Source organism: Dryas octopetala, chromosome 6 (genome assembly GCF_963921425.1).
Source record: "Dryas octopetala chromosome 6, drDryOcto1.1, whole genome shotgun sequence".
Lineage (NCBI taxonomy): Eukaryota > Viridiplantae > Streptophyta > Magnoliopsida > Rosales > Rosaceae > Dryas > Dryas octopetala.
Genome location: NC_141371.1, coordinates 12,892,934 through 12,953,881, shown reverse-complemented (window position 1 = coordinate 12,953,881; position 60,948 = coordinate 12,892,934). Strand labels below are relative to the sequence as shown.

Here is a 60,948-nt window from a genome sequence, read left to right as displayed (position 1 = left end):
TATAATTAAGGACCATGCCTAAAATTTAGGCAATATTTTTTTGCGGAAAATTTTCATTAATTTTTAACCTTTGAGTATGACAAAAGATTTTGTAAACAAAAGAATTCCAATTTTACAAATTGACTTTCAACCGATTAGGAGACACTTTTGGATTTGGATTAGGATTAGGAGAATACTTGATCGAATGGGATTTTGCATGGTTTTGGTCCTTTTGGATTCGGAGAAAACTCAAACAGGATTTAGGACAGACCCACCAATACCATGGATGCTCTCAGTCTCTGCATGCTACAATTACGAGTCTCCTCCCCTTTGAAAGTTGAATGTTAAACAGTGATGCATTGTCTGCAGTATAATTAATTAAGAAAATTTTAGATCGATATTCTATTAGAAGTTGTGTGATCTGTTTCGTAAGGTATAATATTAGAAGTCATGACTATTCATAAGGCTGCATATGTATTTAGTTGTGTCTGTTAGAAACCAAGAGGTGTGTTTTGTATCTTTCTAGAGTTATGCCTTCTTATGAAAAGTTGTAATTGTTACTATAAATAAGCCATCATTGTGGCATGTGTTTGACTTCCTGCAATATGTTACAGTCGTGTGATCTTTCTCCAACATTGAAACCCTAGAGTAGACATGAGAGACACGAGAAAACTTTGTCATAAATCCGCCAAAATTAGAGCAAAATATTGGGGAGTCGAAGACTATTTCCCTGAAGAAATCGTCAATGAAATCCTGCTGAGGTTGCCCATCAAATCCATAATCAAATGCAGCGCAGTGTGCAAGTCATGGAACGCTCTGATCAAAAGCCCTACCTTCATTCAAACCCACCTCAGAAACAGCCAAAACGACGACGTTCGTCTCCTTCTACTCAGGGCTGTCGCCGAAGAAGAACTCCTTGCGCCTTACTCACTGCATTTGGATAACCCTGCACTTGGTGAGTATACCAAGCTTATAACTCCAATATTCAACAACCGACCCATCAAAAACCGTGTAATTGGAACTTGTAATGGGATCGTATGCCTTTCTGCCTACTCTATTGACTATGATTGTTTCATAGCACTTTGGAACCCATCTATTAGAAAGTTCGGGATTCTTCCCAAGCATCCTACTGTCACTAAAAGCCATGCAAAATATGTGTTTTGCTATGATTCACGTGTCAATGACTATATGGTTTTGAGAATTGTGAGTAAATCATTTCTTGGAGAAACCCCATGTGAGGCTCTTGAGTTTTGGTCATTAGCCAAGGGCTCCTGGAAGAGTGTCAGTGCTATTCCTGCCCACTTTAGGCCTTATAGCGGTGTACATGCTTTTGTCAATGGTGCTGTGCATTGGGTCCAATTTCGTCACGAGGATGAGGACAGATTCACTAGTTCCATTGTAACGTTTGATATGGTCAATGAATCATTTGGCGAGGTGCCTCTGCGCAAAGCTGTGGGAGAATGTCCACCGTATGTTTCCAGATATGGGGAGTTCCTGGCGGTGTTTGAATATCTTAGCTCATCTACTCTCGATATGTGGGTGATGACAGAGTATGGTGTGGCAGAATCCTGGACTAAATTATTCACCGTTAGCGACGAAGATTCTTGTATACAGCCATATGGTTTTAGAAAGAGTGGTGAAGTAATAATTCAAACGGATAGCAGAATGCTGAAATCGGTGGACCCTAAGTCCAAACAAGTTAAAGACTTTGGGATTGATGGCTATAAGGACTACTACTTATTGAATTCTTTTGTACAGAGTCTTGTCTTGCTTGACCAACCCAATACTATTTCTTACTAAGGAGCAAGACCAATTTTTTTGATTAGATTTATTGGGTTAATTGAGACAAACTTTCTGTTGTGACTTTAATTTCGCTCCCCAGTGAATTACTTTTGAGAGGCTCACTGGGGCTGCTCCTGCTGTTTATTTCATGATTATTATGTTTTAATGATTAAAGTTTCAATTCTATTTCAAATTTGGTTTCCGTTTATCCACTGTTTGATTTCATCGGGTTTTCAAGATTGTGTCTGTGTTTAAAACGGTAGACAACAAGAGTCACTTTCTGGAGTAACAGATGCCTTAGCAATTGGCATTCTACTTTCTATCATCCCAAATAAACACATATGTAAACTTTTCAATCTTTTTAAATAGGCGGTTTGGTTTTTTCTTTGCATGATGAATTTGGGGTGTGCATTTAGTCACTTGAATCTAAAATAAGGAAGGTAATTAATTGGGTTCTGAATCTCATATTTTTATAGCATTATGTTATGAGGGTGGTAAGAGCATGATTGACAGAACATTTCTGTTCTGTTTTCATGCTGGTTTGCTTGATAAACAAGGTAATGATGATAAGACTCTGCATGTTGTAACCCTTTAATTAACAAAAGAATGGATGACGGAATTTGGAAATCAATAATGTTATATTTATCACATTCTTATACCACATTTTTATATCATCTTACGTGTTATTATGTTACTGGACAAAGTTTTTTTTTTTTTCTTTTTGAGTTTTTTTTTTATATTTTTTAGTGTCCAATATATGAATGTCATGTAAGTTGCCACATAAGATGGTATAAAATTATGATATAAAAATGTGAGATGTCTAACAATATTGAGGTTTATATAACTCCATTAGGGTGATTTTTTGTGTATTATGAACTATTGACATGTTTTATGCCTTTTTATAGTTGTTGTTGGGCATTGAGTATAGCCATTATGTAACAGTGACTTTAATAATATAGTCTATGTTCCACAGTGCCCACATTGTAAAACACTGAAGAAAAAAGACGCGGCGTGCACTGGGCTTAGTGCCCATCTCGTTTTTCATTAATGTGGGGTGAATTGTCACGTGTTTTTTTAAGATGGGCTGAATTATCATTTTATTTTTCATTTTGGGCATTAAAAAAGAAACCATTTAAATGTTTAACCAATAAATCTCCTAAAACATAATTTTTTTTTTTGTCACTCTCCTAAAACATACTTAAACACACTATAAAGCTTTGAGCGCTCGAGAGTTTAAGTACGCTGACGAATGTACACAAACTCCCATTTAGCTTAATATCATCATTGACTTTATTTGTAATTAAAATTATTAATTGGCCGTCACTAGTAGGTAAATAACCTTTTATGTCATGTCAATTTTTTCTTCTTATTTTTCTCTCAGAAATCAATAACATATCAGCAAAAGGAGGCAACTCAGATCTCTCTAAGCAAGCAAGGCAGTTGTTAGGGTAGTATAGTTGGAAGGGTCATAAAATTTGTCTCTTGCACCCAACTTTGATCTCTCAAGTGTTGGCATCATTGTTCCCTCCTGTTTTCTTTAGCGATTTCATTCGTGGAGATATGCAAGGAGATGATATGATTAGCTTAGATATGTTATGTTGACTCGAAGATAACTTTTATTTGCGGAATAAAAAAAGAAAAGAAAAGAAAAGATCTCTCTAAGCAAGAAGGCGCCTTGATGCGTACCTGAGCAAATGAAAGCACTCATCATGGGCACTTCCCTTTTACCACAGAAAAAAAGTACGAAAGAGGAGGCACCTTTGTCATGGATCCCCCCCCCCCCCCCCCCGCGGGCAACCAGAGGGGGGAGGCAATACATACGTCAATATCTTACTTGTCGGAAATAAATGAAGTTTAGAGTGAGTTTTTTATCTGTGAATAAAAAACCACCAGTGAACAAAATTAGTAACCCTTTCCTATAATGATCCTTGGTTAACAATAATTCAACCAAATGTCCAAAAAATGAATAAAAGTGGTTTTCTCTTCAGAGAAAATCTTCTCCTAACAAAAGATTCGCCGAGATCACCGGAAACTTCTTTGGGTAGATAATAAGTAGCCAGGATCATCTTTGGCCTAAGAATGATTCAATATACACATTGCATTTACCTCATGCAACACAAAAGCTCATATTTTACACCTATAAAGATAAACAGCAAACCTCCATAAGTACTATTTTGCACTCCCTTCAACTAATCAACTCGGAAGGAGTTGCCATTAAAATCTCCTCAAAATCTAGAACCTGTTTCCCCAGCTGGCTTCTAAGAGCTACAAGGTAGATCCTGTTGCCAGTTGAAAAGGATGCAGACCAGTTGTGCTTATCTTCTCTTCAAATGGATGCCTCAGAAAGGAAATCTGCACTCTCCATTAGAAGTTTTTTCCTCTGAGCTTCAACTTTGGTCTGGTTACCAAGGGCCTCAGATATTGCTTTCGGTAGCCAAAACCCAGGTCTCTCAAGAGATGGTGCCCGATCAAGAACCAATGGTTCTCTCAAAGTAATTTCAATGCCATCAAATGTCCACAATGCCAAGGTTGCTTCCCCTTTGAGACCTAAAGAAATCCAGCCTAAACCAGCTACTGCAATGTCGATGCTATTTGCATCCCAACTTGCTCCAGACACTTTGATTTCCCTCTCTTCCCATTTCCCTATCTCAGAAGCACGGTCCATGCCAATTGGAGGCTGCAAAGCTAAATACAGTCAGAAAAAAAAAATAAAAAAAATAGAGTTGACTGAATGGAGCACTTGCATTTTGCGAAAGCATGAAAACAAAGTGATTCCCTATTGTTTCTTACTCAAATATTAGCATAGCTTACTTTAGTGCAACAGCAAGTAGCCAAGTAGGCATGCAAGTGCAAATGCACAAACAGAAAAAACTTTCAAGACACATTTGCCACAATAGATACATTAAAATGATACTACATTCTGAAAAAAACCATTTCAAAATGAAACAGCAATGAGGAGTTGTGAATTCTTTCTGCTCCAATTTATGCTGCAATGTCAATACTAATCCAAGACAGTCCTACAGACAACTCGAACTACCACTTCCTCATTATGTTTGAACATTTAGCTTATAGATGTGGACGCGAAGTACTACTTCAATATTTTTTAAATATTCTTCTTAGTCTAATTCTTTCTTCATATCTTCTCCCTTTTCTGTAAATCTTCCTATTGTATTTCTGTTTGGTGATACATCAGTATGTTTGAGGAGCCTACTTCCTCTTGAATTTCATAGGCAGAGGAAAATGTCCAAAAAATCAATCAGATTAATTGTCACCATTACAATTCCTAGAACAGGTTTCATCCTTGATGACCGTAGAGTAAGCTGAAGTCTTGAGTGGATTCAGAGCACCTGTCAAACCTTTGGAGGAGATTTTCTATAGGAATGACCAATTTCTAATCACTGCTTATCAAGATTTAAATGATGAATCCCACTCAATGTTGGTCATACACACATAAAATATACAATAGAAACAGGTTTACTAGATGAATTTCAGTTAGAATCATTTTATATTACCTGCACATGTCAGGAGTCAGGACTATGATATCGTTAAGAGTTTAGATAAAAAAAATTGAATCGAATTGAGCTAGCTATGCATGCATAATATGGCAAAGAAGTATCCAATTTGGATAAAGAAATACCTGCAACCTAACACCAACATGTTTCCTCCAAGTCTCTTCAGCATTTTCTATCTTCCCCATATGTAAAGAAATATTTGGTGATGCCCAAATTGTGAAATAAATTGTTTCCACAGAAGCTTGAATAAGGTCTAGTCTCAATAAACCACCAACATGTATGGCCTGCCCTGCCTGCAGATATAAAGCATATCAAGCATTAGATCCAGTAGCACTTAGGTTTAATCACAACCTTCAAAATTCATAAGTACATCCTCATGCATCAACAAATTGCATATACATGGAAAGATTAAGGGGACCCATTCTTCTCATAAAAAAAAATAATAAAAATAGAATCTATATAGATTATTGAACTGATAACTTACAATCTTAAAAAGCAACTGAAACAAAAATTAAAGAGCTTAAAACACTAGACATAATAGTTAAAGACACCCAAGCAACTATTAACTAGCGTCCACTGCTTGCTTTATTATAAAATAATCGTCCATGTTCCTCTCATATCAACTAGAACTAAAACTAGTATCATTTGCACCAGTAAACAAAGGAATGTAACATTTGATGAATTTTAAAAAGCCATTCGTTGCCTCTTGAAAAGTTAAAAATGTGAGATCGTTAGAGGCAGGAAACAAGGATGTTAGTGAAACATTCATTCTAAGATAAATCCAGCACAATAATGCAAATGAAGCTCCACAAATCATTCCTAATCTGCAACTTAAAATAAAAAACCAGAAGGACTAATTGCTTACAAATAAGGTCAAGTTTACATGTCTTTTGATTATTTCAGTAAAAGTGGCGACCTGTACTCTATAGATTATTCAACATTCATATGCTATTAAATAAGATCAATTATTGGACTTTTCAACAAGATCTGGACAGCAATCAATTGTTAACACTAACAAGTAGTCTCAACAATTAGTTTTGTACCACCTTTAGTCAAAATTTGTGTATAATAAAATAAATGGACATAAGAATTACACACATGCATAGTACAGAAAAATTGGTCCAAAAATACAAAATAATTGTAACAAATAACTTGCCTTCACTCTATAAGTCCGAGGACGAAGCTCCTTCCGTATTTCAACCATTTTCTGTTCATCCCTATTCAATCTCATGGACACCAAATATGGATGTAGAAGTCCTGGAGTGTCAAACAACTTTGCCTTAGCCGACAAAATCCCTCCAACTCTCAGAATCCCCAATGTTGTCCCAGGAACTGGAGCTTCCGTGAGCTTTGTAACCTTAACCCCTTCTTTCTTTGCCATCGCATTTATTAGAGTAGACTTGCCTGCATTTTGAGCCCCAATAACCCATACATTCCCTCGAGGACCAGCCAACTCTTTGAGGAAGGACAACAAATTCCTGACACCCAAATCCTTATGAGCACTAACCATATAAACCCCACTTAGTTTAGGTCCCCCTCCAGCCTTAGCACGATGGCGGACCCATTTATCTAACCTAGCAGGCGAAACTTGTGATGGGAGGAGATCAACCTTTGTAGCCACAAGAACAAGCTTCGGCAGTTTTTTTCTAAGCTTAGGATCACTTTCGGTTCCTCTTAATGCTGCAAACAATGACTTTGCTGCCCGTTTAGGGAATGAACCATCAAAATCCACACAATCAACAACCATAACCACAATAGCATTGGCATTTGAAGCAGGTTTAATCAATCGGGTAGCAATCAACCTATCAAAATCAAAATCGGGCATTAAGTTTTCAGCAGCTTGGTTCTTCACCTGCCCATAATTCCTTAATGAATGACACCGGGCACACACCGTAACCTCTTCTTTTTCTTTCTGAGCCTCTCTAGCCCTTCTCTTCTTTTCCGCTTTTGGCACCTTCTTCCTCTTCATCTTCTCTATAGTCTCCTCTTTAATGTTACCGTACCCAACCCCAGCTGGAGTGAAACCATCCAAATCCAAATCATTTTTTTCCTCCCCCAACAACTTAGCTTCCAATTCATCTGAATCCCAGTCAAACTCATCCCCCATTTCCAATTCACTTTCTTCACCATCACTGTCTTCATAACTACCCTCAATTCCATCCACAAACTCCTCCTCTTCTTCATCAAACTCTTCAAACTCACCCTCAACACCCTCCTCACCATTTGACAATTCTGATACAGTTAGTTTCCTTTTCTGATAATACCCAGGAAGGTTTGGGTCCTTATCTTGCATAAAGACCCCACAGCCAGGGCAAAATGGCCCATACCTCTCATCCCCATCTCTTCCCTCACTCAAAACTGGGCTTCCAATTCCTCCACCTTTTCTTGGTGTAATCTTCCCATGAATTTTCTGAGTTGTTTCAATGCTTTGTTGGTTCTTCACAGCAAAATTTATGAATGAAAGTTTACTTTTATGGTTGTTTTTGCCTAAACTAAAGCCTAAGAAACCAAAAAAAAAAAGTGTTATTGCCTATCACTTTTTTCTAAAAAAGATAAAAGTGAAGGAAAATGGAGAGGTATTGTGGGCTTACCTGTTAAAAGGTGAGCTTTTGGAGTTGGGATTTCATGTATATTGCCATTGTTGAGAAGCTTCAGGCTTAGCTTTGTTGCTGAAGGGAGTGTTGCTGTAGATAACAAAGTTGTCATTTTGTTCACGGGAAGGGAAGAGAGACACTCTGGTGACTCTGGTCTAACGTTGTTTTCGGGTAGAGATGTCAAACGCTCGTGGGCTGGGCGGCCCATTTAAATCGGGTCGTTAGTGCTTCATGCTATATGCCCACACCCATTGTCCCATACCCACCCATTAAATAAGTGCAACTCTTTTTAAGGGGGTTTTTTGTTTTTTTTAGACTTAAACAATAAAAAAACCAATATAAACACAAAAATACAATTATTTGGTATCATACTTTCAGGTGAATCAGAGCCATGTTGTGAATTGACATGAGAAATGTATGGTTGCCCATGTACACGGCATGGATGGTAATGTTGCTGTCCAGTACTTTTTGTTTTGTCATTTTTTGGGTGATTTCACAGTGTTCTATCATTAATTGATAATTGGTATTCATAAAAATGTTTTATGTGAATTATTAGGTGTGATTTAAACTTTATAAGGGCTGGAAATGTACTTTTTTTTTTTTTTTTCAATGAGCGCAGAGTGTTTGTTAAAATGTCTAAGTAAATTCTTAGTCATAAAAATTGATTTTATATATGATTGCAATTTAATTTCATACATATTAAAGTGTTATTTTAAATATTTTGTAGTGATCCTTGGCAAAAAAAAAAAAAAAAAAAAGGTTTTGTAGTGATTGAAATGCTTTGGTGGGTCTCCAAGATCCTTTTAATGACCTATATTGTGTTGAAGGCATATTTATATGATTTGATCGATTGTGTTAATCTCGCGGTAGCAACGAAACAGACAAAAGTATACAGAAAAGATAATTGGAATTGATCGAAGTTAATCAACTCGAAGAAAGCATTATATGGGCGCTGACCATGGAAATGGTGGTTGCTGCCTCCAGCTAGCCTTGTCATGTTTTTGGGGCTAATATTTGTTTCATGCTTTTCTTTAGTGAAATTTGGCTATGTGTCTCCAATTATGTGATTAACAATTCATGACCCAATTATTGATTCTCTAATTTCAATTTGAACCTTGTTGGTGCCAACACCCAATATTTAATGACCCAATTGGTATTTTAATTATGATTAAGACTATGAATTTCTCATGTACCCATTTACCTAACATGTCATGTATCATGGATGAGGCATATGTAAATGAATTCCATAATTTTTCGTGATATAAATTCAATTGTGAATTGAATGAGAGGATAATTATGGACTTGACTTACTCTATTTTCTACCAAACACAACTCGAAGAATATAAAGATGATGGAGGAAACCAAATTATATACATTGAGGGTGGAGTACTGTTCATTACTGTAGCTTAAGAACAGTGCTATTTCTCTTTTGCCCATTTTTTGGTAAGTTGGGACCATTTTGGTCATTTCGCATTGTCTTTCTTTTTTCCCTCTTTTTTTTTGTTTTTTTTATTACTTTCTTTTTCTTCTGTTTCTCCTTTCAGTTTTTTATTTTATTTTTTATCTGCGTGTCATTCTGTGAATACCGAGAACACGCATTCTATGAATACCTAGGTTAGGTCTGCCCTCTTTAGTCATTCACCCTTCTTTTGCTCTTTGGCTATGCTGGTCCATTTGTGGGCGATGGTTTGGTAACCATATCAAAGCTTTGGTCTGTTTGTTTGAGACACATGTTCTTCTCACAATTTATTGTGCAAACTTCAAATCCTCTCAATTATTTTCCTTTTTCAACAACTATGTGCATACTTTTTTAATTGCATTTAATTTTCAAAACTTATGTTCACCTTGCATCAATGATTTACTCTCTAGGAAGTAAAGCAACAAATTTATTCCCTTTCTTTATACATGTTGTTGATTCTTAACCTCATACTAGCTCAATTAATCCTAACAAATATTGTTTTCCAAATTTCCAGCCAGGGAGATCAGGACCCTCCCACAACAATCGAAATTAATCCCACTATTTTAGAGAGTGAACATGAAAAGACCACCACTGCGGGAGATGCCAAAGAAGATGAACAACTCACCACTAGTGAAAATGAAACCTTCCATTAACTAACCAATCAACAACCATCCATATATTTTTTGAACAATCTACAACTAAATACTGCAAATGTTTTGTATATGGACACACACAATTGTCCCACCAACTGATATAACCTTCTTTTGAGTGATGTTTCCTTTATTAAGATATGAACAATATTTTAACACCACAATCAGCGTATTAAATTTCTCATCCACTCACATTTTATAAGTTAAGCATGGCAGCAAATATTGATGTAAATATTAAGTTTTACAATTTCGTTGATGTACTTATATTGCCATGTATTTCTTCCATACAAGTTTAATAAATTTTATATGCGTTCTATAAATTTAAAACACCCGCAGCAACGTGCCGGCAATTTTGCTAGTGATCGACTAAGTATGCAGAGTACAACGGTGATTTAATTTATAGTATCACAGTAAAGGCTCACTTACTCTCCCTCTATCAACTGTCTTTTTATGAGATCCAAGCACAGTCTCATGCTCAAGTATGATGTTGTACAGCATTTGGTGTTTTCAGTCGTCAAAATAAATCTTGTTTTAAATTTTGTGTATCAAAATTTGACCAATCAAATTGATTCATTAAGATAAGAAATTGTTTTACTCATAAATTATAACAAAGAGATAAAAATAAGGAAAGTGAAATTACTTATATATTAAATTTTCCTAGCATGTGCTTTACACGTGTCAATTAATATTTTTACTGTGATTTTAAATTTATAAATTAAATGTTAAAATGGGTTTTTTTTTTTTTTGGTAAAATTATTAAAATGGTCTTTGTAAAAAAGAATGTAGTAAAATAAAGAATGACATGGAATTCAATAATATTGAAGCACAACTAAAGCTGCGTGGCACCCTATCACTGAAATTAGTTTTCTTAATTACTCCATGTATCAATAATTAATGGCGCATGTAAATCCGTTACTGGCACGTGTATTCCTCCAACAGACAAAATCAATCTAACGTGGCAACCCATATCCATGCAAAACACAACTGCTGGCCACGTGTGTTCCCTAAAACCCCAGCAATCCAACCCACTTATAAGTTATAACCACCGCCGATTGTCAATCAAACCCCTGATTGTGACTCCCTAAGATATCAAATTTTGGGTTCAACAAAATACAACACTTGAAGAAAAAGAACGTGGACATGTACATGTCTGTTATTGTTAGGCCTTTTCATGACAGTTTCTCACCGCCATGGGAAGTCCTTGTCCTTGTATCTCACTACCTTGACCCCAAAACCCTAGCCATAGCCTCATGCGTGTGCAAGTCATGGTTCGTTTCCATGTCCTCAGATCACCTTTGGAAACCCATTTGCGCCACCCATTTCCCTTCCCTCTCTAACCTCAAACTCACAATCCCAAACCCAGCCGCCAATGTCCCCAGCTTCCACCGCCTCTACGCCATTGGCCGCGCCGCCGCCAAACGCCGCCTCCAAACCCCCTCCAAGCCCCGCCTCACCTTAGACCACCTCATCTTCGCCGTCAACATCTTCAGCACCAACTCATTAAACGTTTTCTTTGCCCTCGAAAGGCCCGGGGCTGAACTCGTAGTTGATCCCAACGGGATTTTCAAGTTTGATATCGATGTTGATGACTACGAGGTTTTGAAGGTTATGGGAGATTGGGAGAAGGTGAGGGTGACGTGGCATGTGGTTTTGAAGGGGTGGAGAGGGGTTTTTAGTATGATGGATTGTGAAGAGAAAGGGGTGGAGGGGTGGTTCTCGGAGGAGCTGCCGTCGCCGCCGGGGAGCGTGGTTGCGAGTGGGATTGTGGCGGATTTAAAGTTGGGGTTTTGTAATAATAGGAGGATGAAGAAGGTGAGTGTGGGGATGTTGAGTATTATAAATTGGAGATATGTGAGTGTTGATGATGCTCTAAGATACTTGCAACACTTTCTTCTACCTTGTGTGGTATGAATGTATGATCACAACAAACAAAACATGTTACTTTGAATATATCTGTATATGCTCATGGATATTTTGTTCCATTTATATATATATGTAGAGGTAACTTTTTGTGGAAATATCATTTGTGTTCATATATCCCTAAACGTTTACATAAAGTATATTTAGAAGAAAAATTCTTGGAAAAGCAAAGCCCATTGTGACGTGAATCTAGCTAATAAATAGCATACAATATCTCTAAGCAAAGCCCACACTTCCATCTGCGTTCCCGCCAATGCAAATACACGAACAATAATTTTGAATGCATCTAAAGAATGAGAAACGCTGCCCGGCTTCACAGACTTAGAGAAGCTTACATCCCATATATGCAACCTCCTAATCCAGAGAGTAATTTAAACACTCTGAAGCAAATTAAGGGATACAGTTTGTGCTTTCTCTGAATACTGGACCTTTTTCTTAGGGTTTTAATTTCATGAGCTACATAGTTCTCAACTGGTAATGGACATTCATGATTCATCAAACACAAGGTCCTCCTTCAATAATGCAGCAGTGACAGAATACGCTCTAAAGTCTAAAAGCCCCCAATTTCGACAAAAAAACACAGGGTTTCGGAGAAAACCCGAGTCAACCAAACATGATTTGAACATGGGCAGATACCCATTACTACCCTGTCAAAGTTCTTTAAAGTACCACACCACCAAGTGCTTTATCCCAACTCTCTCTGGGTTGGTGAAACACATGGTTGCCTCTGAGATTTAGGGGACCTGTGCGAAAATTAAAAATGGAGCTCTGTTTAACATACTCTTACAAAGAACTAATCAATCTACAAGACAAAAACAAGCGTAACATCTACAAGGAACCAATCCAGAAATTTTAATTAGCTAAGCCAATCTACAAAAATAGGCTGGTGATTATTATTTAGGTCTTTAAATTATCTACAAGAAGCCTAACGGACAAAAAGACAGCTCTGAGATTTTCTTAATTATGTATGTCATTGGTTTGGGCAACAAGAAATCTAAAGGATATATGAGATTTATAACCTTCTAGTAAAATTATTATGTAAAAATTACACAGGGTAATGGAATTTGGATGCTTGAATAAACCTTTTTGTCTGAACAATTTTTTTTTTGCAGAAACTAAGAAATCTACACGAAACCAATACATAATTTGCTATCATCTAGAAACATGACAGCAATACAATAGCCAGAAACTAAAATAATAAAACAGAGCAATACACTAAAGACCCAAACAATGTAAAAAAATCAAAACCCAATACTTCAAAGCAACCAAGACCACATAACTAAAGCAACCAAAAACAAATAATCAAAACAATGCAATGCCTATATTTCTTGTGGGTATCCGGCAACTAAAATGACTTGTTAAAGAAAATCAAACATACCTCAATTGCTCAAGCTCATGTGTGTTTCAACTGACTTGGCAGCATCTCAATTTGATTATTTGAGTGGAGAAATTTGAAAAACTAATCCAAATTCAAGTCAATTAAAGACTTTTAACCTTTAAAAAAAAAATTAAAAAATTTGATTCCCAAGTACTACTCGATAGGGTTTGAGCACTTTTCGAGGGGAGCTCGAGTACTACTCGAGGATCAACATTAAAATTTTTTAAAATGGTTAAAAATCTTTAATAGAAACTTAAATGTTTTTGTTTTCCAAATTTCTCACTTGAGTTACCTCAATTGCTTTAAGGACTTTTATAATTTTACTTAAATTTTGGCTTAGGGTTCAGTTGAGGTAAAATTGAAGAGAGAGAGAGAGAGGGATTAGCGTTGAAAAAGAGGGAAAAGAATGAGAGGAGAAATTTGGAAACCAACCTATTTTGATTTTCATTAAAGACTTATAACTATTTTGTAAAATTTTGGAATTTAATTTGACTCTGTAGTAGTATTTGAATTTTCTCGAGAAGTACTCAAACCCCTCCAAGTAATGCTCGAACTCTATCAAGTAGTGCTCAAGGAGTGTTCGAGTATTACTCGGGGTCAAATTTCTAGAAATAAAAAAAAGGTTAAAAGCTTTTAATTGACTTAAATTTTGATTGGTTTTCCAAATTTTTCTTGAGAGTGAGGAGAGTCGGATAAAGAGACTAAGAGAGTACAGTAGGGTTTAGGGTTTTTTAATTTTTTTAATTTTTAATTTTTAAAGTTTGTCAACGTTGATTATAGGGTCTGATTATAAAACCCAAATATACACGGGACCAATTTGAAATGACTCAAATTACAGGGCCAAATTTAAAATTTTAGTTTTTAAATGAATTTTACTTGAGTACATCACTTCCCGGTTTCCCGCCTATTTATATCATCTCGGCATCTCCCTCCCCCTTCCCACTTTCCAAATCGAAAAGCACACATTTTCTCATGGCGCCAAGAAAGACCGCTTCATCATCTTCTCGCTCTCGCTCTCCAATCCAAATCGGTAACTAAAATCACAGAGCAAACCCTAACCCTAGAAACTCAAAGCCATTCATTCACTCATCCTAATCACTTATTGTATTTCGCAGGTAATTGCGAGGTCACAGTGGAAGCAAACAACTTCAGTTGCCAGTCAGACCCGGACGCCTTCCAAATCTCCCTCTCCAGAAGCGCCAAAATCACAATCTCAGGTACTTATTCAACAACCATTTCCATCTTTCGCAGTAGTTTTTTTTTCATTTATACGGTAGAATAAGAATACAGTTTTATGAGGAACCAAAAAAGGGTCAGACTTTTTCAATTTTTCCATATTTGAATTCGAATATAAGTTATTGTGGTTTGTATTTATTGGGCTTGCGTTTATTGGGTTTGTGTTCATGGTAGTGAGGAAAGAGGTGGAAAGAAGTAATGATAATGATAGTATTGTCGCGCATTTTAAATCTGAAGAGAAAGGCAAGTCATTTTTATTTATATTGCATTTGAAACATTTGCGATTGAAATTTGATATTTGGGCAGCTTTAATCTTTTATTTCTGGATATATGTTTAGGGGGCGATCTTTCGTTCGTGGTTGTTAATCCTAAAGATACCAATAGCTGTGGGAAATCTTATCTCCAGGTAATTAATTCTATTCCCCTCTTTCTTCCCTTTTTTTCTGTATGTGTGTGAAATATTTTCCCTCGTGACCTGACAGTTTACGTTTTCGCTAACTTATATGTGTTTGTACTTGTAGGAAGTACTAAAAATCTACATTAAGGAACTTCCTGCAATGAATTTTGCGGCCAATACTGGGAAGCAATCAATGTTTCTCGAAAGATGCGTCACAAATGGGTATAATTAGGAAACTTTTTATTTTTATTTTTTCATTGTAGTAAACCTTTCCTTAGCTGCATGTCTATTTTTGTCTTCATCTTATCTCCACATTTTAAAAATGCAAACTGCACTGATGCTTAGTGTAAATCTACTTATATGTTTGCAAGGTCACTTTTGATCATTTGTAGATGTTTCTGCAGGAAATATTGCACTTTGCTTTTGAAATCTCAGTCTATGGGAGATTCTGAAGAGGTAGGGTTGCTGTTTTTTTTTTTTTTTTTTCTGGTGCTTTCATCAACCGACTTTTTACCCCTACACATTCGTGTGCATGTTTTATATTAAAAAAAAGAATTTTTTTGGCTTTAATAGATTAATGCAACGTAATGAAATACTAAAGCCTTTTTTCCCCTTGATGACAATTGTTTGTTATTTTTTTCCCCTCTGTTTTCTTTTTGCAGGTTATAGCTGCAATCACTTACCAAATAGTTCCTACTGACACACAGTACGCCGAGATTCCTCTTGCTGCTGTTAGTTCAATATACCAGCACAAGGTCTTTTATCTACTTTCTTTCATCAGTTCAAATAATTTAATTTTTTTTTTCTTACAATTAAAGTTTTGCGTAATGTGGGATTTCTCTGAGAAATATGCTTTGCATTCTTAAGAATGACAACACACTTACACCCAATGACCGATGTCTAGTTCTTAATACCACCACCTGATGAAATGCTCCTGTCTAAGGTCCAATGCTCAATTAAGAATGAAATTCAAATTCTCAAAAAATCACTTGATATGTATGACTGTCCAAGGTTGATTGTTAAGCTTTCCGGTTTTTTTCATATACCAGAGATAATAAAGTTAATACCTTTATACTATCTTCCAAAATACGCAGGATTATAACTAGCTGGTTCGAAGAAAGAGGGGGGGGGGGGGGGGGGGGGGATAGGAAGCACCATAAATGCAATCAACTTGGTTGCAGTTCCCTTCACAGTTCATGCCATAAATTTTAATATTCCCCCTGGCCCATTTATTTTATTTTATTACTCTTTCTAGTACTATAGGGATAATCTCTTTTACTGGTTAATGTCAACATTAACCAGTAATTTCAGGGATTTGGTAGCTCGTTGTTCATGGAATTGAAAAAGAGACTTCAATGGGTTGGTATATGCACAATATTCTGTTGGGGAGACAAGGAATCTGAAGGATTTTGGCTTAAACAGGTAATTCATGATGTACAGTACAGGAGAGCACGGTATAGTAATTGTATTTTCTTGTTGGTTTTGGCGATTATTATTTTGTATATATTCTCTCCATTGCGCTTTGTACACATTTAATTTAATTTTTTCTTCTTTTTATTAAAGATGGAAAACATTGTATCACAAGAAAGCAACTATCTATCTTTCTCCCTGTTGCACACGCTCACAACTCAATTAATCTAACACTTACAACAGGAAACTTCTTGAAGCTATATATCTGACAATATGAGGATACATTTTCTGGAAATTTAGACCCTACGCATCTTCTCTTCTTTTTTGTTTCCTCTTAAAAAAATTGTTGTTTATTTTATTTACAATTTTGAAGTTTTGTAGTAATTGATTAAACATGCAGGGTTTTGTATCAATAGCAGAGGTGGATAGCAAGGGTAGACGCCGCAGGCTACCTATTAAAGCTGACATTCGTAGAGCATTATGCTTTCCTGGTGGTTCAACCCTCATGGTTTTACATCTTAACCAGGACGTTTCAGCAAATACTGCAGAGTCTTTGAAGTTGGGCAAGCCTTCATCATCTGGTGCTTTAGAAAATCAACTGCCAGGATTTTCTTCCGGGAATTACTATACTCCGAATGCATCACTAAATCAAATGATTTTGAGAAGTGAAAATTGTCCGCCTGAAAAGTTGTTATATGATGGGATTCCAAAAGAAGATAACCTGTCTATAGGTAGGTAGATTTACGCTTATTCCAGTTCTTTGAATTTCCAATTGTTTCATTATATAGATACCTATAAACAACAGGGATGTCTGGACTCATATGGAAGTGAAACTGTTCATATATTAATATGGATGCACATCTTCTTCCTGTGGATGTGAACGGTTATGAAGATGCTTAATCAAAATGACAGAACTTTTGTTTCCTAATTCTAATCTATTAACGTTCCAATTGCCCATATATCTCATATACAATCCCATTTGAACTACGCAAAAATGGAGTAAATTAATTTACTTAAATATTTAATTTTTGTTTTAATTTACAATTTGATATTATAAGCAAACTTCCATCTGTATCATGGTGAGTGTTAAAACCTTTGTTGTGCTTGATAGGTTCTGGGTGTCGGGAAACAATGCAGCATTGCAGGGATCCAGTTCCTCTCACCAGAGAGGAGTCCTGCAAGTTGGTCATCGGTTCAGAATTATCCAATATTGTAGTTGATGCTGATGTGAACCACTGTCCTTGCTCCAAACAAGGCTCATCTGCAAAGAGAAAGGTCTGGAAAGCTTCAATATCATCATTGAAGTCAAAAAAAGTAAAGGGAAGCCATCTAGTTGGTTGCCAATCTGAGTCTAACTTCAGTTTAGTTTCAGAAACTGGTGGAAGTGATTCTTGTTTACAAGGATGCTCCTTTGTTGCTTCCAAAGGTAAATCTTTTGTGGCAGATCCTCCTAGAGATCTTTTGGCTAGTAGTTACAAGGAAAATATTGCTGAAGAATGTGGACCGGTTAATATAACATCAGCAACGTTAGTCAGGAAGGAGTTTCAGTCACAAAGAGAATGCTTTAAAATCATGTTGATGAATATTGCCGATGATACTAAGAAAGCAAATCTCACAAAGGTATATACATTTTAATAATTATTTTTGTCAAATATCACTAATTGATGTCAATTGTCATTCTTATTTTAGCGGTTTCCATTTCTGGTTAGAAGATCATGCCCTCTATCCGCTGTTTGCTACCACCATTGCTTGATTCTTGTCATACATAATGTGTGTATGTGGGCACATATGTGTGTGTTTATTTTATCGTGCTTCTCTCTTTGAACACAACCTACAAGAAGAGTGGTGTGAATGATCTATGGCTTATAAATGGACCTGGTAGATATCCGCTCTGTTTTGACATTAGTTAGGGGACTCTTTAATATCTTAGCGTTGATAGAATACTGCTATCCTTGCTCAATGGTTACTATGCATGACCTGATCGTGGGCTGGGCTTTGGAGATGGTCCAATTTTGAATAAACCCCGACCAGAGCCGGACAAAAAACTGATTAGAAGTTAGCCCAAGGCCTGCATGATCAGGCCAGCATGACTTTTTGGAATGAATGACTAGTGAATTCAAATAGTTGAACTGGTGTAACAAATATTGCAAAGGCAAAATACTTAATCTCTCTCTCTCTCTCTCTCTCTCTCTCTCTTCCCCTCCCCCTCCCCCTCCCCTCTCCCTCCCTGTGTATGCACGTCTGTGCACGCTTGTGCATGCGCGTGTTTGTGTGCTCCTGCACTTGTTAGAATGTGAATGTTTCTTTCAGAACTTAAATATAGTGTTTTAGGGTTTCTCATGATACCATTCTTGCGTCACTCGTGAAACTTTGACTTTCTTGTACGTAGAGTAATTCCACAGTGCTGTATCAGTTTAAACCTCCATATGTATAATCCATTTATTCTGATCCATTCAGATGACATGAATTCATCTCGATTAGGTTCTATATTCGTTCCTGAAAGAATAGGATCTTCTGTCCTCAAACTAATAGATTGTTCCAGCAAAGATGAGTTTGTTGGTCATTCAAATCAGGTCGCTGCACTGACTTTTTTTTTTTGTGATCATTTTAATGCATTTTATTTACTTTTCTTTTTATTGATAATGGTTCTTACTTTTTATTGTCGAATATTTTTTGGGATGATATGAAGTGCTTTTCCCCTCCACTGCATTTAATTATTTTGAGTTTTGTTGATTTTTATATTTGGTTAATATATATAGGTAATTGAGGACCTTGGTGGTGCTATTACATCTGATGGAAGTACAAGCACACATGTTGTCACGGGCAAAGTGAGAACAACTCTGAATTTCTGCACTGCCCTTTGTTCAGGGTTAGTAGTCAATCTCAGAAGCTTAAACTGTTTAGATGTGTTTTTTTCTTCTTGCTGTCATTGTTATTGAAAAGATCTATTACATTTTATGATCTCATAGGTTTTTCATCCAGTAATAATTATGTACATTATAAGCCTTTTATAGGTAACTTTTCTGTCTTGCATGCGTGAGATTACCATTATCATGGTTGTGTAATGTATTTAGGAATTAGGATCATCTGATTTCATGGCTTTTTCCTAAGTTTGAGTGGTTTGAGTGGTTGTGGTTTTCAGTTCATATGATTAATAGGGCCATTCTGGCACATAAGGGACAACGAAATACGGGGTGTGTGTGTTTGTTGTCTAAGCTAGCTATTGTCCTCTATCACTGTGTGTCCAGTGATCATTTGACTTTGTTAGTTGTGCCATGCTACATTTTGTGTATTTTGACATTCATGGTTATCCTTGCTTATAATTCAAATTTCGGTCTTCATTCTCTCTTGGTTCTATCTGTTGGGAGGCTTCTTACTACTCTGCCTGGTTTGCTTTAATTAATTAATTATTAGTCTATAAGAAATTAAACAAATTTTTTAACTTTTCATTAAATGCCATAAATACTTCGTTTCAATGTAAGTGTGAACATATTTGTTAGTTATGGTTTATTATTTATTCATACAGCTTTCTGTTCTATGCAGAGCTTGGATAGTTTCTCCCTGTTGGTTGAAAGAAAGCTTTCGTCAAGGAAGATATTTGGGTGAGTTGGATTGACTATAAGTCTATGGTTTTGTTGTATTACTAATATTTAAACCTTAAGCATTTTTTTTCATTGTTGGGCTTCTCACTTGCAGACGAATCATCTTACATATTAAATGATGAAGATTTTGCACTTAAATATAGAACTGAATTAAGAGGTGCAGTTCTCAGAGCGAAAGCAAGTCCCCATGGCTTGCTAAAAGGCTATAATGTATACATAGCAGCTCATGTTCAACCCCCTGCCAGGATGTTATCTGCCATTGTCAGGTCTGCTGGTGCAAATGTAAGTTCTCTCTGAATCTGAATATTGGTTAAGCATGCATGTGATTGCAATGTGAACATTCGGTAGTGTTCTAGTGTAATGACATCTTGCATTTTGTATGTCATACTTATAAAATGCATTTTTTAGCAAATGAAATCTACCAAATTGGAGGGACATGTTTTAGGAAACCTTGCTAAATTGCAATCACAAAATGTTTTCTTTCACGGACTTCTGCTAACTACTTCCTGTCTTGTGGACATGGCCAAGGTTTAGTTTTCTTTTTTCTTATTTAAAAGTAAGTTTTGCTTGCCAATGATTATTGGATCAAATTCAGATTATTGGTGGACTGGAGAAAGTAAATGAAGCTTCAAAAACGATCTTTGTGGCATGCGAAGAAGATATGGAAGAAGTATTGTTGGCTGTAAAGAAGGGGATATGCACTTTTAGCAGTGATTGGCTTATGAACTGTGTCATGAGGCAAGAACTTGACTTGGAGGTCCCTCAGTTTGCAGAGTCCCTTTGAGGAGGAATTGACACGCATGGTGTAGATGGTCTTTGGTGAATGTAAATCTCTCATATAACAGTTAATTTTAGAAGAGAAAAAGGATATGGGAAGTCTTTTATTTTTGTTTTTCATATGAGAAAAAGGAAATTGTATTGCCCTATTTGCTTATGGTACTTCCTAGTTCATTTAAATTTTGACATTTGTTATCTAAACCTACCCAACAGTCCCGAAATGCCTTCACGTAAACCTCAACATATCTGATTTATCTAATTTGAAAAAAGTGAATAATAACTGAAAGTAAGAAAACAGAATAGGCTAAATGCTATAAAACAATCAAATAATTATGTTCACTTTTTAGTGTTTGCGTTGAGCATTAACGCTAGAGTTCGAATATTCAACTTTAACAATATATACTAAAATAAGTATTCGAATGTTGAGCTAAACATTGGAACACTTGTAAAGAGATTCTGCCATTTCATCTAAATTTGACCTCAAACTAAATAAGTAATTAGTGTCATACTGTCATTTCATCTATTTTTGATCCCAAACTAAATAAGTAATTAGTGTCATTTACTGATCCACTTGGTATTTAAGACTGTTTTTCATAAAATGTATTTGAAAAAGAAATTAAAACGAAAATTACCCATTAGTTTGTAACTTTAACTTTTTAACTGAAGGGGACCAACCAAAATTCTTTGGATGTCGCGGTGTCGATGCCGTAAAAGTGTAAAACATTATAGGAATGTCTGAAATACTTAAGACCTTAATATTGGCAACCGTCAAGAGTTATGAGGATAAGACCTTGGGCATTCATTTCTCTACGTGCTAAAACAACAGAGTTCAATTGATTCCTAGTGTTCCCACTTCTCTTTCTACTGATGGCTAGCATGGCCGCAGAATCCGCATTAGCCAGAAATGGTAGCACCACCACTACTGCCACTACTACTACTGCGGCCATATTCAGCTCAAAATGGAAAGGTTCCCAAAGAATGAGGCAGCAGTCACTACTCACCCATTGCATGGATGACAAGAACAGGGTCTACAAACAACTGGGTCTGCTCTCTCTCTCTCTCTCTCTCTCTCTCTCTCTCTCTCTGTGCTTGTATGTATACGTATATCTGTTAAGGATATGTTATTTTTTGTATGAATTGAGCAGACCCAATTGAAAATTAAGCAACTTTATGCTGAAATAACATTGCTTTTCTCTGATTTTATTGTGAGAATTCAAATTTGGAAATGGGTTTGGCTTAAATGCATTAGGGGACTAGTCCATGCTAAAATATAATCTGTTTGAACTTTCTGAGTTTATATATTGGTTGTGCAAAAATAAGCTATTTAATTGCTTCTGCCATTTTGGAGCTGCTTCACTTGGTTTTGAAAATCCCAAGTGAAGTACTTAAGGTTTTGAGGTTCTGTATATCTTTGTATTCCTTCAAATCTTCTGTTTAAAATACAAGAAGCCTGCACTATCCATGGAAGGTGAATGTGTCGATGTCCCAAAACAAGGTGCATGACATACTCTCCACATCAATTGAGGGCTGAATCAAAGGCACGGAATATTTTATTGAAACAGTTAGGGCTGAATCAAGTGGAGGATTTAGAGAGTACTTACTTTAAACAGTACAAGTACTTATCAAAGATGTTAGGAGTTGTGGGGCTTGTATCTCCATTAGTACAACACTTATTTCCCCCACAGCCCCACACCCACCGCAAGAGTTTGACCCTGAATCGGAAAAAGATGTTAGGACCTATTTTTGGGGGAAAAAAAGATGTTAAGGAGGGGGCACCTGAAAACTCAATATCTATACTTAGTACAGCCAGTGAGTTGGCTATTCTGCTATCATGAAGCAGAAACCTTGAAACTACAAGGTTTTGTTTGTTCTTTTATCATTCTCCTTTAATGTCTCAGCTACCTAAAGGGGATGCACTTCTGTTAAATCACATGTTTGATGTTTAAACTTTGTATATTAGATATTCTGGTTGTTTAGAGGGTGAATAGGGGTCAATGATGTCAATGTCCGGGCTCTATGACATATCTCCACATAAATATTGGGTGGAGGATGAGGTTGCAGGTTTAAATCTCATTGGGTGTATGTTTATTTTCTAATCCAAAAAGGAAAAAGAAATAAACTGTGTGAATGATTAATGTACCTAATTATATGGTGAAAGGAAGGTTTAATGACTTAATGTACTTAATTCTGTGACGTAAGGGTTTATGTACCTTATTCTGAGGTGCAAGGAAGGATTAATGTACCTAATTCTGTGATGCACGAAAGTTGTAGACGTAGTGGGAACCATGTCGGCTCACCAGATCATATTAGGAAGAATGCTGAGTTGTAAAATTATTCAAAGGATTAAACCCACTAACAAAAAAGATAAGTGGTTTTTATTGAACCAAAAGGTCTAAGAGGTTTACTCTAAATTCCTAAGGAATATACTAGATGAAAGTGTCAAGTGGTAAAAATTTATTCACTAGGTGTTTCAGATTAAAGTTTGTGATATGAAATAACATCTTAGATCTATAGGCTTGTCATGTGTAGTTGTGGGGAATACAAAACCTTTAATCTTTCACTGCTGGGAAGAAGGATAAAATTTATTATCTCCCCATTTCACGAATAAAAACTGAATTGAGGATGCCATCAGTTGTTGAATATGTTGTATCAAATTAGTGAACTGGTCAGAAGTCATTGATTATTTATTATTAATCATAGCTCCAGAGTTATTTGCTGTCCAAAAGGAACTTTCTACTGAATCACCACTAAATTTTTATGATTATTACATGGGATTCAAATGATAGTCCGATTTTGTGTAGGTTTATTTTCATTGAAAAAGAAGATTGAAGATGCAGTTCTCCGAGCTGAAATTTTGGCCCCAGTGGCATTGGAACTTGAAGAAGCAAGACGGAATAAGCAGGAACAATTAATACGCGACTATGACCTTTGGGATGACACAGCTAAGTCCAATGAGATTCTTGCCAAGTTGGCTGACAGTGCAAAAGTGGTTGATGCTCTCAAAGACCTGAAATATAAGGTGACTCAGTATATGCAGCTTAGTGTATTTGAGGTTATATTAAGTCATCAACTGATATACTGTTATACTTGATTTAGATGTATGGATATGGAGGTCTGACCAGTTTTAGCTGGGTGTACCATTGAGGATTAGAAATTTAATAATCCCCCACTGGCTGTGATGGAAATAGCCATGACCAACCATTATATATATCCTGGTTTAAGTGGATACTATATTTAACCCATACTCGATATATCACAGACACACAATGCTGCATTGCACTTCATGTCATACCTGCTCGATTTAGTCAGCATCTGAAGTGCACGTCAATCAAGTATTTTACTAGTCAAGTGTGCTCGTCAGTAAAAAAAATTTAGTTTTAGTTTTCCCCCAAAAGATTCAGAACTTGTCAGTAAAAAAGTTATTTTGATTATGTTTCTTATTTCCTCAGATGAACATGACTATGCTTGCTTATTTCTGCAGATTGAAGAAGCAAAGCTGATAACGCAATTAGCAGAGGCAGACGCTATAAATTATGGGCTTTTTAGGCAAGCATATGATGCATCTCTAGATGTAAGCAAGCTTTTGGATCAGTATGAGATGTCCAAGCTTCTGAAGGGACCATATGATATGGAGGGAGCATGTCTAATTATAAAAGCTGGAGGCGAAGGCTACCCTGAGGTTTGATAATCTACTTTTGCTCTCGCTACTATGGGCTTGCATATGAGTGAAAGTGTTAGTGTGTGACAACTTAATTAATTATGTAACCTAGAATGCAGTAGGCAGAATGGAAGCAGAAACTTCATACATCACCAAACTTAGAATCTAGTACAATGAAGGAGAAAAAAACTTCTGAAGATTGCTTACTTAAAAGTTTGAATGCCCTCCTGGCCAAAAAAAAAAGTTTGAATGCCCTAAGGTGTTCTGTATTTAGACTCAGTGTTTTTCTCCTTGAAAAAGTTCATATTTTGACAAAAATCCTATAATGCAGGTATGGGTAAAACAACTAATAAGCATGTATACCAAATGGGCCAGAAAGCTAGGTTATAAAGGTAGGGTAGCAGAGAAGCTTTCTTCCATGAATGGTGGCATCAAGTCAGCAACTATTGAGTTTGAATTTGAGTTTGCTTATGGCTATCTTTCCGGAGAGACAGGTGTTCACCACATTATAAGTTCTCAAAAAGAAATTGCTTTGCATAAGGTACAACTTTCTTTCTGTTCTGACTCGATACAAAATTTATCAAAATTGCTCTTTTTTGCTCTTACCATTAAGATCACTGGAAACTGAAAAGAAAAATTGTCTGATGGAATTCATGATTGCAAGGAAAAATAACCTATGGAGAGATAAGTGTGATACAAAACATGTAATTTGGAAGGACGAGAAAACAGATTCTCTGACCACATATTTGGGATCAAGTTTCTGTTTTTACTTGTTTATTATGTATTTATGTTCAAGGATGATTTCCTTCTATGGTACTTACAAAAAATTTCCTCATTCTTAGTTATAAAGAGGTTTCCAGATACTCTAGCTCCTAACATTAGTTTCGACGTCTTATATGACAGAAATTCCATCTTTTTCTTTTCCTGTTGTGTGTACTAAGTGGTATTTTTCTTTTTGTAGATGATATATAAGACATAAAGAAATTCCTGTTTTCTATTTCTTTTTTTGTTAAATCAATTGGACTAACACTGGCTAATGGCTTTTGAGTATTAGATTATTGGCTTCTTTTTGGAGGTGGGGGAGGGGAGGGTGCTTGCAAAGTTTGTTAAATTTATACTGAATTTTTTTTCCTTTTTAGTTTGGTTCAATTTTAAAGATTGTTTGCTCTTTATATGTTAATGCAAAATCTAGTGCCATAATGATCCGACTCCAGGGTTTCTCTTGCTGTGCCTTTTTATGTGTTTGAATTTAGCCATGTCAGTGGTTTATAGAGTACAAAACTGAACATCTTGCAGGCTAGCTCAGCAGGTGTGGAAGTTGTTCCTTTGTTTCTTGGAAAAGGACATGACCTACAAATTGATGATGAGGATTTAATTATTGCATTGCCGTCAATGCTTGAAGAAGAGCAGAGCCAAACTGGACTTTCAGTTAACATCCAGCATAAACCCACAGGCTTAAGTGTCCAATCATCAGGTACTTGGTGGTTTACTAGAACCCATTATATACTTTCTTGCAATGAGCTAACTAGGAGCTGGTCTGACCATATTTCTAGAGGGAATAGTTACACAACAAAAACACCAGTAACAACATTATTTCTCTTAATCCATAAATCTTTTTTCTCAAGCAAATCCTCTGTAATTATTATCAATATATGAAAGGAAAAGAAAGTAACCCTTTTATGTGCAGGTGAGAGGAGCCACTTTGCAAACAAGATGAAGGCCATTAACCGATTGAAAGCCAAGCTTCTCATCCTTGCATTGGAACAAGGAGTTTCCAAGGTTAGTGATATCAAGAAAGATGACATTGTCAGTGTGTGGCAAAAAGAGACTCGAGGTTACACGTCTCATCCACACAAGCTAGTCAAGGATGTAAAAACAGGCATCCAACTGCCTGACCTAATGTCTGTTTTGGATGGAAATCTCGAACCTCTTCTTGCTGCTCATATTTATACAAGACAGTAAAGTGACATGGTTTTGAATTTTTGGTCCCTCTTAACTTCTCTTTGTACAATGATGAGACTGCAATTTTTTTCTTTTTTGGTTAAAAACATAGACTTAGATTAACATCTTGGTTTGTCAATTTATACCAATCTCCATGACCAACAAAGTTGTTGATTATGGTAGTGATGAAAATTTTGAATTTAAAAGTATTATTTGTAATCAATTTATTTTCATGTTGATTATGTTAAAACTCATTACAACTGTTAGGCCACGTTTGGTATGCTGGACTGTGTTGGACTGGACTATTCTTATGGATTGTGCTGGATAGTGTTGGATTGGAGTAAGCTGGACTAAGTGTTATCTTGTGTTTGGTGCTGTATCGGATTAGAAAGCTGGATAAATTAAATAATACTGTTTTGTGTTTGGTGCATGACCGGACTATGCTATAATTCATTTTAATTTTTAAATTAATAAAAAATTTAAATTATCTTTTTGTTTTTTCTTTCTTTTCTTTCTTTTGTTCTCATTAACATTTTTTTTTCTTTTATATTTTTTATTACATTGTGCACTCATCATTTTTTTTCTTTTTACTTTTCCTTTTTTATTTGTTTGCCCGTGCGCACAGCCCACAAGCTGCCTTCCCTTCTTTTTTTTTCCATTCTTTCTTCTTCTCTCCTTCCTCTCTGTTTTTTTTCCTTCCTTCTTCTTCTCTCTTCTTCCTCTCTGTTTTTTTTTTTTTTTCTTTCTTCTTTATTTTCACCTGAGTTTCTCCCCCTCCCTCAGATTTTTTTTCTTCTTTTCTTCTTCCTTCCTTTCTTTCCTTCCGTTTCCTGCACACACTCCCCCTCCCTCAGCTTTGGGAGGTCGATTGGCATGCGGGTCGATCGGAGCAGCAACCCACCCATCTTCAGACCTGGCTCCGGACCACATCACGGCGATCTGAAGGATGTTTCAATCTGTTTTGCCAAATGGGTCTAATGGGTTGCTTTTTTGTATTTGAGATTTTGGTTTGTTTTGTATTTTTTGATTGATTTATGTGAATTCCTTGTTTGTATATGGGATTTTAGTTTGTATTTACCCATGGGTTCGACTGAGAAAGATAGAAATTAAATTTGGAGATGACGAGATCGCGGACAGACAGGCCTCACTCTCGCAGTCTCACGCCGTGCTATAGAACGATGTCTCACGGACCGTGCTATATAAGGATGTGTAAGCGGGTGTTTTAAGAAAAACCGGTGCTATGCAATCCCACTTAAACTAGCACTGTGTGATACCAAACACAGTTTAGGGGTGTTATTTAACACAATCCTAACTAACACGGTGAAACAAACGTGGCCTTAGATTATAATACAACCAATATTATAAAGTTCCTTGTCCATCTTGTCAATTTGACATGTTCTTAAGGTTGTTCTTTAATTTTTGGGTGAAGTGGGGGCCAGAGGCCCAAAAGTTATTATAGGATTATTTGGACACAAGTCACACAACACAATAGCTAGTTCCTCCCTAAATCATGGTACCATGAGCCATGTTATCCTAGTAAAGTTGGGTTTTGAATCAACCATTGGTGCAACAGTGCAAGCCACCGTTCATCAAATAAGGGAGAAGGGACACTGTTTTTCCTTAACCAAAAACTAATTAAATAAAAATTTGAGGGACGCCGATACTATTGAAAATAGTCAAGTATTCAGTAATATTGGAAGCTTCTAAAGTGATTCTGTTTTTTTAAGGAAGATCGTATTGTGCTATGGATTATGGCTCTAAAAAATTTATCATGGATACATGCATGTTGAGAGATATCCCATTGAAAACATAGAGTTTTGCATAATAATTTATTAATTTATAAGATGGGCCTCTCCACTTATGTCATTATATGTCATTATTATTATTATTAGGTCGAAGCTATTCTCACCACCTTAAATTGCTGAGTTGATCATCCTATTTTTAATTTAATAAAAGACATATATACCCAATAACAAATGAACCATAAAAGATATCTTATTTTTTCAGAACATGTTTTCTCCCTACATCCCCTACCCTCTTCAACCACTAGATGGCTCAACCCATACACCACCATCATCCTCACACTCCACTATCTTTCACCACCACCATCTTTAACCTTCACCCTAGACATAGATTGTTGATTTAAATAAGAGATAATTAGGTTTAGGTCCTTTAGAAAAACAGTTTTTAGATGGAGACCGAAGGTGTCTTAAAATTTATAAGAAAATCTTTTTAATTCATAATAATTTATAAGAAAATTTTTTAATTCATAATAAAGTCGTTTCCCTATTTGAAGAGTATTTCCCCCTATTTGAAGGGTATTACCCTTCCTAGAGTATAGAATGAGCTTTGTAGAGACTACATATTAGGTTTTAACTCCGAGATTTTGGGCGAAACCTAAAATCTTGGAGTTTAAACCTAATATAAAGTCGTCAAAGAAGAAAGTAAAATGACTTAATTAAAAATCCTAAATCACTATCAGTCTTAGTCTAAAAAAGACTCATAAAATAGACTGAACTTTAAGTTTCTCTTTAAACAATCCCATTATCTGGCTCCACCCACGTACACCACTATCTTCAAATAACACTTCACTCTCTTCCACCACCACCATCTTCAACCTTCACACTCTTCAACCAAAACCCTAGACATAAATTGTTGCTTTAAACAATCCCATTGTACCCAAATCACCTACTTTTAAAGAATGAACACTTAAGAACAATAATTTAGAGTTATAAAATGAAGAAAGTTTGGTCTTTTTTTTTAGTTTTCATGAATTTTTCGCGTTTCAAAACTATCAGTTTGCGTTTTTATTCGGTAAACCAATACCGAAATATATAGTAGATGGTCATCAAATAAATGTATATATTTCGGTAGTGACTGACTTGTGAAACGAATAAATGTATCCCTTTTGTTAATTGTTTCATTAATTCGGTAGTGACTTGTCGAACTATATAAGTATATTCGGTAGTTTTCCACCAAATATATATGATATATTTGATGGCTTCCCGTCGAATACTAGGACCCAAAATTTTTTTTTGGCACCGATGACACGAAGGGAAGTACTGGCGACGGAGGAAGTGGAGGTAGAGGAAGGCATCGACCAAAACTTTCAATCTCTGTGGGGTGGGATAGGTGTGTTTGGGGTGTGGTAAGATTGATTGGTGGGTTTGGAGAGTAAAAATGGTGCTTTTTATGAAATTATGGGTATTTGTGTCATATTAGGGTGGTCAACTCAGTAGAAATAAAAAAAAAAATTCAAATTTGTGGGTGGTGAACAAAATAAGGGTAGTCAACTAAATAATTTAGGGTGGTCGGAATAGCTACGGTCTTATTATTATTATTATTTTAATTTTGATTGAGATGAAGAGGAAAGTAGATGTGTAAAGGCAAAACTTGTGTGAGAGGCTGAGAGCAAAATCCTCAAGTGAGGCCGAAAGATGGCTACATTGACCAATTGGAGGCTTGGAGCAGGTCTAGGGATGACAAAATTATCTGCCCCCAAAAATCTCCGTGGGGACCTGCCCCGATTAAGCGGGTATGGTAATACTATCACCGTTCTTACTCAGCCCCGTATACCCATTTAATAAAAATTTTATATTATATAATTATATTTTAATTTATTATCTTAATTTTTGTTACATGTCTTTAAAATTTAATAGTATTCTCTTTATGATTTAGTGTTATTGTAATATAATATAAAGAATTTTAATACATTTAATCTATTATATTATATATTTATGTTAGTTTGGTACAGGGACGGAGCCAGGATTTAGAAGTCAGGGGGGCTAAACTAAAAAAACTTCGACGGTACTAGAAAAAAATTTCATTAATAAATAAAAAAGATACATTTACTTAGAGGAGATATAGTGAGCCGCACCTCTAAAAATCCATATTTATACAAAAATATAGACTCAAAACCAACAACAAAACAATACAACAAGCAATGCAAATACAAGAGAAAAGAAAATGTGTTTGCTCTTGCTGAGATGAAAACATGCTTGTTGCTGGGAGTGATGGGTGAGTGGGTGATGTTTTGTATTTTTTTAATTGGGCTGGGCTGGGCTGTAATAGATACATAGCTTTTTAAAAATAAAAAAAAATTTAGGGGGTGCTGGAGCACGTCCAGCCCCCTACTATGATTCGTCCCTGGTTTGGTATGTTATTAATTTAGAAAAATTATTTTTTAAAATAATAATAGGGATCCCAAATACTCAATGAGGACTCAATTATTCGGCAGAATATGATATTAGCAAACCCGGCCCGTTGCCATCCCTAAGCAGGGCCACTTAAAGGTGGTAGTGGTAGCCCATGTAAAATACCAAGCCGACAAAGTGATGGGCCCAACTAATTTAATAAAGTCTAGCCAAAAAAAAGAAAGTCTAGCTTCGCTTATACGGTAAGGAAAATACATACTATTACATCATCATTTTGTGGATAAACAATCAAGTCTATTTTGCATTTGCAATGGAGTTTTAGGTGTGGTGGAGAGTCAGGGCAAGAATCCAGATCCCAACCAATGTATCTTGTTGTGTTTATATTAATAATAACATTTGTAATAATAATAATAAGGGTAGTTGGATTTATGTACCAAATTATAATATTTTTTTAATTTTAACTATTAACACTTTATGTTATCAGTCTAGCCGTCTAGGTATCAAATTTTAATATTGGAAAAAATATCAATATGAGACATTTTTTTGGAGCCAAAGACCTCATTTGAATGCCCATCGAATGCTAGTTCGGGACATTCTAATGCTCTATCTAATATATTTTTACAAAATTGTGATTACATAAAATCACACAAATTGTGATTACATAAAAGTTAAAACTTAATTCCCACGTAGTTACAACTTAATTCTTTCTTTTTTGTCAATACTTGAATTTCATTTAGGTTGTGCTTGGATAAGTAACTTTCAAACGAGATTTGAAGATTAGGTGAAATTTAAAATTTTCAAGGTAGACAATACTTGGCAACTCTGAGATTTCGGTCTAAATTTGTGGCTGCAAACGAATTATGCCTTGTTTATTTGGTATTTTGAATAAATTATTGGGAGATTTAGAGTTCAGTTCATTTTTTGAGCCTTTCTTAGACTAAGATTGGTAGTGATTTAGAATTTTTAATTAAGTCATTTTATTTTTCTTTTGACGATTTTATGTTAGGTTTTAACTCCAAGATTTTGAGCGGAGCCCAAAATCTTGGAGTTAAAACCTAACATGCAGTCTCTACAAAGCCCACTTTACACCCTAGGAGGGGAAATACTCTTCAAATAGGGGGAAATACCCTTCAAATTGGGGATGACTTTATTATAAATTAAAAGAATTTTCTTATAAATTAAAAGGATTTTCTTATAAATTAAAAAGACTTTATTATAAATTAAAATGATTTTTTTCTAAATTATTATGAATTAAAATGATTTTCTTATAAATTTTAAAACACCTCCGGTCTTTATTTAAAAACTGTTTTTATAAAGGACCTAAGCCTAATTATCTCTAAAAGATTTTATGTAATCGATATATTGTCACATAGTATAATCAACATATGTGTTATAATAAGAGTGAATGTTATCAATACTATACCTACAGTATATATGTCGTCTAACAATATCATTACACGTTAAATTGGTTACATTACGTGATGGTATATCGATTACACAACTTACACCCAATAATTCTTCTTATGTTAAACTTTTTTGACATTTAGTATTTAATCTTTTTTTTTTTAAGAAATATTAAAACAAAAATAATATTATTAATTATATATATTTTAGGAAAATTAATTTTAGTGCATTTGACTATCGTGGGTAGTCACAAAGCCACAAAGGAAAGCACCAAAGATTGCGTTTTTAAGGAGTTGCATAGATTGGCCACACAGGGAGCAGAGAGACATACAAACACTCCATTAATAGAGGTGGAGGCGGCACCGATTCACCAGCTCACCAACTCACCAACTTACAACACCATGCCTAAGCTCATTTCCTCTGTCAGTCTCTCTCTCTCTCTCTCTCTCTCCAAATGCAAATACATATAGAATATGCGTACAGACGCGTACTCATATAAATATGGAAAACTTCCTTCTCTGCCTATAATAATTTTTGGATTTGTGGAAGTGTGCTTTTTTGCTTGAACATTTATGCTCTTATCATTCTATTAAAAAGAAGAAACAGAAGAAGCAAAGATTTGAGGGATTTTTATTCTCTCTTTGCTTTTGCTTAATGCTCTGTTGGGTTGGTGAGAATTCGTGGACAAGACAAAAGGAACAAACTTTTTTTGCTTCTTTAAGTCGAGGGTTTTTTTCTTTCTCTCTTCATGTTCTTTCATCTTTGAAAGAAAGAAACACAAAAAATGAAGATGAAGAAGGAGAAGAACAAGGAGAATGAGTTATCTTGTTCTTTTTTTATTCTGTTGGCAACCAGATTGAGTTTTATTCAGATGTGGCTAAGGGGTTATAACCATCTTTAAAACAATGAAACAGGGTTATTGTTCACCTACTTAACTTCACTACAAAAGTACGTGGTCATAGACCAAGAACATAAAAGAGAAATAATTGTAATTGCTATGTTTTAATAGCTATGTCGTTTCGGTTCAACAACTGGGCATATAATGTGTAATATGTGTATCAGTTACGGGGATAGCATTCACTGTCCCATTCTCCGGTTGCAGTGGAAATCCACATTGTAAAGATGGACTGACCGATTTTTAAAAATTATGTGGCCAAGTCAAATTCTTCCTTGGAATCGGCTGGCTTGTGCCCGTATTACCTGAAAAATATTTTTTTAAAAAGATGATGATGAAAGACTTTGGAGACACATCTTTCCTTAAGGATGATGAATGGTGAGTAAATTTTTTAGAGTGTATATATACACACGAAAACGTTGTCTTACCAGATAGTTTGACATGTTATGTTGCCAAACTATCTATTTGAACCATTGATCAGGTGAACTCTTGCCTAAATGTGTGCTTCAGTCTGAGAAGAGAACATTACCATATATGTATATATATTTACATACTCTGACAAATAATCACCCAAACATTTCAGGCATTCTAAAGGTGTCCCATGACCCTAACTACATTTCCTTTAGTGCATGCCATGCTCTTTTATTTTTATCTTAGTACTGTAACCTAAAAAATTATTGTGTTTTGCAGGGTTGATGCTCCTGATGCTTGTTCATTCAAACACTCCCCTGAAGTGTGGGATATTTGGAGTTTCACAATTCCATGACAGAAGTGTTCATTTGTGTACTAATAAAGAATGGACCTCCGTTCGTGTGCCATCTTTTATAGACACTAGTGATCTTAATAGACGTGGTAAGTTCATTTCCCATGCAAACCGGAGGATCAGAGTTTCTCATGCTTCATATAATCTCTTAATGATGCTTTTGACAAGTTAGTCTGAAACACTAATTTGGAGGGCAAAGAATTAAGATCATGTGAGTTTATGCCAATCTATGGGTGAAATCTAGGAGTTGGAGGCCCTCTGTTGTTTTGTCATTCTTTGAAAATTCATCAACACAGTTGTTTGAGAAGTCATCTTTGTGCAGGATAGAAGAGCTTAACCTCGAGTATCTGAACTTTTTCCTGGCTTAATGTTTAGGTTATAGATATACAAAGATATCATCTCAAGTTATGGAACAGAAGAAAAGCGTTGTAGTTGTCAAAGAGTACTCAGAGGACTTACCTCTTATATCTTCATATGAATCATCCATGGAAGCACTTTCCTCTCTTATTACAAGTAAAAAACGTGGAGACAGATCACTTTTAGGTGGCAAATTTGGAAAATTGGAAAGGATGTCGATATATCTCAAGGTAACCTACAGACATCATACAATCAGACCAACATGCTCTGAATAATTATAATCGAAATTAAACTTATATGATATAGAATGTGGGTGGTGGCTATCTAATTTGATTTGCATTTTGGAGGGAGAAAAATACTCTTAAAAATTTGATTTAGTGTTTGTAGATTGAAATGCAGGATGCTTGTTTTCTTTACAGATACTAGGCTTGGAGGAAAAGATAGGAGGACTCAAAATTATTCATGTAGCTGGAACAAAGGGGAAGGTGCTTCTCTCATTTAAACTATACTATCCTGGACAAATCAGACTAAGGCTTTCAGACGATTATCAATTTTTTGTTGAAATCATTATGATATCAAACCTTAGTATTGTTGACTCCAATGTCATTTTCTGTTAAGGTCCCTAAATAAGAGCATGTTTCTCAGCTGTTAGATCAGATATGAACCACCGTGACACACAGTGAATGAGATGCATCGTCTATTTCTGATCCAATGATCGAGAAACATATTTTATTAAAGGAGCTTATTATATATATATGTGTGTGTGTGTGTTTGTGGTGTATTTAGATGCAATGTGATTATGTACTTTTGTACTCAAATAGTTTCTTGACAAGATTCAAGGTGTCTGACATGATGAAAAATGTCAAACATATGAGTACCCTTATTATTCTTACATTTTCCTCGTAGGGTTACTGAATGGCGCATTTTTAATGAGAGAACATATTTCTGCAAAACTCTTTCTCACTCTTTCTGTTTTTCTTTTGGGCTTTCACATTTAAGGGTTCAACATGCACATTCTGTGAGGCTATTTTACGGGAGTGTGGTTTTCGAACGGGACTGTTCACTTCTCCTCACCTGATTGACGTGAGGGAAAGATTTCGCATTGATGGGTTAGTAGTTTAACAGAAGAACTTCTATCAACGATATGGCTCATCTTTTGTTTGGATACTTTGTACATGGCTCTCTCTCTCTCTCTCTCTCTCTTTCGTTCCCAAGATTTTGGAGTAAAGGGCACCTAATATTGACTTTAAATAGATAATCTATTTCTACCTTATGTTTTCTTTTTGGGCAGTTAGAGCACTGGGACACCTTTAGTGGTCATATTTGGTACTCCTTTTACAGCTATAAAATTAGTATAATAGGCATAATAAGTTTTTTCAGCTGTAGAATTATAGTTCCCGTTGTACATGAGGTCCCTTGGGCATCTTCATATTGATGATTGATTTATGCTCTCACTTGACCTCCAGTGAAAGATGGTCTGATTAACTGCTTCACTGGAAGGCATTCTCTTCTTGAATCGTGAAAGGGGCAAGAGTAGGAACTAGTCCTTTAACATATATGGAAGCTTCAAACAATATTTGTGAACCAAAATTAATCTTAGGTTTATCATGTTTTAACATCTATGCACTTATTTATTGAACTGAATATACTTAGCTGATTTGGATGTTGACTGTCAATATCTAACTTTCAGGTCTGAGTCTGACTTTAAATTGCATGTGTAGGTTGGACATAACTGAGGATAAATTTTTGCATTATTTTTGGAATATCTGGAATCAACTGGAGGTATTCTTTTTGTTTCCATATGAATATTAGAATACCATCTCATGAAGTATTTTTAAGATATAGTTGTTCCAAATCGTAACAATTCTTATTTCAATCTCATACCCCAGCATGGTTAATCAGTACTTCCATGAATGGATGATATAATTGTTCCATATTGTATGCAACTAATGATAATAACGTATTAATGACCATTCGATATTGTAAAAGAGTTTTATTCTAGTCTCATACCCCAAGTGGGGTTCATCAGCACCATATGAATGGATTATGGATGCATGGCCTAGTGCTCTTGGACCTGCTTCTAGACGGGTATCACTTTGGATAGTACTGGTCATATTCATCAAAGCCCAAGATATTAATCCCCAGAAATATTCTTTTTAGGCTTTCAAATCACCAGTAACTTGGTGTTGCTGGTTCTGTGTCTGAAATCCCATTTGTAACTCTGTTCACTAGAGTGAGAGCTTTGATGTGTATTGTTTTTGTTTCAAATTGATGGAGAAAAATGCCCATGTATATATATTTTGATGTTTTAATTTCAGGAGCATCAGAACAAATAGATAAATTTTAAAATTCATATAAGTCAGGGTTATCATATTCCAAATTGGGAGGATGTTATAATCTTCATAACTGATGTCTCTGCTTGATTTTTAAATTTTGAATTAATAGGTTGTGTATGCATCAGATGGCCTTTATTTTTATTACTGCATGACAAGCATACTAAATATCAACTCATGTAGTGATGCTTCATCTACTTGACAAGTAAAACTTGTAAAGCTTAGTTTGTTGATATTTGAAGCTTAAATTTGCAGGAAAAGGTTACAGAGGACCTGCCAATGCCTCCATTATTTCAGTTCCTCACTTTGTTGGCTTTCAAAATTTTTGTTTGTGAACAGGTAAGTCATTTCCCTTTATTTCATTGAACTTGTCAAATCAATTTTCATCTTGGAATTAGCCAGATGGCTGCAGCATTGTTATGTGGGCACACTGTCTGATAAAAGAACATTACCCTATACATATACACGAAATGTTCAAAATGCAAACGAAAGGGCAATGTATATATATATATGCGAACTGCTCTCTTGCCTGACCACTGATTAGGCTGACTCTTGACTAAATGTGTGGTTTAGATTTACAGCCTCTTATGTTGCTAGAGTGTTTGGTGAGAGAACATACCCTATAAATACAAGAAAGTTCAAGAGGGAACCTCGGAAAATAGTGAAAAGGACGTATCCCTCCGGCTTTTAGTCCAATGATTGGAACCATCAATTTGTTAGTTCCTCCTTCAAGGGTTAGGGTTGTAAAAAATCAGTCAAATCAGAAATTGTTTAGCCATTTGATACCAGGATCGTTATTTTAGTTTTATCGAACAAACTGAGTTTGTCTATACAATTTAAATGACCAATGATTTCCGATTTAGCTAATTTTTCGGAGGGAAGATCCTTGAAGAGGGATCTAAAAGATGGATGGTTCCGATCATTGAAATGCATTTCAGGATGGCTAGGATGAGAACGTCCACATTTTTTTGTTTTAAATGTGGGCGTCCACTTGAGACTTCTATATATATAGAGTCTAATTCACTAGCAAAATTCCCGGATGCAAGATTGCAGGGTGTTCGAACGCCCAAGCAAAATTTTGTGTTTGCTTCTGTTCAGGTCCCTAATCACACTAAAACCCTAAGCCTAAAGAGTTTCTATACCTAAAGTTATCAACCCTGTTTATTTCAATTCCTTATAGTGAACTAAATGTAATTGTAAAATTTCTTTGGATATCACGTTTCCTGTTTATTTCCGTTTGATTCAGAACCTCTAGGGTCTGGCAATCAGTTCGTCTGTGCCCTGCTAGACGGTCTTTTGATTTACCTGGAATTGGCTGTTCTACTGTCAATGTTTCTAAGACTCTCATAAATATCATTTCAGGAAATGTTATGCAGCCTGTGCATGAGCTAGCCCCCCTAATCTCCCCATCATCCTTGCATTCCCTTCCCTCTTAAGGTCTTCAAGCAATTTACCTATAGGCATATATTAGCACATGCCTTGTTCTGTACCAATTATATGTGTTAGTGTGTGTTAGGTTCAGCTTGATATACACTGTTGGGGTAATTCTTATTAGCTTAAGCTTTCAGGACAATAATAACTTATCATGGTATTAAAGCCAGGTCCTGTGTTCAAATTTTGGTAACCCTATTTCTTGTAACTGACTAATTTCTCCAGTTCTGCTCGAATAAGCTTGCATGTGATTCTCTACTTCTCTTTAGCTCAGTATAAATTGTTGGGTCTCTTTTATTTACTGTTAAACTTTTGGAATCAGTGTTAATTAACAATCTGTCGCAATTGGTAGTAGCTGATAGTTTCTATTTGACTTATTTGGTGCTAATTACCCGTACTTCATCATGCATTTTTATTTCTCCTTGAATTTTTTCTTTGGCTTTCATTTTTTTTTTTTTTTTCATATTGTGACAAAGAATGGCATTTTTTTATAGGTTGACGTTGCTATTATTGAAGTTGGTCTTGGGGGAAAAAGAGATTCCACAAATGTGGTATGCTGAATGGAACTACATAAATTTTTGAAGTGGATTCAAATTGGAAAACTGTTTTATGTTCTTTAGAACCCAAGATTATTATAATAAAGTAAAACTTTAGTATTCTCTTTAGGTTTTTTCTGAAAGAACCGTGAAAATAAAAGAGAAGAGATGGAAATAGTAAAGGAAATTTGTGCTAAATCATGCAGATCAAAGGACCTATTGTTTGTGGCATTACTTCTCTAGGGATGGACCACGTGGAGACATTGGGTGCGTCTTTTTGACTCCTCAACTAGTTTTACCAGCTTTTGGTTTCTGATAGATATAGTATTATCTGCATACTTAATATGGGATATTTGGTGTACTTTCATACTTCTATATTGATGTACTTGTATGATTGCTATTCATTTCTAACAAACTAGTTATGAGCTATCAGGTTTTTTCTTTTGCATTTTCTTCAATTCTATCATTAATATGGTGCAATGGGATATTTGGATGCTAAAATTAGGTAGTTGCCATAATACTATGCAGGAAATACCCTTGGGCAAATAGCTTCTCACAAGGCTGGAATATTTAAGGTATACATGTGAAATCTCCTCTGTAAGCAACTCAAACTAGCATGAATATGATTTCTGTGGTTATTAGTTATTTATCGCAATATTTCTGTTTTGATTATTCAAATTGGCAGTTTTCATATTTTCTGAATTGGGTTGATGTCTTCCCTGCTCCTGAAGCCTCATATTCCTGCGTTCGTGGTACCCCAGCTTTCTGAAGCAATGGATGTTATCCAGGAGGTGGCTTGTGGACTAAAGGTAAATCATCTTGCTCAGTCCCACTGTGTAGAGGTCTCAATATGAATGTATGCAAAGACACACACATACACTTATTATATGCACATACATGGGTGCTTGTGCATACTTTTGTTCCCTGCCATTATTGGCATCTGCTGGTCAAAATACTTCCTTTTCCTTGAGCTTTAGGAAAAATGTTTTGATCATTGATGCCAAATCCACTGTGCTCTTTTGATCATTGTTGATTTACCTCCAAAAGTGTTTCTCATGGCCTGTTCTTATGGACAAGCACCCCAATTATAGATTGAAGCTTATGAGTTTTCTGTTTCTCATAATGTATTTCCACTCAGATTGGATTAAGATGAGCAACAAATCCAGTCAGCATTTTTTTTTCACTCTAGTTTTCATGTGAATCAAATATGATAACTGATAGTAAAGTGTTCATATGATCTCATTAACATGTTTAAGAGTGTTTCAATACATTTAAATAATAAATAATGATAACTGCATAAATGCAGTTATAATGGATATAACTGTTCTTTTGATCATAAATTTGAGATGAAATAAGATTTTGACGTATTAAAACCAGATGTTTACCAAATTTGTTAAAAGATGACACGTTACATGGCAACTATGGAAGTCTGTTCCTTCAACAAACCTGTACTGAACCAGGTATAAATTTGTTTGTCATCCCTGAGAGTTCATCGGCTTGACCAAAAGATCATTATTCTGCTAGATTTTTTTTATAGGTTAATAGCTGTTGGTTCAGTTCATGCACGCTCTCTCACACAGAGAAGAACTTGTGAATTATTATTTGATCTGTCATTACCAATTGCAGGTTCCGTTGGAAGTAGTGGCACCACTTGACTGTAAAAAGATGGATGGTTTGAAGCTTAGCTTGTCTGGTGACCACCAGTTTGCTAATGCTGGTCTTGCTGTTTCCCTCTCTAAATGTTGGCTTCAAAGAACAGGGAATTGGGAGAAACTATTTGGAAAACAGGATATTCCAGAAGATGATTTACCAGAGGCATTTCGTAGAGGTCTTTCAACTGCCCATCTTCCTGGGAGAGCTCAGATTTTTTATGATACTTCTTTGAAGTCCTACAACTCATCAAAAGTGTCTGAAAGTTCTTGTGGAGATCTAATTTTCTACTTGGATGGAGCTCACAGTCCTGAGAGTATGGAGGCTTGTGGCAGATGGTTCTCTAGTGCCGTGAAGGGAAACCAGAAAATGTCATCTTGTTTTAGGGTTGGAGACGTGGAGCAGGTTTGGCAAAATGGTCACCTCCAACATGGAACAGAGAAAATGGAGGAATCTTACAAAATATCTAAGCAGGTAAAAGTAAAACCACTACAAACAGCAAGTTTTACACTCAGTGGTAGATGTCTTGAGGTGTCTCTGACATCTTCTAGAGATCCCTGAATTTCTCTGTTAATGGCTTATTATATCTACTGATGGATTATCATCCACAAGTGGATTTGTGCAATCTAATAATTTGGTCCTTATTTTTAATGTTTATACGTTGTAGATTCTTTTATTCAATTGCATGGAGGTTAGAGACCCACAAGTATTGCTTCCACGGCTTGTAAGTACGTGTGCTTCTTCAGGTATTTCTGATTGAAACACAATTAATTAGTCAATTACCTCCTAATTTTCCCTTAATTTTTTAGTAACTATTCATTTTCTTCTAGAAGTTCTGAGATATTGGTGTTGCAACTGTACCTCTTCCTCTATAAAGGGAAGATTGTGCGAGCTTGTGGGCAGGGAGGGGGTTTGGGGACCTGGCAGTGGTAACCAGTTATCCTTGTCAGTAGAAAAGAAAGGAGCAATCGTCAGTCTCCTTTTAGATCTTACATGTGATATCAGTATCCTGAGGTCCTATTAAACTATATGCCCAATACAATGCAAGAAAGACTTATCAATTATTGCCACTATGTAGGATTGGCTGCTTGAGTTTTGTTTTATCATTTCACTATTTTTTTTTTCATTTTTTTGGCTACTTCGTGCTCTAAACATATACTTCAAATATTTCAGAAAACTAAGCTATCTAAAATGTCAAAATGTTTCTTAGTTTTATTTCTTTCTTTGGAGAAGGGCGGAGGAGATTCCTCTTCTGTTTGTTTTTCTTAATCATTGAGGTTATGGATTTGTCATTAGGAACAGCAACTGTTTTTCCCTCTCCCCCAGTAAGAGTTAAGTTTTAAAGCAATAGCAATAGCAGTAATCAGATAAGACTTCTTTTGGTCTAACAGACAGATAAGAGACAGTGGCACATTCATACTGTGATTCATATACTTAATGATGGACAAACAATCTGGAAACAAATTCCAGTTATTAATTATTTTTCATTCGTGTTTTCTCCTCTCTTTTTTTTTTTTTTTTTAATTTCCAAGAATAGATATCTATGTTTATGAGACTTAGACACTGATACATTGAGGGTTTGCTATTATCTTGCTCAGGTACTCATTTCTCGAAGGCCCTTTTTGTCCCTAGTATGTCAACTTATTCCAAAGTTACTTCTGCTGCCTCAGTCATTCCTGCACATACTTATAGCAGGGAGCTATCTTGGCAATTCAGCCTCCAGAGACTTTGGGAGAAGATGATCTATGGGAAGGGTGTGTACTTTCGTTTCCTTAAAAGCTTGCATTGCATGTTAATTGGTATTTTACATTGTTTGTTTACCCAGATAATGGTAAAGGGTAAAGTATATTATGTATGCATTATATGTATATATGTGTGTATTTATTTTTCATGTTAGACACATGCGCGCACGCCCACATGCACACATACACATACTTTCCTGACCACGAATTTACCTAGTATACGAGGACTTTATCCAGTCAAATATAATTGCTGTAAGCTTCTGCCATAATCAATGATCTAGATTCCCACATATCTGTGTGTATATATATATATATTTTATAGGTAATTACTGAAACAAATCAACTCTTACTCCATTGAATATCTTACTCCATTACTAAAGTGCAATCAGTTCATCAATTGCTGAGTTTAAAAACAATAAAAGGTAGAAAGACCAATCAAACTCATACACTTGCATGGGGGAAAAGACAGCAAAGAAATCAGCATAACTGAACTGGGGTTAGTTTGACTATAAGTCTTTCCAAAACCTGTCTCTTTAAGCTGTCATCCTTAGTAACCCTTCACCTGATCTGAGAGTTGGGTGAAATTGTGGTAGTGGCCTTAAAACTGTGCCTTTATGTGAGTTACCTGAGAGGTTTCTGAACCATCATGACCAAATTTTCTTTTCAGAGTTTTACTATTGTGTAGTTCAAGTTATGCATGCATTTGAGAATAATGCTTTGATTATCTCTTGAACACCAATCTGACCAACACAATGTTTTTTCTGTTCACATGCAGAAGTAGATGCTGTTATTGACAAGGAATCAAAGATGGATGCCGCAAAAATTTTACCTTACGAGTTTCTTTATGAGGATGCTTCTCATTGCAGTCCTGTAGAAAATCGTTTTGCTTGCAGTGCGGTAATCCCTTCATTGCCATTAGCAATAAATTGGCTCAGGGATTGTGCAAAAGGAAACCCTTCTGTTAGAATCCAGGTAAAATTACTGGGATAGAAACTTGTTCTTTCATTGAGTTTGTAACACACTACTATTTTACTTGATATAGATATATCAGCAGACCATGCAATTAACTTAGAATTTAGAAGGATGTAAATATTGACTCATGCATTCATCTAAGTATAGATTTGTCTTGATAAGTGTGGGTTTAATGAAGTATTTTTAATAGGTACATGAATGTATTAAAAATAAAGTGTCATATCTATGATCACTATATAAAGAGATTAAGTGGTCATTGTACACAAGTCAAGTGATCAGAAGAAGATGTCATTATGGGTTTTGGGGAGAGTCATATGCACGCAGCCTTTATCCCTGCTTGATGAGATATGTTTCCATTTTAAACTTGTCTTTCTTTTAGATATTTCATCACCAACTACTTGAATAATTTCCTCATATTTGGGATTAGATTACTAGGCCAAAGACTTAAACTAATGAAAATATCAGAGTTAACACACCCTTTTTTAATCACAAGAATGCTAATAACTCCTCCATAGATAGTGTCTTCCTTTGCCGCTATTTGGTTCTCCCATGCCTATGTCTCTTGGTGTTGGCTACATCCCGTTATGCATTCCCAAAAATAAATGTCTGCGTGCTTTCTGCCCTTATCTGGATCTATATCTTTTCTTTTTTCCTTTCTGATCTTTTTTTGTTTTTTGTTGTCTTTCATATAGACTGCTAGACACATTTTCTGGATGTGGATGCATGCATTTTACTAATTCTCTAATTGAGCCCCCTGAAAATTGCACCCTAATAATTTCTGATTCATTTTTTCCCTTGAAATTTATGTTTGTGGGGTAGTTGTCTGGATCTTTGTAGACATCCACACTAACAATAACATCTTAAATGCTTATTGTTGATCTACAGGTTCTTGTAACTGGGTCATTGCATTTGGTCGGAGATGTACTAAAGCTGTTGAAGAGGTGATATATATATATATATATATAAATTAGACTACCAATATGTCCTGTCCAAACCATTCTTGAAGTCGTTTGTCTTGATTCTTTCTCACACTGTTGAAGGAGGAAGGCTCATCGTGTCACTTCGACCCGGCTAAACTACTTCTCAGTCACGTAATAAATTGTGTATACTTTTACTTCATGTTGTACCTTAAAGAAAAATGTTCCATTCTTCTACATTTCGTTCTAGTCTAGCAATGCCGGATTGGATTGTTTTATTTCAATCAAATTGTATTGTACTGTACGTATTGTTTTCAATATTGTCATGTGTTTGGTTTTTGTACCCGAATAAGGGATCAGATAAGTGATGCTTCAGTTGATGATAGCTCAGAATGGATTGTATTGTATTTTATTTTTTAATTATAATAATAAAGATCATCACCTTAACACCTACACACTGAGAGAGCTTGCATGAAAAATTCAGAGAAAGAGATGGAAGAAATGAAACAATTTGTTGTGAAATGTAAAGTATTCATTGCTCAACTTGGTGAAGAAAAGTTCTCTTCTAGATGATGTGAAAAGTTCTGGAAACTGGAGTTAGTGAGAAAACTGATCTAGCTGGTTAGAATCCTCAAGTCCAATGAAGAGTAATATATATGAGAAGTGTCTTTGATCGAGCTAAGGAGAGAATCAAAAGAGTAAGTATAGATGCCGGAAGACTCGATATCATGCTGAACAAGTGAACATACATAATTAAGAAAGACCACAACTTACTTGTCCAAAGAAATTTTTAAAAGCTTACACTCTACCACTAACTAAATTTGTTCCAATCTACCCTCATTGTGGGTAACGCATGTCCTAATTGCCATCCTCTTAAGAGAAACTCCTTCCAGGATTTTAATCCTATACTAATTCCTTGTGTGCTAATCTCATAATCAATTAAATTACATCGTTGACTCTTGATTGAAACCGTTCATATGCAACATCCCTCTCACATGGTGGTCATGTGACTAGTTATAAATGAGAAGTTGTATACAAGAATTTCTTAAAAAAGAGAATAGATGAAGCAAAAACTAAAAAGTATTCCTCATGTAGTTTGCAAGTTTAATTATAACTCTAGGGCTCTATCTTTTTTTTGTCTTTTTTGGTCCGATCTCCAAATAGTGAAGGGACAATATTGATATGCAGTGTTAAATATGAAGGACTACATTGAGTAAAAATGAAGATTATGGAACAAATTGATATTTGGATTAAAGTTGAGAGAAGTCGAACATGTAATAAAAAGCTTTTATGTGATAATTATTAAATTTTAGGGTGCATTATAAAATGATCCCCATTTGTTTACCAAAGTTTCAATTTAGTATATGGACTTTCATAACAAACATTTTAGCCCTCATACGTTTGAGATGTATGCTTAGAGCATGTACATTTGTACATGCTAAAGCTATAGCTTTTTAAACCGTATAGCTATAGCAAAACCAAATTTTGGCGACATTGGTACAATGCTATAACTATAGCTAATATTTCCCATCAGCCAATCAGCACCTTCTAGCTGGCCCAAATTCTCTCCCTACCCAGCTTTGCTCATGGTGAGCCCACGTTTTTCTTGACTTTCTCATTTGCTAAAGCGAAATCATTCACTATATTTAACAGAATTTTTAGCTTTAGCATGGCATAGCATAGCATAGTTATAGCTGCCAATGTAGCTGTGTTTTTTCCAAACTGCTCTAAATATAGATTTAGCATAGCATTTAGTCATCTCAATCTCAATGTACATGCTCTTAGTAAGGACAACGCCCAACTTCTATTAAGATTTTATAGTAAACAGTGGTCACCTGTTCACAATATCAAGGCATTTTGGTCTCTCTAATCACCAATAAAAAAAACAAGAAAAAGGAAACTCACTAATCAACACACACCACATAAAAAAGCCAAATGTTACACATGCATTTGAAGGATTTTATTGCTTTGTTATCTCCTTGTCTTCTCTTCTTACAATCGCAGAGCATTAATTGAAGTGGTTTTTGGGGATGGGATGGAAGGGGAACATGGGAAAGTGGTGGGAGTGGGTCATAAAATTGGTCCAATTGGACCAAAGGGTTTGGGAGTTTAGTGGACATGTATTTTGTGATTTTTATTTTTATTTTTAAGAAAGTGGATGTATGTATTTTGTGATTGGAGAGGCTGTATTAAGTTATTAACTCTGATTTAATGGTCATGTGCAATGCGGGTAACCACTTATGACAGAAATCCTAACATAACTTGGGCTTTGTCGTCACCCAACACACATATCACAGTATGAAGACCAAAATGACTCCTAAGAAAGTTAGAGACCTAAATGAACCTTTGGCCAAAGGGCCCAAATTTAAGGGTTATTTTTGTAATTTGCTTAAAATTTGATTATATTATAACACAACTATAAATACAGTTTAGGCCTAGGTGTCAATTAGAATATCTTATTGGTAGAGGAAACTTCTCTATATCACAAATGTAGGAAAAATTATTATACGTGATGTTATCAATACATTTAAATTATAACACGAAGACAATTTTAAGAGTTGTTTCCTATATTTTAGGGATTTTCTTATATTTTAAGGTTTTAAAAATTAATTATTATATACGTATTATAATTTGAGTGAATTGGTAACGCTACGTCATCATGCCACGTGGTGTTACGGTCACATACAATAATTTCTCTAAATGAAAAAAGAGGTTCGAGACGTTGGAATTTGGGACTAATCCTCCTCTCTCTCTCTCACATGTGTAATGCTATTTCATAATAATGGGGTTATGAAAGTTTTTCTCTTTTTATTTTTTATTAATCAATAATTAGATTTGGACTCATGATAAACTCCGACTAAGCGAGATTGAGCGTCATCCACTACACCAAATAATCATTGATGAAGTTTTCTCCTTATTAGTAAATTTCTCTATTTGGACATATGTATTTCTCTATTTGGACAAATGTATTTCTCTATCTTGATGGATGAATTTAAAAGCATGAATGTGTAAAGAACAATTAAGATATTAGATATAATGTATTTGAATTGGATTTCAAATGATTAGATAGGTACAATGTAATCTAATGAATTGAGATGGCTTAAATAAGTGTGGTCGTGAGGTCTTTCTTTTGTTGTTGTGAAATATGGTCTACAAATAAACAAAGAGCAAATGACAACAATAGTACTTGATTTTTATTTTTAGTATTACTTTAGTCTAGGAACTTGTTTTTTGAATTATCTAATACGTAAACTTTCATTCGTGTATTACTTAAGTCTATTTCGTCAATTTATCCACTTTTTGTTGTCAATTTTAATCACGCGTCAAACATGTGAACTTATTTTGAAAGGTAAAAATGATAACCCACTTTCGTTTTATTTTCCAACGTGATATACGTGACTAAAATTGATGAAAAAATATAAATAAAATTGACAGAATAGATTAAAATACTACACTAGTGAAAGTGGACTATAAAATTCAAAATATAAGTTCATGAATTAAAGTGAGATTCGAGATAAAAATCCAGGATCATTGCTATAATTCTCTCAAGAAAAAAAAATTATCTCTCAATACTATATGGGTAGTGTCATTTCTCTCCGTTCTATCGAAATAGACTGTAGACTCAAATTCTTTCGCCAAGACTCTGATATAAAAAAGTACTGATTAAACAGACTAATAATAGTAGTTTGTAAGATAAGTGTTTGCATTTCGAAATTCAAGGATCAGAGAGCATTGGTAGTAAAATTTCTTACACAATTGAGTATTTGACCCAAAAAAAGAAAAGGAAAATTCTTCATGTTCTCTTGGTCAAGATAGAAAATTCTTCATAAAAAGAAAAAAAAATCTGAAGCCGGCAAAAAAACGACAAAAACGGCTCTCAGTCTCATTCTCGTTCAGGTGGTTCCAAAACTCCATTGCCTTCGGTTACATTTCAAAGTCTGAGTCCTCTCTCTCAGATTCATATATATCTATATATACATACATACGTACATATATATATATATATATGCACAGACCAGTCTCTCTCTCTTTCTCTCTCGTCAACCTCTCATGGCGGGTCTCTACTCTTCTTCTTTCAGACCCTCCTCTTCTTCTTCTTCCTCGTCATTACCATCTGCATCATCGTCTTCCTTCCAGACCTTCGCTTCGCGCCTCCTCCTGCTCCTCACCGTCCTTCCGCTGACTCTCGCCGGCTTCGCCTTCGTTCTCCAATGGCGCGGCGGCCTCAACGACCCCATCACCCGGTGGTCGCCGGACCACCACGAGTTCCCCGGAATGGTCGGCTTGGCGGGGCCCGCACTCCAGGCAGCTTCGCGCTCTTCGGGTTCGGACTGCGTCGATCTTCTGGGTCGGAGCCAGTCGCCCTCCTTCCCGTACTTTAAGGACTGGAAGTTCGATTACGGGTCCGATCTGAGGCCAAAGGTCAGTGCTTTATTTTTCTTTTTTGGTTGAATTTTGTTGGGTTTTTGAGGGTGGTTGATTGGTGTTTAATGAAATTTGATTGATGGGGTTTTGGATTTGGTTGAGTTTGTTTGGGTGTTTGGGGGGTTGATTGTGTTTGGATCTTGGGATCTGACATCTGGGTTTTGCTTGATTAGTGGTGATTGTGAGGGTATTTGGAGATTTTCTCTGTAGTTAATCTTGGTTTGTTTAGCATTTTTATGATAATTTCTGGTTAATAATTTCATGCATGTGACTTTTCTTGTTTTTCTTGATCTAAAATGATTGGTTCCAAAATTAAGCTCAATAGATAATGCAGCTTTAGATTAGAGAAGGTGGGAAAAAGGTTTAGATATGCTGGGCTACTATTATTTGGTTGTTTATACTTTATATCTAAGGATGTGTTCTGGTCTCATGATATAAATATAAGATATACTAGCGTTGATACACAGTATGGGCATGAAAAGGAAATGTCATGGCTTATGAGGCAATAGATATATTAGGGTCATTACTTGTGGATGAAAACACATCTTTGGGACATCAATATTGATCCCAAAAAAATAAAAAAAGAAGAAGAAGAAGAAATCATGTTGTGCTAAAGCAGGAATATCAATATTGACACTGAAATTTTCATGTATCCATGTTGATGGTTTTTAACAAATTGGTTGGTTCTCAATATTACATCAATATGTCACTGTCCCTTCCCAAATGATGGTAATACATCTCTCAAACATCAGTAATTGTGGATTTAGTTATTTCCCTGTTGGTAAATTTATTCTGTGTAAACCATTTCTTAGATACAAGTGACTGGCTTCCACCCTCCAACCCCCCCCCCCCCCCCCCCCTCTCCCCCTCCCTTCTTTTTCCCCTTTCTGTTCATTATGACTTCTCTGAGTCTAGTTTATGCCTAAGTCTTTTTATTTCTATGTATGGTCATGGATTTTCCAGTCTTCTCAATGTATAAAACGATGTGGAATCATGTTGTGGACTGATATTAGATGTTTGATTTCATACATTGATCGTGATGATTCATGTTTATACAACTAACAAGTGGGAAGTGTTTTATAACCAATCAGTAATATCTTCCTTGCCAGATATGTATTCAAACAAGCACTTCCGCTGGTTTAGAGCAAATTTTGCCATGGATCTTTTATCATAAGGTTATTGGAGTGTCAAACTTTTTCCTTTTTGTGGAAGGGAAGGCTGCGTCTCCTAATGTATCAAAAGTCTTAGAAACCATTCCGGTGAGTTCAACTCCATACTTCACCTAAAAATATTACTAGTGAACAACTCAATAAACTCAGTTGATGTCTATACAAGTTTAATTCCATTAGTTCTGGTTACCCAAGTATCCGTTCTCATGAGATAGAACATCTGTATTACAGGGAGTGAAGGTTATATACAGGACAAGGGAGTTAGAGGAGCAGCAAGCTAAAAGGTTGGCACTCTTTCGTTTTGAGTAGGTTGTCTTATTTTCTCCAATTAATTCCCTCAATGGGGAGTCTAGATAAAGAACTTTACCTCCAATGTTGTGTGTGAAATGTCTGGAGTGGACTCCTTCCCCAATTTTTTGATAAAAGATTAAAGAAGTTATGATTGGATTGTGGAACCTTTCAATGGTGTACATTTAAAAATTAAAAAATACATTTAAATTCGATATGTATGGCTAGACAACTCAAATTTATTGGTTGATTTTTATCAAAGGATTAGAATTGGAGGACCTTTTTTATTCTGTAGTTCATGTAGAGATTCTTTTTGTCATTAGAAACCTAAGGTAAAGGGTTTAAAGGAAAAACAAATTTTTGGCTGTCATGTAGAATGAAGGTAAAATTCTACCCATGAGGTAGCAAGTGTCAATTGAAACTTGAAAGAGATGAGCTCTAAAATGTCTCTTTAAAAAATAAAGAACAAAGGAAAGAAACAGAGACTTTATTAAATTAATATTCAAGAGAATTCAATAATATTGTCCAGCAGTGGAAAAGAAGTCCACCTGCAAAACAAGACAAAGAACGGAAGTTATCCTATTCCTTTCCTTTGGAATACACTCAATTACACAACAAAATACCGAAATAGCACACAAATTCAGCAAACTGCAGCTCCCCAACACCTTGAAGAATGAAGCGGAATATCTCTAAATTCAGCAGAGGTCGAAGCCCACAAAGAATCTTAAAAACCAATTTCTCTCAATATTCTCCGCTTTCTTTTTTAAAATGTCATTGAGTGCCAGGTGTAGATAGTCCTTTAACATTGGAAAATACTAATTGAGGCCCTTCATTTGTTGAATAATTGTAAATGATGAAGACATTCCTGTTGTTCATTCATGTCCTTTTCTACTATGAATCTGATGGTTTATTCATAATTTTTTCTGCCTAAATTTATATGTGTGGTGTTTAGCCGGATTTGGAATGAGACTTGGCTGTCAAGCTTCTTCTACAAACCATGTAATTATGAGTTGTTTGTGAAGCAATCCCTTAACATGGAGATGGCTATTGTCATGGCAAGGGTATGGAATTTATCTTGCATTGCATAACACAGTATAATTTCTTCTTTGTTTATCTTGATAAAGTTTGTAATATTTACTTTCTACTATTTTAGGAAGCTGGCATGGATTGGATCTTCCATCTTGACACTGATGAGCTAATATATCCAGCTGGCACTCAGGAGTATTCTTTGAGACAGTTGTTGTCTGAAGTGCCTGGAAATGTTGATATGGTTATCTTTCCAAATTATGTAAGTGAAAAGGCTTTAATTATATCTTGATTTTTTATTTTTTATTTTAATTAGATGCCATGTGGGTCATTAGGATATACAATGAAGACTGGCTGTCTTCCATTGTTTGAGCCCTGAGCTTCTGTGAAGATGGGATTTGTTTCTAGTTATCGGGTGGATTGCTAAAGTATATTGTCTCAACTAGATTGCATCATTGAATGTGGATTTTAGTCTTGTTAATATGTTGTTAAGGAATTATGGTTTATCAGACTTCCAGTCTCTTTGCTTTTCAAATTTATCGATATTAATGTCAGAATAAGTTTACATTATTGGTGACATATGCTTTCTCTTTTCCAGGAAAGTAGTGTAGAGCTAGACGATATCAAGGAACCTTTCAGTGAGGTATAATTTCTTCTATTTCATTTCTCACATGCTTTTTGTCTAATTTTTCTAGTTGCAAATACAACTTATAGTGTGTGAAGGCCAGCAACACGGACTTCATATATATATATGAAGGGTTTTATGCCCAGAAAAATCTTTCTGTCGCATAGATTGTTTTTGTTAATTGTGGAAAAAACATGATTTTTCAGAAAAGACCAGAGAATTTTCTAGGTCTATCTTGTTTTTTCTTTGTTGAGAAGAATCTTGTTTGCTATTATTACTCAGGACAAGTGAGTCAATTTTGTCAAATAATTACATTGTTTGCTTTTATAAACAACACAAAAGTTTCCATTGGCGAATATCATTATCTTTTTTTTTTGTTGTAGGTCTCAATGTTCAAGAAGAACTACGACCATCTTCCAAAAGATGTATATTTTGGCAATTATAAAGAAGCAACTCGGGGTAATCCAAACTATTTTTTGACCTACGGAAATGGGAAATCAGCTGCTCGAATTCAAGATCACCTCCGCCCTAACGGTGCACACAGATGGCACAATTATATGAAGACACCAAAGTATGATGGTTCAATTTAAAAAAATTTATCAACTTTTTAAATGTGTGTTATATATTTGTCCTTTTGTTTTAATAATTGACTAATTATTCAAGCCTATTCTGATTCTTGTGGACGTGTGTTTATGTTTTATATACTAGCTCTTTCTGCATGTAGTTGACTACTGGTGTTAATATTATTAAGTTATTATTCTTTTTTCTACAGAATGTGGAAGGTTTCTAAATTATGGTCAAAATATCTATATATTTAACATAAACACTTACACTTCATTCTTTAATCTTTTAAAGTGAGATAAAATTGGAGGAGGCTGCTGTTCTGCATTATACATATCCCAAATTTTCTGATTTGACCTCTAGACGTGATCGGTGTGGTTGCAAGCCTACCAAGGAGGATGTTAAAAGATGCTTTATGTTGGAATTTGACAGATCTGTGAGTTCTTGTTCCTATGTTCAGTTGGAAGTCATGTCAATTTATGCTTTTTGTTCCCTGATGTTTTACTCTGATTTTTCACCTGGACTTAACACCAGCTATTTTACTCTTGATATACGCTTGTCATGTCTGTAAATTTGTTAGAATTGTTATTATTGTAGTATATTGTGAAGATTTGTTCTAAATTTGTCATGTTTGTAATATGTCACTATTCCACTGCAACATTTTTCTTTCCTATATATATGATTTGCATTATCGTAAATGTGTAACTAATGAATATAAATCTTGTTGACGTCTCCAATGACAGCTAGTCTTTGAGGTGTCACCATATTTTAGATATCAGTTTCCCTTATTTATTAATGCAATTGTCCCAACAGTCGATTAAATTTGATTCATCTTATGTACCTCTTTCCTTACCTCTGTCCCTTTATCTTTTGCAGGCATTCATAATTGCTTCAACTGCAACAGAGGAGGAAATGCTTAGCTGGTAATTGTTTATGTCATGATTTCCAAAAGATTTTCCTATCCTTGATTTTAATAAAAGGATCTTGTGTGGCATCACTTTTTAAATGACAGTACACACATTTAGGCACTACATGACCTGAATGACTTCATTGTGGGTTTTCTAGCGTTTGATTAGTAATAGTTTTGCTCCTACATTGAACAGTATTTCTTTAAACAAGAAATTGCCGGAACTTCTTTATAATCAGATTTAAGCAGGTCTCAAATAGTAAGCTTCCTAATCTAAAACTCGCTTCTGTTGATTTAGGTACCGGGAACGCATTGTGTGGACTGACAAAGCACTAAACTTAAAACTTTTGAGGAAGGGCATCTTGACTCGGATTTATGCACCAATGGTTAGTTTGATAGGATTGGCTTGCCTCATTTTTCTTTCTCGGTTGAATTAATATGGTACCTAGTTTTGTACGCACATATCATAGTTGTGAGCTCGGAATCCTGAAACCCGTTGATTTCTTTTTGTTGCAGGTCATCATACAAGGTCTGAGGGAATCTGGTGCTTTCAGCTCCATAATTACATCAGCTGCACAAACAACTCTCTCAAAAGATCAGTTCCTGTCATCGGTAGAGAGTAGCAACTCCTCTAGGCAAACAACATCTGCAGCAATTACTTCAAGAAAGATTGGTAGAGATATAGATTCTCAAGCAACTGCAAGAAGGGTCTTGGAATTCATAGAGGATGCTTCTCACCCCTTGGCAATTCAACACCCGTCGGCGATCCCACCATTATCTCCTCCAGGATTGGTTGATTTTCCAATTGATACACATTTATTTTCTGAATCACAATGAGTGAGGCCTTGTCAATTTCCAGCGTCCTGTGTGAACAAGCCTGTTGAGAAACAAAATTTTTTTAGAAGAGAAAACTTGAGGGAGTGAAAGAAGCAAGTTTGGCTGTTGAGGATATCGTGTTTTGGTTTTTCAGTTCCATGGGGTTGTTCCCGATCATTACCCAAGCGCTGATGTACATTACAGGTTTAGATTAGAGATTTTGCGGAGTTAGAGGTTAGAGTGGGATTTGGATCGCAGGTTCTTAATTTTCTTAACTTGGTAGCTTTCTAGAGACCGTTCTGTAATCCATATTCTTGGTCCATTATATTCTTTTGTCTATACACATTGGATGGGGTTAATACTACAGTGACATATCCTCTGCAGAGAGGTCTATTACTTAAATGATGAAATTCACATATTGTCATTGATTTTCTCCATGTTTATTAATCAAACTCATGGGAAGTTGCCTACCAATCACTCCATTCCTTTGCGCTTGAGTGCTTGACTCTCAACAACTCTGAATTAAGTGGGGAAAAGCCCTCAGCGTGTAACTGGAAAAGATACGACTGCTCTCCTTGGGGGACTGTTTGCCCTGAAGGAATAACCCCACACTGAATGTGTGACCATGTCATACGACTTGAATTTCACGCCAAATTATTTTGGTTGATCATTATTAGACATGTACCTAGGAGGGGAAATACCCTTCAAAAAGGGTAAATACTCTTTAAATCGGAAAATGACTTTATTATGAATTAAAGTGATTTTTTTATAAATTAAAAAAATTTTATTATGAATTAAAATGATTTTCTTTATACCATTGGTGCATTTCAAATTATACCTAGTGACATTATAAGTCATAATTTGACGCTTTCCAAATAATACTATAGAGTTTTTCAAGTCATACTCTAAAGTTTCTCAAGTCATTCTTTGAGGCATTTCAAGTCGTTCCTTAAGGCATCCCAAGTCGTTCAGTGAAAATTTCAGTTGGTAACTCGAGATATTTTAAATGTTTATACTCTTTGTGCATTTTAAATTGTACTTAATGATATTCCAAGTGATGTTTTGACGCTTCTCAAGTAATACCCTAGAGTTTCTCAAGTCGTTCCTTAGGGCATCACAAGTTGTTCCGTGAGAATTTCAGTTGGTAACTTGAGGTATTTTAAATGTTTATACCCTTGTTGCATTTCAAATTGCACCTAGTGACATTCCAAGTCATGTTTTGACACTACCAAATTCATACCCTGAAATTTCTCAAGTCGTTCCTTAAGGCATCTCAAGTCGTTCCTTAGGGCATCCTAAGTCGTTCATTAAAAATTTAGGTTCGTACCTCGAGAGATTTTAAATGCTTAAACCCTTCATACATTTCAAATTGTATTTAGTGACATTCCAAGTCATGTTTTGACGTTTTTCATGACATACTCTATAGTTTTTCAAGTCGTTCCTTAAGGCATCTCAAGTAGTTAAGGCATCCTAAGTCGTTTCTTGAGAATTTCAATTCGTATCTCTAAGGTTGTTGAATATTTATACCCTTGGTGCATTTCAAATTGTACTAAATAACATTCCAAGTCATGTTTTGACGATTCCTAATTCATACCCTAGAGTTTCTGAAGTAGTTTCTTAAGGCATCTCAAGTCGTTTCTTGAAAATTTTAGTTCGTACATCGAGGTATTTTAAATATTTATACCCTTGGTGCATTTCAAATTGTACATAGAAACATCTCAAGTCATGTTTTGACGCTACTCAAGTCATACCATAGAGTTTCTCAAGTTGTTCTTTAGGGTATCTTTAATCGTTCCTTAGGACATTCTAATTCGTTCGTTGAACATTTCAATTCGTAACTCGAGGGATTTTAAATGTTTATACCATTGGTGCATTTCAAATAGTACCTAATGACATTTCAACTCATGATTCGACACTTCCCAAGTAATACTATAAAGTTTCTTAAGTCATACCCAAGAGTTTCTCAAGTCGTTACTAAGGGTATCCTAAGTTCTTCCGTGAGAATTTCAGTTGGTAACTCGAGATATTTTAAATGTTTATACCATTGGTGCATTTCAAATTGTACCTAGTAACATTCGAAGTCATGTTTTGATACTTTCCAATTCATACCCTAGAGTTTCTCAAGTCGTTCCTTAAGGCATCTCAAGTCGTTCCTTAGGGCATCCTAAGTCGTTACTTAGGGCATCCTAAGTCGTTCCTTAAGATTTTCAGTTCGTACCTCGAGTGATTTTGAATGCTTAAACCTTTGGTGCATTTCGAATTGTATCTAGTGACATTCCAAGTTATATTTTGACGCTTTCTAAAAGTTTCTCAAGTCGTTCCTTAGGGCATCTCAAGTCGTTCTTTAGGGCATCCTAAGTCGTTCCTTCAGAATTTCAGTTCGTACTTCAAGGGATTTTAAATGCTGAAAACCATGATACATTTCAAATTGTATCTAGTGACATTTCAATTCATGTTTTGACGCTTCCCAAGTCATATCATACCTTATAATTTCTCAAGTCGTTCCTTACAGCATCTCAAATCGTTCATTCGGGTATCCCAGGTCATTTCTTAAAGCATCCAAAGTCGTTTATTGAGAATTTCAGTTCGCACCTCGATGAATTTTGAATGTTTATACCGATTGTTGCATTTCAAATTGTACTTAGTGATATTCCAAGTCATGTTTTGACGATTCCTAAGTCATACCCTGGAGTTTTTCAAGTCGTTCCTTAGGGCATTTCAAGTCGTTCCTTAGAGCATCTTAAGTCTAAGTTTTTCTTTGAGAATTTCAGTTCGTACTTCGAGGGATTTTGAAAGTTTATACCCTTGGTGCATTTCAAATTGTATTTTGTGACATTCCAAGTCATGTTTTGACGATTCCTAAGTCACACCCTAGAGTTTCTCAAGTCGTTCCTTAGGGTATCTCAAGTCGTTCCTTAGGGCATCCTAAATCGTTCCTTGAGAATTTCAGTTCTTAACTCGAGAAATTTTGAATGCTTAAACCCTTGGTGCATTTCAAATTGTATCTAGTAACATTCCAAGTCATGTTTTGATGCTTCCGAAGTCATACCATATAGTTTCTCAATTCGTTTCTTAAGGCATCTCAAGTCGTTCCTTAAGGCATCTCAAGTCGTTCCTTAGGGCATCCCAAGTCGTTTCTTGAGAATTTCAGTTCTTACCTCGATGAATTTTGAATGTTTATACCCATAGTGCATTTCAAATTGTATCTAGTGGCAGTCCAAGTCATGTTTTGACACTTCCCAATTCATATCTTAGAGTTTTTCAAGTCGTTCATTAAGGTATTTCTGGTCGTTCTTTAGGGTATCCGAAGTCGTTCTTAGGGCATCTCAAGTCGTTCGTTGAGAATTTCAGTTCTAACCTCGAGGAATTTTGAATGTTTATATTCTTGGTGCATTTCAAATTGTACCTAGTGGCATTCCAAGTCATCTTTCGACACTTTCCAGTTCATACCCTAAAGTTTCTTACGTCGTTCCTTAAGGCATCTCGATCAAGTCGTTCCGTAGGGCATCTGAAGTCGTTCCTTGAAAATTTCAGTTCGTACCTCGAGAGATTTTAAATGCTTAAACCTTTGGTGCATTTCAAATTCTATAGTGACATTTCAAGTCATGTTTGGACGCTTCCCTAGTCATACATATAGTTTGTCAAGTCGTTTCTTAAGGCATCTCAAGTCGTTCATTAGGGTATCCCAAGTCGTTCCTTTAAAATTTCAATTCGTACATCGAAGAATTTTGAATGTTTATACCCTCGATGTATTTCAAATTGTATCTAGTGACAATACAAGTTATGTTTTAACACTTCCCTAAACCCTAATTCATACCCTAAAGTTTTTCAAGTCGTTCCTTAAGACATATCAAGTCATTCCTTAGGGCATCCTAAGTTCTTTCTTGAGAATTTCAGTTTGTACCTCGAGGGATTTTAAATGCTTAAACCCTTGGTGCATTTCAAATTGTATATAGTGACATTCCAAGTCATGTTTTGACGCTTCCCAAGTTATACCCTTTAGTTTCTTAAGGCATCTCAAGTCGTTCATTATGACATCTCAAGTCGTTCCTTAGGATATCGTAAGTGGTTCCTTGAGAATTTTAGTTCGTACCTCGAGGAATTTTAAATGTTTATACCTTTAGTGCATTTGTACTTAATGAAGTTCAGTTCGTATCTCGGGGGATTTTAAATGCATAAATCTTTGGTGCATTTCAAATTGTATGTGGTGACATTCTAAGTCATGTTTTTACGCTTCCCAAGTCATACCATATAGTTTATCAAGTGATTTCTTATGGCATTGCAAGTCGTTTTTTAGGCCATTTTAAGTCGTTCCTTGATAATTTCAGTTCTTACCTCGACGGATTTTGAATGTTTATACCCTGTGTGCATTGAAAATTCTACATTGTGACATTCCAAGGCATGTTTAGACGATTCCTAAGTCATACCGTAGAGTTTCTCAAGTCGTTCCTTAAAGCATCCTAAGTCGTTTCTTGAAAATTTCAGTTCGTACATCAAGAGATTTTAAATGTCTATACCGTTGGTGCATTTTAAATTGTACTTAATGACATTTTAAGTCATGTTTTTACGATTCCCAAATCATACACTAGAGTTTCTCAAGTCGTTCCAAAGGGCATCTCAAGTCTTTTCTTGAAAGTTTCAGTTCGTACATCGAGGTTTTTTAAATGTTTATACCCTTGATGCATTTCAAATTGTGACATTCCAAGTCTTGTTTTGACGCTTCCCAATTCATACTCTTGAATTTCTCAAGTAATTTCTTAAGGCATCTCAAGTAATTTCTTAAGGCATCTCAAGTCGTTCCTTAGCGCATCTTTAGTCGTTCCTTGAGAATTTCAGTTTGTATCTCGAATAATTTTAAATGTTTATATCCTTGGTGTATTTCAAATTGTATCTACTATCTAGTAACATTCCAAGTCATGTTTTGACGCATCTCAAATTCATACCCTAGAGTTTCTCAAGTCGTTCCTTAAGCCATCTCAAGTCGTTACTTAGGGCATTTTAAATCGTTCCTTAAGAATTTCAGTTAGTATCTTGAGGGATTTGGAATGTTTATACCCTTGGTGCATTTCAAATTGTATCTAGTGACATTCCAAGTTATGCTTTGACGCTTCCCAAGTCATACATTATAGTTTCTGAAGTTGTTCTTTAATAAATCTTAAATCGTTGCTTAGGGCATCTCAAGTCATTTCTTGATAATTTCAACTCATACATTGAGAAATTTTGGAAGTTTATACCTTTGGTGCATTTCAAATTGTATCTAGTGGCATTCCAAGTCATGTTTTGATGCTTCTCAAGTCATACCCTATAGTTTCTCTAGCCATTTCTATAGGCATCTCAAATCGTTTCTTTAGAAATCCCTATTCATTCCTTAATAATTTCAGTTCGTACCTCGAGGAATTTTGAATGTTTATACCCTTGATGCATTTCAAATTGTAGTTAGGGTATCCCAAGTCATGTTTTGACACGTCTCAATTCATACCCTAGAGTTTCTCAAATCGTTCCTTAAGTCATCTCAAGTCGTTCCCTAGGGCATCCTAAATCATTTTATGAGAATTTCAGTTTGTACTTCGAGAGATTTTGAATATTTATACCCATGATGCATATCAAATTGTACTTAGTCATGTTTTGACAATTTCTAAGTCATACCTTAGAGTTTCTCAAGTCATTCATTAAGACATTTCAAGTCGTTCCTTAGGGTTACCTAAGTTGTTTCTTGAAAATTTCAGTTCGTATCTCGAGGGATTTTGAAAGTTTATACCGTTGGTGCATTTCAAATTGTACTTAGTGACATTTGAAGTTATATTTTGATGATTCCTAAGTCATGTTTTGATGATTCCTAAGTCATAACCCTAGAGTTTCTCAAGTCATTTCATAGGACATCTCAAATCGTTTCTTGAAAATTCAATTCGTACATCGAAATATTTTACATGTTTATATCTTTGGTGTATTTAAATTGTATCTAGTGACATTCCAAGTCATGTTTTGACGCTTCCAAATTCATACCCTAGAGTTTCTCATATCGTTCCTTAAGGCATCTAAAGTTGTTTCTCAGTGCATCCTTAATCATTCCTCGAGAAGTTCATATCTCGAGGAATTTTAAATGTTCATACACTTGGTGTATTTTAAATTGTACTTAGTGACATTTCAAGTCATGTTTTGACGATTCCTAATTCATACCTTAGAGTTTCTTAAGTCGTTCTCTAAGGCATCTCAAGTCATTCCTTATGGCATTCTAAGTCGTTCTTTGTGAATTTCAGTTAGTAGCTCGAGAGATTCCGAATGTTTATACCCTTGGTGCATTTCAAATTGTATCTAGTGACATTTCAGGTCATGTTTTGACGCTTCTTAAGTCTTACCCTATAGTTTCTTAAAACATTCCTTAAGGTATTTCAAGTTGTTCCTTAGTGCATCTCAAGTTCTTCCTTAGGGCATCCTAAGTCTTTCCTTAATAATTTCAATTCGTACCTAATGACATTCCAAGTCATGATTCCACGCTTCCCAAGTAATACTATAGAGTTTCTCAAGTCATACCCTAGAGTTTTTCAAGTCATTCATTTGGGCATCTCAAGTCGTTCCTTAGGGCATTTCAAGTCGTTCCGTGAGAATTTCAGTTGGTAACTCGACGTATTTTAAATGTTTATACCTTTGATGCATTTCAAATTGTACCTAGTGGCATTCCAAGTCATGTTTTGATGCTTCCCAAGTAATACCCTCGAGTTTCTCAAGTCGTTCCTTAAAGCATCCCAAGTCGTTCCATGAGAATTTCAATTGGTAACTCGAGGTATTTTAAATGTTTATACCCTTGGTCCATTTCAAATATTATCTAGTGGCATTTCAAGTCATGTTTTGACCATTTCCAAGTAATACTCTAGAGTTTCTGAAGTCGTTACTTAGGGCATCTGAAGTCGTTCTTTAGGGCATCCTTAGTCTTACTGTAAGAATTTTATGTTGTAACTCGAGGTATTTTAAATGTTTATACCATTTGTGCATTTCAAATTGTACATAGTGACATTCTAAGTCATGTTTTGACACTTCCCAATTCATACCCTAAAGTTTCTCAAATGGTTCCGTAAGGCATCTCAAGTCATTTCTTAGGCATTCTATGTCATTCCTTGAGAATTTCAGTTCGTACCTCTAATGATTTTAATTGCATAAACGCTTGGTGCATTTCAAATTGTATATAGTGACATTCCAAGTCATGTTTTGACGCTTCCCAAGTTATGTTTTGACGGTTCCTAAGTCATACCGTAGAGTTTCTTAAGTCGTTCCTTAGAGCATCCCAAGTCGTTCCATGAGAATTTCAGTTGGTAACTCGAGGTATTTTAAATGTTTATACCCTTGGTGCATTTCAAATTGTACCTAGGAGCATTCCAAGTCATGTTTTGATGATTCCCAAGTCATACCCTTTAATTTCTCAAGTTGTTCATTAAGGCATCTCAAGTCATTCCTTATGACATCTCAAATCATTCGTTGAGAATTTCAGTTCGTAGCTCGAGCAATTTGGAATGTTTATACCCTTGGTGCATTTTAAATTGTAACTAATGGCATTCCAAGTCATGTTTTGACACTTCCCAATTTATACCCTAGAGTTTCTTAAGTCGTTCCTTAGGGCATCATATGTCGTTTCTTGATAATTCCAATTCGTATCTCGAGAAATTTTAAATGTTTAAACCCTTGGTGCA

The 60,948-nt window shown here is 35.5% G+C and overlaps 7 protein-coding genes across 11 annotated transcripts; 6 read left to right on the top strand and 1 right to left on the bottom strand.

Moving 5' to 3' along the window:
- The first annotated feature begins 633 nt into the window (after nucleotides 1-633).
- Nucleotides 634-1,779, top strand: LOC147282516 (F-box protein CPR1-like). The gene has a single exon (XM_086248224.1). It carries the CDS (start codon nucleotides 634-636, stop codon nucleotides 1,777-1,779), a length of 1,146 nt encoding a protein of 381 aa, XP_086104350.1.
- A 1,875-nt stretch (nucleotides 1,780-3,654) lies between these two features.
- Nucleotides 3,655-8,002, bottom strand: BPG2 (P-loop containing nucleoside triphosphate hydrolases superfamily protein). Its single transcript, XM_086247813.1, has 4 exons — nucleotides 7,865-8,002; nucleotides 6,426-7,772; nucleotides 5,399-5,562; nucleotides 3,655-4,438 (listed from the first exon to the last, which is right to left on the bottom strand). The coding sequence occupies exons 1-4, from the start codon at nucleotides 7,977-7,979 to the stop codon at nucleotides 4,088-4,090; spliced, it is 1,977 nt and encodes a 658-aa protein (XP_086103939.1). The 5' UTR covers nucleotides 7,980-8,002; the 3' UTR covers nucleotides 3,655-4,087.
- A 3,114-nt stretch (nucleotides 8,003-11,116) lies between these two features.
- Nucleotides 11,117-11,887, top strand: LOC147282514 (putative F-box protein At5g04010). The gene has a single exon (XM_086248223.1). It carries the CDS (start codon nucleotides 11,117-11,119, stop codon nucleotides 11,885-11,887), a length of 771 nt encoding a protein of 256 aa, XP_086104349.1.
- Nucleotides 11,888-14,246: 2,359 nt separating this feature from the next.
- LOC147282513 (N-acetyltransferase) lies at nucleotides 14,247-20,703 on the top strand. Of its 3 annotated transcripts, none has more exons than XM_086249082.1 (14): nucleotides 14,247-14,304; nucleotides 14,390-14,491; nucleotides 14,685-14,730; nucleotides 14,817-14,916; nucleotides 15,032-15,129; nucleotides 15,312-15,363; nucleotides 15,570-15,662; nucleotides 16,219-16,329; nucleotides 16,718-17,048; nucleotides 17,429-17,937; nucleotides 19,077-19,186; nucleotides 19,861-19,919; nucleotides 20,014-20,201; nucleotides 20,515-20,703. In XM_086249082.1, exons 1-14 carry the CDS (start codon nucleotides 14,247-14,249, stop codon nucleotides 20,701-20,703), a joined length of 2,046 nt encoding a protein of 681 aa, XP_086105208.1. The 3 variants fall into 3 exon arrangements, with proteins under 3 accessions (XP_086105208.1, XP_086105210.1, XP_086105209.1); XM_086249084.1 differs by having other exon boundaries at nucleotides 14,685-14,753; nucleotides 14,849-14,916; nucleotides 16,718-16,898; nucleotides 17,471-17,937; XM_086249083.1 differs by having other exon boundaries at nucleotides 14,685-14,753; nucleotides 14,849-14,916.
- Nucleotides 20,704-21,492: 789 nt separating this feature from the next.
- On the top strand, nucleotides 21,493-26,504 carry PRFB3 (peptide chain release factor). The gene is made up of 6 exons (XM_086248692.1): nucleotides 21,493-21,738; nucleotides 23,498-23,715; nucleotides 24,178-24,375; nucleotides 24,686-24,895; nucleotides 25,651-25,828; nucleotides 26,042-26,504. The coding sequence occupies exons 1-6, from the start codon at nucleotides 21,564-21,566 to the stop codon at nucleotides 26,314-26,316; spliced, it is 1,254 nt and encodes a 417-aa protein (XP_086104818.1). The 5' UTR covers nucleotides 21,493-21,563; the 3' UTR covers nucleotides 26,317-26,504.
- Nucleotides 26,505-32,130: 5,626 nt separating this feature from the next.
- Nucleotides 32,131-43,902, top strand: DFC (DHFS-FPGS homolog C). 3 transcript variants are annotated; one of them, XM_086246694.1, is made up of 17 exons: nucleotides 32,131-32,275; nucleotides 33,439-33,600; nucleotides 33,887-34,098; nucleotides 34,288-34,353; nucleotides 34,868-34,977; nucleotides 35,590-35,650; nucleotides 36,457-36,540; nucleotides 38,127-38,183; nucleotides 38,375-38,435; nucleotides 38,697-38,743; nucleotides 38,900-38,977; nucleotides 39,795-40,292; nucleotides 40,486-40,564; nucleotides 41,417-41,572; nucleotides 42,336-42,532; nucleotides 43,418-43,473; nucleotides 43,573-43,902. In XM_086246694.1, the coding sequence occupies exons 2-17, from the start codon at nucleotides 33,444-33,446 to the stop codon at nucleotides 43,625-43,627; spliced, it is 1,974 nt and encodes a 657-aa protein (XP_086102820.1). In that variant the 5' UTR covers nucleotides 32,131-32,275; nucleotides 33,439-33,443; the 3' UTR covers nucleotides 43,628-43,902. The 3 variants fall into 3 exon arrangements, with proteins under 3 accessions (XP_086102820.1, XP_086102821.1, XP_086102822.1); XM_086246695.1 differs by having other exon boundaries at nucleotides 43,418-43,902; XM_086246696.1 differs by lacking the exons at nucleotides 43,418-43,473; nucleotides 43,573-43,902 and having other exon boundaries at nucleotides 40,486-40,542; nucleotides 42,336-42,476.
- A 3,438-nt stretch (nucleotides 43,903-47,340) lies between these two features.
- LOC147282510 (glycosyltransferase-like At2g41451) lies at nucleotides 47,341-53,699 on the top strand. Its single transcript, XM_086246514.1, has 11 exons — nucleotides 47,341-47,871; nucleotides 48,984-49,133; nucleotides 49,275-49,327; nucleotides 50,284-50,392; nucleotides 50,485-50,619; nucleotides 50,956-51,000; nucleotides 51,366-51,553; nucleotides 51,838-51,979; nucleotides 52,420-52,466; nucleotides 52,749-52,836; nucleotides 52,967-53,699. Exons 1-11 carry the CDS (start codon nucleotides 47,500-47,502, stop codon nucleotides 53,285-53,287), a joined length of 1,650 nt encoding a protein of 549 aa, XP_086102640.1. The 5' UTR covers nucleotides 47,341-47,499; the 3' UTR covers nucleotides 53,288-53,699.
- The last annotated feature ends 7,249 nt before the right edge of the window (nucleotides 53,700-60,948 follow it).

Excerpts from the sequence above, each read along its gene's own strand:
- BPG2 (XM_086247813.1), bottom strand. The coding sequence starts at position 7,979 with ATGACAACTTTGTTATCTACAGCAACACTCCCTTCAGCAACAAAGCTA. Across the intron at positions 5,563-6,425 it reads GACTTATAGAGTGAAGGCAA|GGCAGGCCATACATGTTGGT; the intron begins GTTATTTGTTAC and ends ATCTGCAGGCAG. Across the intron at positions 4,439-5,398 it reads ATGTTGGTGTTAGGTTGCAG|CCTCCAATTGGCATGGACCG; the intron begins GTATTTCTTTAT and ends TTAGCTTTGCAG.
- LOC147282510 (XM_086246514.1), top strand. The coding sequence starts at position 47,500 with ATGGCGGGTCTCTACTCTTCTTCTTTCAGACCCTCCTCTTCTTCTTCT. Across the intron at positions 49,328-50,283 it reads GAGGAGCAGCAAGCTAAAAG|CCGGATTTGGAATGAGACTT; the intron begins GTTGGCACTCTT and ends TGTGGTGTTTAG. Across the intron at positions 52,467-52,748 it reads GAGGAGGAAATGCTTAGCTG|GTACCGGGAACGCATTGTGT; the intron begins GTAATTGTTTAT and ends CTGTTGATTTAG.
- LOC147282514 (XM_086248223.1), top strand. The coding sequence starts at position 11,117 with ATGTACATGTCTGTTATTGTTAGGCCTTTTCATGACAGTTTCTCACCG.
- LOC147282516 (XM_086248224.1), top strand. The coding sequence starts at position 634 with ATGAGAGACACGAGAAAACTTTGTCATAAATCCGCCAAAATTAGAGCA.
- LOC147282513 (XM_086249082.1), top strand. The coding sequence starts at position 14,247 with ATGGCGCCAAGAAAGACCGCTTCATCATCTTCTCGCTCTCGCTCTCCA. Across the intron at positions 14,492-14,684 it reads CGCCAAAATCACAATCTCAG|TGAGGAAAGAGGTGGAAAGA; the intron begins GTACTTATTCAA and ends TGTTCATGGTAG. Across the intron at positions 15,130-15,311 it reads GAAAGATGCGTCACAAATGG|GAAATATTGCACTTTGCTTT; the intron begins GTATAATTAGGA and ends ATGTTTCTGCAG.
- DFC (XM_086246694.1), top strand. The coding sequence starts at position 33,444 with ATGCTCCTGATGCTTGTTCATTCAAACACTCCCCTGAAGTGTGGGATA. Across the intron at positions 38,744-38,899 it reads ACAAGGCTGGAATATTTAAG|CCTCATATTCCTGCGTTCGT; the intron begins GTATACATGTGA and ends CTGCTCCTGAAG. Across the intron at positions 42,533-43,417 it reads ACCCTTCTGTTAGAATCCAG|GTTCTTGTAACTGGGTCATT; the intron begins GTAAAATTACTG and ends GTTGATCTACAG.
- PRFB3 (XM_086248692.1), top strand. The coding sequence starts at position 21,564 with ATGGCTAGCATGGCCGCAGAATCCGCATTAGCCAGAAATGGTAGCACC. Across the intron at positions 21,739-23,497 it reads CAGGGTCTACAAACAACTGG|GTTTATTTTCATTGAAAAAG; the intron begins GTCTGCTCTCTC and ends GATTTTGTGTAG. Across the intron at positions 24,376-24,685 it reads GAGGCGAAGGCTACCCTGAG|GTATGGGTAAAACAACTAAT; the intron begins GTTTGATAATCT and ends CCTATAATGCAG.